The sequence below is a fragment of the Podarcis erhardii genome (assembly GCF_964252035.2).
Source record: "Podarcis erhardii genome assembly, chromosome: 9".
In the NCBI taxonomy this organism is placed as follows: domain Eukaryota; kingdom Metazoa; phylum Chordata; class Lepidosauria; order Squamata; family Lacertidae; genus Podarcis; species Podarcis erhardii.
The window spans coordinates 53,148,250-53,220,338 of NC_138512.1; positions in this window are offsets into that span (position 1 = coordinate 53,148,250).

The following is a 72,089-nucleotide window of genomic DNA, read 5'->3' on the forward strand; positions in this document are numbered from 1 at the left end:
GCACAATAAAGATATTTGGATTGGAAATTATAATGGGGGTGCAAATGGCTTGTGGCAGCATTTAACTGTACTTGTTCAAAGGAAATGAATGCAATGTTATTTAGAGTGAAGTGAGATCTGATAGCAGATGAATCCAGCAGCAATAACATATGATGTAGACATAGCTCTACATCATGAGATGGTGAGTAGGAGTTTTGACTTGTTATACAATGGGGAACATTTTAGGACAAAAGGGATGGGCTTTACTTGAAACAAGGTGGAGCCAGACTCAAGAGTTGCCTGCAGTTAAATTTTCCATGCACAAATACATGTTTCCACAGGTGGAGCTATTGTAATAGGTGAGTGATTGGAATAGCTTCCATTCAGTGATAGGGCTAGCATAGGATGCTTGTGATGCAATTTAAATTAAAGATTACGGCAGAGCATTTGTCTCTCTTTGGTTTGACTGGCTGCTGGTCATGATGTTTTGCAAAAGCAGGTGTAAAAGTCCTTCCTGAGGGGCACTACCTTAGCTTGCATGTTGGTGAATTATTATTTTTAAGCTGCCCCCTCATAAAACAAACTAAGCAATGATCCTATACAACTAGTTTTTTTTAATTTTCATTTGACATGTGTTTTATGTAGTCTGTTTGAAAATAGGCTGTGATATTATCTGTAATTCACCCTTTTAAACCAAATAGTTTGCAAGAGGCTGCTTGAATTAAATTGCTGAGCATGTTTGAATTGACCTGTCACTGAATGCAAGAGCATTATTTGAATAGAAGTGACGTATTATTGAGACCTACAATGCTATTAGTATCTGCCTTATTGAGACTATAAATCATTCTTTCTAATGAAGAAGTAACTCATGCTTAACTGATGCAATATTGACAATCATGTATTTGGATAGATCGTCACATTGCAATAAAGGTTCTTCTCCCATTACTTTCATGTGTGCTTAAGATGCAGCTAAAAATAGAAAGAATGGAAGGAAGGAAGAAAAAGTTGTTGTCAACCCCATCCCTCAACCACAGTTAATTTCCATTTATGGAAGGTATAGCTGATTTCCCACTTAGTGTTTTTTTGTAGGACTGACACGCTACAGTTTCCCAAAAGGTTTGATTAGACCTTTAATTAACTCAGCCTGGAGGTGTTGTGACCTCTAATTAAGTTTCATTTTGTTTCTTCTGGCAGTAAAATAATGAACTTATTCAAATTAGGTTCACAACTAAGCAACCCCAAAACTGATTAGTACCTAATAATGAAATATGTCAATACAAGCATAAAAGGCTTAGGAAAGGAGATAATTAACATTCTATTCCCATGTGAATTGCTTTTTGTGAGATACGATGCCAAATCCCTGAATTATTAGTATGCCTATATCTTCAACCACCATGAATCAAAGAATGTGATTTGTCATGACTGAATGACAGAGTCAGTGACATCATTGGTCACTAGAGACAGAGGGGTGACATCATACTGAAATTGCATTTACACTTCTACCAGTGTAATCCTATTCATTTCTTCTCAGAAGTAAGCCTCACTGAGTTCAATAAGACTTACTCTAGTCTTGGGTAAGTGTGAAAATACCTGCAGTATGCATGTTAAGCACTGTTACACCACTTTTAAACAGTCCCAATGAATCCTGGTAACAGTTAGGTGTACTGAGAGTTGTTTAGGAGACTACTATTCCCCTCCCAGATCTACAGTTCCCAGAGTTCTTCTGGAAGATGGGTTGCTTGTCAAACCACTCTGGGAACTGAGCACTGATGTCTCAGTGATCTCTGATAGAGAAATTCAGCTGCAACATTTTGGCAGCATTGACAGAGGTGCTGACAGCTGGTTTGTTCAGGAAACAAAAGGGAACAATTTGGTTTATGAGACATTGTTAATTGCCTGGCAGTGCAGAGAAACAAGCAAGCTGGACTTAAGCTACCATGAAGGTGTGCTTCAGGATGGCAAGTGATGGGAGTGCCCTCATGTTCTGAGCTTATTGTGGGAGATTTTGCAGTCAAACCTGACAATGCATGTCTATGCTAGATAATAAATGAAGGGGTTAATGACCACAGAGCTGTAAATTGCTGGGGAAGACTTGGCTGGTCATGTCCCCTCATCTTCGGGGAGGGAGTAAGTAAGGCTTCTTTTCTGTTTCTTTGTTTCTCTCTCTCTCTTCTCTTTGCACCATGTAACTGACCAGATGGACGAGGCTGGTCTTCTGTGTCCAGACTCCATGTTTGAAGATACCGTACTTTTTGTATTTTCTGCTGAATAAGTTTTACATGTGTTGTTTCTGCTGTAGCTTTGAACGATGCATATTCTGATTACTGTATTTAAAGCATTTAAACTTACTTAAGCTTGTGGCCTATTCACTGTGAGAGGGTTAGAGGCAACAGAGCACATTGTGAGCATTTAAAACACTGCATATATTTGTTTTAAATTCTACTGGGGACTCTTGGCTAGAGCGTGAGACAAGCCCCATGCTTTTTTAATGCAGTCAGTCAACTGTTTGTTTGTTGTTTGTTTGTTTGTTTTCTTTTGTAGTTTCCTGTACAAGTAGGGCTTCAGGATTAATCAGTATTCCCCAGTTATTTCCTAACACTTCTCTCATGTCATACAACCAACCAGATTCACCACCATTCAATACATTTTTGTGCAGTTTTGTGGCAGTTAGTGACTTTGGGTTAAAGTGCAAATATTGTTTCATTGTAAGTTAAATGATCGGCTTTCTGAAGAAATGTGTAAATATCTTCTTCAGCAACAAAAGAACACAAATTCATGCCCCTTTTTGTGAATAGTTATTGGAGAGGGAGGCCCATCCCCCCACCATTTTCTTTGCAGTTGGATATGTCTTAGCCAAGCTGTACAGGGTCATATTCCACTGATATTGATTCTTATAAAAATATTATTTCAGTGGGTATAATGTTTGTTGGTATTTAAACCAGGTTCATCACCATTCATCCCAAGTTAATTCATATTTTTACCCATTCCTTTATAAATGTTCCTTTGTACAGTGATACCTCGGGTTACATACGCTTCAGGTTACATACGCTTCAGGTTACATACGCTTCAGGTTACAGACTCCGCTAACCCAGAAATAGTACCTCAGGTTAAGAACTTTGCTTCAGGATGAGAACAGAAATCGTGCTTTGGCAGTGTGGCAGCAGCGGGAGGCCCCATTAGCTAAAGTGGTGCTTCAGGTTAAGAACAGTTTCAGGTTAAGAACGGACCTCCGGAATGAATTAGGTACATAACCAGAGGTACCACTGTACTGTCTAAATTCACAAATGTGGTATAGAGTTTACCTTCAATATAATTAGAATGTAATAGGTTTTCCCTTTGGGGGCTGTATTTCCTTACCATGCACAGTAAGGCTTCTCTTATTTGGAAATACTGATTTAACCATTCATCATTTCATCAATTTCCATATGCCTCATTCCAGGCCAAATTAAGTCCTAGGATCCCTTTGTCTAGTGGTGCATAGGCCACTGAGGAGCAAATGGGGACAGAGTTCTGCCCACATCATGATCCCCGCAGGAACCCATGGGAGAAAACTCTCCCATGGGTCACCACAACAGAGGAAGGGAAGGGGGTAAGAAGCTTTTGTAAGGTTTTCCCCTCTGGAGTTTGGGGCCATTTCACTCCACGAACTTCCTGCCCACCTACCCTCAGGTTAGCGCATTCACTGAGCTATTTGGGTTGCTGATTGACCAGGAAGGATTTTTTTCTCCCAACATGATTGGCACTTGGCTGAGTATTTTTCACCTTTGCCTCAGTGAAAATTATAGCTTTCTTTTGTTAAGCGGAAGATTGCTGTCTTTGGATGGGGTGAAAATGGCATTGTGCAGGATCAACTACTAAGGTGTCTGAGTAATCAAATCCAAAACTGACCATTCCAAAATAGAGATTTCTAATACTTTCTGATATTTGGAACCCCAGAACTCCCTTATCATCTATCTATCTATCTATCTATCTATCTATCATCTATCATCTACTGTATCTATCACATAGCTGTCGTGTCCCTTATTTGAAGGGACAGTCCCTTATTCCAGCGCCATGTCCCGCTGCTGTCCCTTATTGATAGATGTCCCTTAAATGATAGCCCTTAAATTTCAAAGGAAGCAGCTCCTCTCCCTCCCTCCCTGCCGGCCAGGGAGGAGGGAGGCTCCAACTGTGTTGCTTGGCTGTGTTGCTCACCCAATAAGAAGTCTAAGAACGACTGGGGGGGGTGGAGCTTGCATGCCTTGTGTGTGGCTAGTTAATGCAAGCTGAGGGGTTTTTTGAATGCTGAACGCCATTTTGTTGCACGTGCTGCTGCAAACTTTGCAGTGCAAAGCCAGGCCGGGGAGGCATCTTAAGTTGAGGTTGCATAGGCCTTGTGGTGCATGTGATTCAGATTCTATTCAGTTGAACCTGGTTACAAAGTTGGTTGGACAGTGTTCTCGAAGCTACCAGCATGAGTTTGACCAGACTGCAGGAGGACAGGAAGACTGAAGTGCCTGGAACAGGTGAGGCTGCAGGTCCCTTATTTTGGCTGCTGGTCCCTTATTTTCAAGGCTGCTAGTCCCTTATTTTCAAATCTGTAAGTTGACAGCTATGATCTATCATCTATCTATCATCTAATACAAAACAATTGCTGCAACCATCAGTGGCTTTTGTAGCCCAAATGAAACCCATAATGATTTTTGCCAGGCCTGCAGGATATTTATAGGAACCTGTAATCAGATATTCATAAACAAGAACATTTGCCTTGGTAAAACATTAATTTTAGCAATTGCAATGCATCCTCTCTGCAATGTTATTAAGCTACTCCAAAATCTTAATTGAGTTGCAAGTGTATCTGACTCTTATGAGATAGCTGCAGCAGTTCAGGTGTGCTTGAGTTTACTATTGCTCTAGTCAAACATTTCTGTTTCCTTTTTTGGATTTGAACCCAAGGCTTATTCGATGATGATGATGCACTGTTTCAGTATTAGGAGAATTGCATTTGAATGCCACCACAGTTAAACATCAGTGCAGCAAATTATTTTTCAGGAGCAGAACACAGCCATGTTAGCATTTTGGCAGAAGGGGTGAGTTATAGCCTTGACACATCATTCCTCCAGGCTTATTCTGCATGCTTATGACCTGTGGCATGCAGCTAGATGGTTTCCTGATGTTCTTAGGCAGGAAAAGATGAGTTGCAGTGCTTTGGTGGCAACACATTGCATTTTAGAATGTAGCTAAGCTGTGCCGCAAAAGGTCAAATGCTAATTTCTCACTAGCAGATAGGAATTAGTGTCATAGACTTGTCATGGGCTTGTCATGGCGGAGAAGCTGGCAGTAGGACCATTATGAGAGGCGTGTCAAGCAATACAATTGAAATGTAACATTTAAAAGCGCTGGCGTCCTTTGTTTTCTTTTTAAAGCTAGTCAATAAAGCACCTCAACCAAATAATTCCTGCTACCTCTACTCAATGCCTGATGGATGGGTACTTGTTATTTGGAAAGATGTTCCCATGGTAATAATGCTTTCATCTCTTTTTCTATTAATAGGGTTTTGTGTATGAGAGGCTGTGGTTGTTCAACCACCACCTTAGAACAACAGTCCGTTTAGCTGAGTGCTGTCTACCCCGGCTGTTTTGCTCTTTGGTTTCAGACAGGGCTCTCTCCCAGACATACCTCAAGATGCTAGGGATTGGACTTGGATTGTTCTGCATGCAGAGCTAATGGCCTACCACTGAGCCATACAATAGCTGTGCATTCTATCTGAGAAGTGCCATAAGCAAAACAATTTTAAAGCAAAATGGTTTATGTGTGGGGAAGGAAACCATGCAAAGTGTAACTAAAACTAGAAGCCTGAGAGCAGAGTCAAGCAGTTCCTGGTATGGCAAGCCAGGAAGGCCAATGCACTACATTATCCATAAACTTTTTCCTTTGATTATTGAGAGGAGGTGGGGAAGAAGGTGTGTGTAACCTTTGGCAGAATTCTGTTCTCTTATCTTACTTGCTAATATTCATTAAAATTCAAGGTGTTAGTGATGATTTGCAAATGACTTGAGTCCTAAATACCTGTGCTTCTCCCTATATTTCTCTGTCCAGATGTTAATATGAGCTGAGGAAGCACTTCTAAGCATCCCCTTTCCAGGAGTCCTCCATTGTGGAGTAATATGGAAGAAAGCCTTCTCTATGTTTGTGCCCTGTTTGTGGTGTGGTCACGCCTAGATGTGTGGTTTGATATCAGTCCTTTTTTCATTCTAGTGCCAGTTTAAATGGATTTATGGATTATCAGTTGTTCTGTTTAAGACTATAGCCATTCTGCAGTCTTAAGGTTCTGAGCTCCTTTATTAATTTTGTTTGCTCTCTTGGCATTAATTGAATTGCCATTTAAATTGTGCCACACCCTGAGACTGAAGTCTTAGGAATAGTTTGTATATATAAATAAATATGAAAGGAGAGGCAGCACAATAGACTTTGGCGCTGGAGGAAGAACCCCAAATTGTGCAGCCAGCCAACATTAAAAATGGCTGGTAAGAGCATGGGGGTCTTGGTTTGTTTTTGTTATTTTCATTATGTATTTTGTGTTTTTTTTAATTGTATTTTTATGTTGTGAACCGCCCTGAGATCTACAGATGAAGGGCAGTATACAAATTTGATAAACAAATAAAAGAAAAAAATATTTTGTGTAGGAAAGTAGCAGAGAATCAAAAGAGGTATGCAAGAGATACTTAATGTAGCTAAGTCCTCTTGACTATTATTTCCATCTGTTTCTACAGCATGTAGTTTATGGTGCTCTTCCAGCCTTTTCTTTTCAAACACACATAAACTGTTGCCTTCCAGATGTCACTGAAATACAATTTCCATCATCCCTGATGGCTGGTCTTATGGGCATTTGAGTCCAACATCATCTGGTGGGCCACCCATCCCTGCTGTAGGACATAGGAAGACGACTTACACTTGGTCATAACATTGGGTCCATGTAGTTTAGTATTATATTCAGTGACGGGTAGCAGCAGTTCTCCAGGGTTCCAGCTGGGGTAATTCCCAGCCCTACGTGGAGATGATGTGGATCAAACAGGGGACCTTTTGCATCAGATTAAATCTTGGAGTTGAAAAAATTTACTCACATAAATTATAGGCCTGATGTACTGTCTTCATGTCTAACAAGCTGGTTTCCAAACATGGCAACTGATTGGTTACCGTCTAATAAATTTAGAAAAGCAAAGCATCCCGTATGCCAGAATAAGAGCTTTAAACCTCAATGAGGTAATTAGGGCTAACGTGAGTATGATGAAACCTGACTGGCTTGTGATTTTTACACAGTTCCCTAATAAGTAAACAAGGGATCAGTTTGCTGAAGTTAATGGAGGTTATATATTAAGAATAAATGCAGTAAATGTGAAACAACAGGTGATGTTTTAATCAGAGCAAAGGGTGTGGGAAGCAGCAGCAGGCCAGATTGTGGGGGACCAGGAGATTTGATTTGAAAACTGAGACTAGCAACACTATGTGTCTTTTCTTAATGCACAAGCTTTTGTTCGCATCCATTCCAGTCTGGAAACATGTGGATATTCCATATAATTTTCAGCCAGAATACATAAAATGATGCTTTTAGGCAAATATATTCAGGCTACATAAAAAGGGAGCACAAAAGGTGCTCTCTTACTTGTCTCTCTGCTTTCCCCTTAACTGCTCTCCTGCCCATTGTCCAACAGAAAAATCACTATGGATATAGTACCGTACTGCTCTTTGCAGGAGAAAGACTTCTCTCACCTTTCCTCATTAGTGTGCTGTGTTAATCCCTGCTTTATTCTATGCACTGCAGAAAATAGCCTTAAAAAAAGATGCTCAAAATCCAGACTTCAACACCTCAGGTTCTTTACTTCTCCTATAATCCCCTTGACAAGAAGGATTTACCAGCATGACATAAAAAATCCATTTTGCATAATCATTTATATCAGAACATGCTGCCCTGCTTTTAGCACCTTGGAAGGGGGGGAAAGTATTTGTTTCAAGAAACATAAAAAAATAAATCAAATTGAGTCATCCTTTGAATATTAGTTGCTTCTAAAACCAAACACCAGTTATTTAGTCTTTCCATGTGATCCATTTCCCAAATGTTTGTGAATCAAGGATGGGGAACTTGTGGCAGTGCAGGTGTTGTTGACTCCAGCTCTCATCAGGGAGTTTTGGTCTAGCAACATCTGAGGGAATACAGTTTCTTCACCTCTGTTTTGAATGGCAGCACATATAAGGATCCTCAGTAGCAGCACAGGGTACAGTACAGATGAATGCAAGCTGCCTAGGGATTGTTGATCTTAACTCATATCAGGTCACACCAAAGGATTATTGCATCATCATTTCCAACAAAAGACATACCTCCTTGTAGTAGGATCTGTTAAGCACATGATAGCTGACTTGGTTACAACATAATGTTGTTAGCAGCAAGGTTGCAGGTTTGATCCCTGGATGGGACAGCTACATATTGGTTGCACTGGATAATCCTCAGGGTCCCTTCCAACTCTCTCTTTGTATGTATTTATCAGGGAGCAATCCCCATGGAATTCAGTGGGTTTTCCCCTGAGTATAGCACAACTTCTTTGGCATGAACCCAATGCTAGGAAATTGTAACAGGAGGAACCCATTCTGAACCAAAGAAATACATTTTTTTTTCTTCTGTTTAGCTAGGTGCTGCTTGTAAAATTGCAATGTTTAAGTCTCTACACTTTGCAAAGGAGAAGGATGGAGATAAAACCGGAACAACTTGCGACTGCTCTTTGGCCATGGTCCCATGGTCCCAACTGCCCCATCACTTCTAGGGAGCATCAGCGGCCACTGTGTACATGCACAGGACTCCTTCTCATGCTTAACAAATGTGAAACCAACAGGGACACGGCCAGTAGTATATTGGTGGCTGGGGGTGTGCCTGATGGATACAAGACCCCTTTCTTTAACATGTGAGTAGGGTTTGTTTTGACCCCTTTAAAGCAATTCATAAATCTGGATTGAAGTGGGAAAAATCTATCAACCGATTTATCTTTTCTCATCTTTTCCATATTCCGAAGGAGAGGATCTTGAGTATATTCAAAAGGACACAATTTGATGCAATGGGTGGAATTCTAACTCCGTCAAGGGACTTCCGGGTTGGCGCGACTGGCTAATGGCGGATTCCCTCCGAGCTCCGGAGGGAATCGGCTCAGCAGGGGATTGGGTCTTGCCGTGCCGGCGACACGGGGACCCTTAAAAACCACGGGTACGGATCCCGTGGACATGGTGACTCGGCGGGCACCATAAGCGCCCTCCCGACTCGTGAAGGAGCCTTTTTAAAGGCTACGGATCGGGTGCCAGGGAGTGGCGTGGTGCTGTGAGTCCTTCGCTCCCCCTGCCGAGCGAAGCCGCAAGCCATTCTTCGGTCAGCGCTGACTTCTTCCTATTAAATTCGGACTTAAAAGCAAGAACAACAACCCGTGAGTAATTTGAAAATTGGATTACAATATATTTGGTTTTGGATTCGGCACGAGCGGGGGAGCTGAAAAAAAAAGGAAGTCCGTCTCCCCCCTATTGTAAACAGCTCAAAGCAAGGACCTGTCAACTAAGGTTGCGGGAAGAGTTGCTGGGATTGGATAAAGATACAAATTCCACGGATTTAAAAAGGATTTAAAAGGACTAAACTAATGTGCTGGAGGATTAGAGTCTACTTTATTTGAATTAAATACCATTCTTCTCAAGCCCGGGAGTAACCCGAGCCAAGAGCCTGCTGAGGATATATAGAAACCTTTGACAGCTGTCAAATTAGCTGTCAAAGTTGGAAGAATTGAAAGTTGAAACTTTAACCGGTTATATCGCTACAAAATATTGAAAACAAAGAAAGATTGTTACAACTAAATCTGACTTTTGGGTCGGAGGGGAAAAGAACATTAAGTAACCAGAATCCCTCTAGAGGGGATCCTTGGACATTACAAGAATGGAACTAAAACAGGGAATACAGGAAATACGTGCTGACTTGAAAAAGCTGATCTCTCTCGTGGGAAAGTTGTTAGAGATGAATGAGAAAGGCCTTGTTTTGTCTACGAGCCCCGCAAACCTGAAGTTATCTGAAGATATACCAATTGAATTGGAAAAAGACTCGTTGCTCAAAACACAGGCAGCTGGACAGGAAAAAGAACCAAAGATTGAGGAGGAGAAGATATCTGCCAAGCAGGAGGAGCTGAAAGAAGGGACGGCTGAGATGCTACAGAAGAGAAAAGAGAACTGGAGATTTGCTAAGAAGAATCTTAAATTGACCAAGGTGAAAGTCGGACTAGTGGGGACATATAGATCTTGGAAACAGTGTTGGAGTACCACGTGTAAACAAGTAGGATTTATTGGAACAATCATGGTCAGCACCGAGAAAAAGTATCTTCGACCCTGGGTGTTAAGCAAGAGAGACTTCCGAAGAAACCGGCTGAAAGGGACTGAAAGAGACTTGCGTGCTTTGGACGTAAGATCACCAGGCTAAAAAGATGGACTAAATGGATTTTGGATAGGGATGGAAACCGGGGAGGGAAGGGTGGGACCTAACAGTCCGAAGGGGGTCTGTTCTTTTTTTTTTTTTTTTTTTTTTTTGCTTTAGGAGTATAAAAATTATGGGTTTCTTTTTTGTTCTGTTTTATTATTATTATTATTATAAAAATGGGGAATCGGTGGAGGGGAAATAGTGGCAACCTTAGGAAGGGTATATTACTTTGTTTTTTCTCTTTTTTTTTTCTTTCTTCTTTTCTATATATAGGGCTAAGGTATATATTTTAATAGATGGCTAAGGTACAACAATGAACCAAAGTTTAATTCTATTATAAAAAATTATCTTAATTAAACTAGGGCTAAGTGATTTTAAACAAACTATGTTTTAGGATATTAAGTGGAGAACTTGCTTGAATAAACAATTGAAGATGGAATACAATAAGGGGAGGCGTGGGGAAGTCTTGAAAAGAAGTTATAGAAAATGAGTTTAAAAGGTGGAAACTTTTTCTGTTGTTTTTTGTCTTTTTTTTCTGTCTTTTTCCCCCTCTTTTTTCTCTGGTCTTTTTACTTTTTTCTTACCTCTTTTTTTTTTTCTTTTTCTGTTCTGTTATTTGTAACCTTTTGAAAAATTTAATAAAGATTATTATATATATATAAAAAAAGGAATTCTAACTCCGTCAAGAAAAGGGCCTTTGATTATATTTACCTTATTTTTCCTGCTGTATTTCAATCTATGTAACATTACTGGCCATGCAATATTTCTACAGCTGTTGAAAGAAGGCTTCCACCTGTGCTAATTGGCAGCACAGCTGCAAATTTGACAAGCCGATTGGTTAGTTTCCCCCAAGGGTATTTTGACAAGTATTCTTAAAGGCTATTAGGGAGCTCATGCAAGACCAAAAAGAAATGCCTTTATAGCCTGCCTAATTCAGACAAAACCCACTTTCTACTCAGCTGGAAAACGGGGCGGTGAGCGGGGGGAGAAAGAAAATAGTTATTTTACGGAGGCAATGGAAGTATGTTGGGGCTACTTTACACAACTTTTTTTCCCCATTAGTCATCAAGAGCCAAGGGAAGCTTCTATTCCCATGCTCTGTTGTACAAAAGGATGCTCCTGGGCATGGTAAGGAGCTTCCAGATCTTGCAAGGTTAAATTTACTTGGGAAATGGATTTGCAATTACAGCTGAGACCAATCTCCCCTTAGTTTTGCCTTCTCAAGTTTTCTCAGAAATCTCTTGGTCCCAGGGTTTTTCTGAAAGATGTCTGAAAAAGACGTGGAAAACCCAAGTGAAGGACAGTGTGGGCTGATGGGAATTTCCCCATTATTAGCTATTTTTGCTTATGGAAATATAGCCTCTATGTAGAAAGAGGAAAATGTGCAAAATATGTAGGCCATTATAAACAGTTGTTGCTGTGGTTTGCAGTAAGTAAACATGTTGGGGGACATATCCTCTTCCCCTCTTAGTTACTACTTCTGCCATAACTTCCTTTTCACAAACCCAATCCTTTCATATCACTTCTTTCATCTAAACAGAATGTCTAATTATGATTGAGAAAGAACTGAAAGAAGGGGAGTCATAGCTCATAGAACTCAGTGCCAATAATGTTAAAAGGTTAAAGTTTAAAGGGTCAACAAGTGAATGATACATCAGCCTGAGATTCCAAAGAACTGCAAAGTAGACAAAACAGAAACATATGGGCAAATCATCTGACCTGCCAGAAAGCAGCATCTGATCCTTCTTTTAATAGGAAGTTTCTCTTTAAAAACTTTTTTTTTATACAGTGCCTCAGTGATGATGATGAATACAAGTGATGAAAAAATACATTCCAGATCTAAATATGTGCATGCATGCTAACCCTATGCAATCTTAGGGAGCACTCACTTGGCAAAATCCACCAGGGTGAGCAGTTTAGGATGCAGCAGATATCTGGCTCAGCTAGATGATTCCTGGCTCAGCAGCTCAGCCGAATATACACCAATGTAACCTGCTCATCTTGGCTCAGCCAGCTGAACAGAAGCTGGCTATAAGGCTTCTGTAAGTTCCCTCAAAGGGGAGTTGTAGAGGTGGGACCAGAGAAGGTGACTTAGGCTGGATGAGCTTGATCACATTGGCTGGCAACCTGGCATAGAACACCATTTTAAAGATTTATTGTCCCTCTGCAATGCCTTGGTCGAGCAACAGCAGCAGCAGTACTGCTACAGAACAGGGTTTGAATTTGTTGTAACTTTATGCCAGTGTGATTTATACCAGCTTCCTTTACACTTTTTCTTGTGTATAGGATTGCTCCTGAATACCGTAAATTATGAGAAGAGAAGACTCCCTGGAAAAGACCCTGATGTTGGGAAAGATTGAGAGCACAAGGAGAAGGGGACGACAGAGGACAAGATGGTTGGACAGTGTTCTCGAAGCTACCAGCATGAGTTTGACCAAACTGCAGGAGGCAGTGGAAGACAGGAGTGCCTGGCGTGCTCTGGTCCATGGGGTCACAAAGAGTCGGACACGACTAAACAACAACAACAACAACTGTAAATCTAACAGCTCAATGTTTTGTATGGCTACGCAAAAGTAGGTCCAAACTAAGGATGACATTCTATACACCACAGGTTGGCCCCCCAGATGTTGTTGGACTCCAACTCCCATCAGCTCCAGCAAAAATATACAATAGGAATGATGGGCGCTGGAGTCTAGTAACATCTGGAGGACCACAGGTTCCTCATTCTATTTCCTGAACTCAGTGGAGCTTACATCTTAGTAGGAATGTAAAGGATTACACAGTAAATAGGATGGCAGCCTTACTTTCATCAGCCACAGTGGTCTGATAGAATGTAAATGAAGACTAGTTTTGATTTAAGGTTGCAAACTGCATAGCAAGCATATTTTCAGGTAAATGTAAATAGAAGTTACTACCAAGACGTTGACAGCTGTGAAGTTTAAGAACTTGCATTTTCAGACAGACACTTAAAAGTAATTTCCCCATGGGAAGATTAAACAATGAATTAAAGCATTGTGATTCCAAAGCAGTTTGCTGAGCTAAAGAAGTTTCCTCAGAAGCAATTTACTGTTTACAAATATGCAAGAAAAGTAATGGAACAATAATTAACACCGAACTTTACAAAGACTTTACTTTTAGCTGATTGCTCAGTTCTTTTGAACAGTTTTATTACATCTGTGTAGCAAAATAAAAGATGGCAAGCTGTTCCCAGCATACAACTATATTCTGCTATACTGCTGGAAGACTCTAATTTAAAAAACAACATTTACCTCTAACCCCCCCCCCTCCCCGCCGCCAACCAACTAAATATATAGCCAGGACTTAAGTTACTATTAACTGTAGATTGGCACCACATTATTACAAGCATGAGAGTACTTAGCTTTAAGGTCGCAAGGTACAATAGTTGTATTTTCTCTGTGCAATTGAGTAGAAGTGAGGCTAATGGAAAACAATGAGATTATTCCCCAGTTCCTATATTTAGAACTAGCAGTGCCATACTTGGTGTTGTTTGGGAATTCTAAGAAGTGCAAGAAACCTGTCATTTAGAAATCAGTGGTTAAAAGTGTGGGAGTTCAGAACTTAACTGGTTAAGTGTTCTGAGCTGTGCGTCAGCTTTCTGACGTCAGCTGTAGAAGCTGGGAGGAGTCTGGGAGGAGACTGTACTGTTGTTGTTCTCTCTGTGTGTCTTGAGAGAGATGGACATGTTTTAACATGGCTGCAAGCAGTGATGGACAAATGTTTGAATAAAAGCTGTAAATAGACGAATCTGTCTGTGTATGCTTGCATGGAGCAAGGGAGAAAAAGACTGTTTTACACCGCTGTAAGCTACTCTGCTAAGCCGTGACCAAAGAGACAGCAGACTTTGGTGCGCAGCTGGAAGGAAGCGTGCCGGACGCTGCAAATGACTGATTGGGATCGTAAAGCTGTCTGAGTACACGGCTCCATCGATCAAGCTCAGAGATCGTTATCTCGCACAGGTTATGGGAAGGTCAGTAAACGCTCGTAAAACAGTCGGTGTGAGCTCCAGGAACGCTTTGAAGTCGGCACGGAAGCTAGCTGGAGGTTGGAAGCTGCATTCCTTGAGTCTAGCCTAATGCCGGGAAGCAGAGGGAGTTTTTGCCTGCTTCCAAGAGACAGTGAGAGCTTCTGATACAGAGAGCTGGCTGGAGCTGGAAGCTGAGACGCAGCTGCTGTCGTTTCTCCACGGAAGGGTGAGGCAGAGAAGCTGTACCTGATCGTAAGTAAGCTTGGGCCCCCTTGGGAGAACGGGAAGAAAATGGCAGAGAGCCAAGATATGCCGGTGGAAAAGCTCACTTTAAAAAGTTGGGCAACCTGGAGCAGAAGAGTCAGGGGTTGGTTCTTGGTCACTGGGCTTTGGGAAGGAAGCCAGTCAGAGCCAGCTGAAGCAGGCTGTGAATCTGCGGTGCCTGGAGATGGCAAGCAGAGAATGCAAAGAGAGCTGAATATGCTCAGAGCATGCGTTGATGCTTCACTGAGGCCTCATTTGGAAGGTGTACAGACACCAGGGGCTGCCTGGAAGGTGCTGCGAAGTTTGTGTGAAACTGCAGCAGGAGGCCAGGGCCCTGGAGAAGTAATGGAGAGCCCCAAGATGGCTGCGGCCCCAGTTCCCGGTACTTCAGTCTCAAGGAGCACTGTTGGGCAGATCGGGGGGGCGAAGAGTTCCAAAGGCAAGTTTAAGCAACTTTCCACTGTTGCTGAAGCGGAGAGCAACTTCAGCAGGGGCCAGGCTGGTGGGAGGTGCCGTTCCAGGAGAAGGAAGGCCAGGCCAGCTGGGAGGAGCCCCGGGCAGTGTTTTTCCACTGGAGTACAACGTCTGCATGGCAGCTGCCCCTACCGGAGCAGAGAGCCGATGCAGGATGTTTGCAAGGACACTTCCCATGGGAATCAAGCGGGTTTCCATGGCAACAGGCCTGGGAAGACAGGCAGGCGTGGAACTGAGCCAGGTCGTCGTGGTAAAGAACAGGAAGAGGCTTATCAAACAACTGCCTGCATGGCCTTGTTTGAGAACAGTTGTGTGGAAAATTCCAAGCTTAGCTTTGTCATCGACTCTACAGCTAACCGCAACATGGTTCCAGAGACCCCTGCAGTCAAGATGTGGAATTGCACGGCATTTCCAAAAGAACAGGGACAAAAGACTTATAAGTTTGCTAATGCCTATTTTTCTGTTTTGCAGGAACAGATGGGTTTTTGTATCGTCCCAGAGGCAGATCATTGTGTGTTATCTGTGCCTTATTTGTTGAAAAAAGGGTTTCAGGTTTGTTTTGAAAATGATGTCTGCACAATCTCCAGAGGAGGGAGGTTACTTGCCACGGTTAAGAAGGGGCAGAATGATCTTTTCATTCTTAAAACGTCTCTTGGGGGTGAGGGGAAGGTTGAGAGAGCACAGGCGCAGCGTGCTACAGTTCCCACTCATGTTCAATGTGCTTGTGCATGGCATCAGAGGACCAATCATAGTTCTCTAGAAGAACTGCAAGTACTTCCTGAGGTTACCAGAGGGTGTAAAATTAGAGATTGTGGACGTGCCATTAGTTGCGCCACATGCAAGCAGGCGAAGGTGAGGGGGTGCAGTTACCCAAAGGTGGAACGGGTAACCACTAAACCTTTTGAGCTGGTTCACGTAGATTTGGCCGGTCCTGTCAAGGAACCAAGTCTAGGAGGGGCCAGGTTTCTGCTAACTTTTTTGGATGATTTTTCGCAGAGCACCTGGACCCACGGCCTCAAATCCAGGGAGGATGCAGCACAGCTGATCAAGAGCTGGATTGAGGGGGTGGAACTAAGATTCTCCACCAGGGTTCAAGCAATCGTCAGTGACAGAAATGCTAGGTACACTGGTTCTGCTTTGCAGCAGTTCTTTCACAGAAGAGGGATACGTCACACAGTTACTTCACCCAGTAAGAGGGGGGTGGCAGAGCTGAGGAGTGAAGCTCTGGTTAAGGCTGGACAGGTGATGCTGAAAGACGCCAGGTTACCTCCAAAGTTTTGGCTGGAGGGAATCCGTTGTGTGTCGTTCACCTGGAATCGTGTCTACAACTCACTGGTAGGTGACACACCGTACTCGTTGTTAAATGGCCGCAAACCCCAGGTTCACTTTCTGCGCAAGTTTGGATCTCCTGCGGTTGTCCCTGTGCCTAAGGCTTTGCAAGGGCCAGATGGAGCCAAAGTCCAGAAAATGATCTTCTGTGGGTATGAGCCAGACGCTCGTGCATGGAGATTTGCTTATCCGTCAGGTGATCAGAGTAAGGTGCTGATCAGTAAACACGCTGAATTCTGTGAGCAGTATGAAAGGCCAAAGATTTCTGCACAGCGTGATGTTCTTTCAGAATGTCTCTCTGATCCAGAGGACAGTTCTGGTGAGGAGGAAGAAGAGGCTGAGTCTGCTGATGACGACCAGGTCACTGACCAGGGTCAGGAGCAGGGTGGGGCGTCTCCACAAGTTGTTAGGAAAGGACAGCCCAAGAGTGAGCCTAGTTCTCCTGTAAGTGTAATGGAGAGGATTCGAAGACGCTTTAAGTCAGAGGGAGAATCCCGTGATGCAGAGGACACACCTGCTGGTGATAGTGAGCCAGAGGAAACACCAGAGTTTGTGCCTAGGCGATCCAGTCGCACAACCAAGGGTATTCCACCTGAGAGGTACCAGGCCACAGGTACGTGGGTAAGTTTCGCACAGTGCGATTCTGAGAGTTGTGAGGTGATTCCACAGATGCCCAACAGGCGCGCCAAGGTAGGGCGCAAGGCATTTGGGAAGGGATTGATCTCACAGGGTGTGGCTGAAGATGTTACACAGGTCTTGTCAGAAAGCAACGCAAGGGGGTGTGTGGGAGTTCAGAACTTAACTGGTTAAGTGTTCTGAGCTGTGCGTCAGCTTTCTGACGTCAGCTGTAGAAGCTGGGAGGAGTCTGGGAGGAGACTGTACTGTTGTTGTTCTCTCTGTGTGTCTTGAGAGAGATGGACATGTTTTAACATGGCTGCAAGCAGTGATGGACAAATGTTTGAATAAAAGCTGTAAATAGACGAATCTGTCTGTGTATGCTTGCATGGAGCAAGGGAGAAAAAGACTGTTTTACACCGCTGTAAGCTACTCTGCTAAGCCGTGACCAAAGAGACAGCAGACTTTGGTGCGCAGCTGGAAGGAAGCGTGCCGGACGCTGCAAATGACTGATTGGGATCGTAAAGCTGTCTGAGTACACGGCTCCATCGATCAAGCTCAGAGATCGTTATCTCGCACAAAAAGTTTGGTCCTCCATTTTCTTTCAAAATTGCATCCAAAATTGCAGACAAAAACCTGTTCCTTGATCTTTGGAACCATTATCCAAAGTTTAGTTAAAATTGTTTTGAAAGGTTCAACCTGCCATCTTGAATCAAAATGGTGTCCAAAGGTATCCAAACACAGGCATATACTTGTTCCCTGATCTCAAGAACCATTACACAGAATTTTGTTATGATCTCTTAACAAAGAACTTTCCAAAATATATAGTAGATTGTGGTGTAAGCTTTCTCTAGGCAGTATTGTATGCAAACTGATGTGAGAATGTTAATCTACATCCAGGTTGTTTTTTTAGGATGAGTCTTTCCATGAAACCTAAAGACCTTTTTTACCATTTATATGTCAATAACTGCTCTCCATTGTTGATATCCAGGATTGGCTCTGTTATCTATCTATGGGTATAACCCTGCATACACTAATCTGAAAGAATCATAGAATCATAGAGTTGGAAGAGACCACAAGGGCCATCGAGTCTAACCCCCTGCCAAGAAAATCCCACTGAGCTCAATGGGGCCTACTTTTGAGTAGATGTGTGTAAGTTTGCAATGTAAATATACTTCATTTCCAAGATGGGAAAAGTGAGGTCATGTATCCTACTCAAAAGAAGACAAACTTCTATCTGAAGAGCTATCAGGTCCAAGTCCTGTTTAGAGATAAGAGGAGCCTTGAAGTTGCCTGTCAAAAGTTAGTTCATGGAGAGCAGGCTGAGCGGGCACACGGGTCAATTTTTCAAAGTCCTCCCCAATTTGATGATATGCCCAATGGTCTGTGTGGTGTTGGAGAACTACAGAGGGGTGGGGAAACTGTTGTTGAATATTAGATGAGAAATGTTCATCAATATTGGCGGGCCCACAGATACTCCACCTATGAAGTAGCATGTTCCAGTTTTATTTTATGCTTATGTTTTGTAAGTTCTTCCTTATCTAGTGCACTTAAAGTGATGTTTTTGGATACTAAACTCTAGGGCTTTACATGGCCTTGCTTTGGAGGAACATTATTTTCGCATGGCTTGTACTATCTTATCCAATGCTAATTTATTTATTCTGCATTCAGTTCCTTTATGAATAGCTTTCCATGAAACATCCCAAAGAAATTTAACCGGGGGGTGGGGGGCGGCGGCAATGCAGTTGGTTCCTAGACCAGTCTGACAGATATGTCACAATAACTGAAAATTGCATGATGTGAGATGACATCTCCTAAGGAGGCAAATCAGGCACATGCTTATTGTGGCAGGGTGGAGGAGATGAAGTGTGAAGAGAAGGAGGGAATTTAACTGAATATTAGTTTCTAATGTTCTGCCTTCCAGAAAGGGTATTTATCTGCAAAAGGGCTGCCCTGGGCTCTCATTGGAGGAAAGGCAGGGTATAAATTGAATGTGTGAGTGACTGAGTGAGTGAAAAAAATAAGGGATTCCTGTTGCTCACATGTGTTTAATATTTCTGAAGATACGGCATGTGTAATGTCCTCGGGTAACAGACGCTTCAGGTTACAGATGCTTCAGGTTACAGACTCCGCTAACCCAGAAATAGTACATTGGGTCAAGAACTTTGCTTCAGGATGGGAACAGAAATCGTGCTCCAGTGGCGTGGCAGCAGCAGCAGGAGTCCCCATTAGCAAAAGTGGTACCTCAGTTTAAGAACAGCTTCAGGTTAAGAACGAACCTCCAGAACGAATTAAGTTCTTAACCCGAGGTACCATTGTACTTAATATGTCCAATAGTTGCCTGAACCTAATTATAGTTATAAAATAGCAAAATCATGATATTGTGCAAAATTCAAACATTCTAGTATACTTAGTACTACTTGACCAGTGAAGTGGCCTCAAATTTTCATCTTTCCTGCTGCGTCCCTGCCTCCTATCAGCCCTGTATTACTCAGGGCAGCCCATCCTGACCCAAGCTGACCTGGGGCTGTCTCCACCTAACTCAGGGTGTTTGTCTTTGTTCTGCTTTTTAAAAAACAGCTTATTTTCTATAACTACTTAAGAGCCCTCCTGGATCTAACCAAAGGCCCATATAGTCCCACATCCTGTACTCACAGTGACCAAACAGTTGCCTGTGGGAAGCCTGCAAACAGAACCTGAGTGCAGTATCATTCTTCCCAGTTGTGTTCCACAACAACTGGTAGTCCAGGGCCTATATACAGATATAAATAGTCAAACTTATATTCAATCATATTTTTTGCTTTATTAATAACTGTCTGTGGGAATTGCTGCAAAAAAGCAGGATGTGCATTTTTATCACAAATAGCTAAATAATAACTCCCTTAAGAGTTTCATGGTGAACATACCTCAGCAAAGCAAATCCCATTTCCATATAAATGTCAGTGCCACATGTGCTTTCTAATGTGATAGATTCACATTTTTCTATTGACGTTAAGGATCTCAGCACTTGAAAATGGCATGACATAATCATGCCTCTGAAACCTTTACTACGTCAAAATGTAATTGAATAACTAGTTCCCTGTAATGTTCTGCTAATTACATGCACTTCTAATCACATGCTACTTAAAGTGCCAGTCAATTACTTGGCCCTCTTCTGTCTCCATAAGTGTATACAGTAAATCTATGAAAATTCACAAGCAATCTTGGAAATCATTCAGTAAAGAGATCCTTGCTGCCCATTCACACAATGATAGAAGGGCACACAAGTTCAGACGCAAGCTTCAGATGGAAGCTACCCTTTTAGTACATGCTGTCAGCTGTGTACTTGTTGCCAGATGCCCCCCTTCTTCCAACAGCTGTATCAAGAACACACACCCTAGTCCATTTTCCTGGCTTGCAGGTGGGGCATGACGTATAAGGGAACTGCATAACTCTGTGTGATGATAGCAATGGCAAAAGATGGAGAAAGACTATGATTATTATTTATTTGTAAAAATGGTATACTGCCCTTCACCTACAGATATCAAGGCAGGTTCACAGCATAAAATACAAGAGAAAAACACAAAAACACATCATAGAAACAAAAACACAGCATAAAATACAAGAGAAAAACACAAAAACACATCATAAAAACAAGAACAAAACAAACCAATAATCCTGCTATGCCTACCTCCTTCCACATAAGAGGATACAATGTCTAGAAGAGTATACAGTGGCTGCTATAGAACATCTATATGACTTCTGGAACATCTGAATGCATTAAATGGGCCATTGGTCTAACCCTGTAATGACATTCTAACAATGTGCTTTTAATACTCCTTCACCCCAACAATATTATTTTAAAAGTTGTAATTATTACACACTTTGCAGCAGCATAAAAGGATTATGATTTCCAGAGTGTGTAATTTTTAATTCTTTTCTATGAAATGCCATCTGGATATTTAGCTACATATAGCAGCAGCGTCTACATAGAAAGTATTTTCGGGATGCACATTAACAGTCATTGAACATATGCCAACAATGAGAAAGTTATGCACCATATGGAACACTATCTGATGCTAAAGAAATTTAAGTTGCAAAGCTACTTGAATGTTTATTGAAAGGATTTTCTTTTTAAGCTCTACACCATGTTCATACTTCTTCTGAGATTATATCAATTATAAAAAAATGTGCACCTTGGCCCATTTTTAACACTCATTGCTATTTGTAAATCAGAATACGATCTTGCAATGATTTGCACATCAGGAAGTATGAATTCGCTCCGAGTAAACAGAGAAGTGTGCCCTCACACATTCATTGTGGCGAATAAACTCTGAAGAAAGGGTCTAGAGTTGCCAGCTGGCCTGTTCTTTAAAACAATCTTTAACACAAATTTGTTCTGTATAAATTAGCCTCGGTCCTGTATACCTGAAGGAGCGTCTCCACCCCCATCATTCAGCCCGGACACTGAGATCCAGCGCCGAGGGCCTTCTGGCGGTTCCCTCATTGCGAGAAGTGAGGCTACAGGGAACCAGACAGAGGGCCTTCTCGGTAGTGGCGCCCGCCCTGTGGAACGCCCTCCCATCAGATGTCAAAGAGATAAAGAATTACCTGATGTTCAGAAGACATCTTAAGGCAGCCCTGTTCAGGGAAGTTTTTAATATGTAATGCTGTACTGTCTTTAACACTGATTGGGAGCCGCCCAGAGTGGCTGGGGAAACTCAGCCAGATGGGCGGGGTATAAATAATAAATTATTATTATTATTATTATTATTATTATTATTATTATTATTATTATTAGTGAAAGCTTCGTAACACTTTAAAATATTATCAGCTGCTAATTATGTAGACCAAACTACTGTTAAGGGGAGAATTCAGAAAGGTTGGTTCAAAAGAGCATAACCTTACTTCAGAAGCGGGAATGCCACAAAGCATGAAGGTTGGAAGAGTGCCAATTAAGTGTTAGCAAAATTCTGTTTGTCTATGAAAGCTGTGCAATGAGGGGTTCAGGAAGGAATGTTCTACAGCTGTTCAACCACTGAGAATGTCTTGGTCTACACTCTCACATATTTTATCTTGCCGGGAGATAGCATAAAAAACTGGGCTCATATGGGAGAAAGTGTTCCATAATATATGATTGGTATGGGCCACAAGGCTTTATGGGTGATCATCATCACTTTGAATAGCACCCACAAGTGGACCAGAAGCCACTGCAGATAATCTGGAATAGGGAAAAGAATTCCCAAAACATACTCTAGAAGGTCACATTGTGCTCCATTTTTTCTGTAATAGAGAAGGATGTGCACTTAGGAAGGCATTTCCATAGATTCTATTTTTTTAAAAAAATAATATTTATTGAAAATTTCCAAATATAACAAAAAAAATAAAAATAAAAAAAATAAAACATCCACTTTAAACCTTATTTTCATTAGCATCTTTCCAGGACTTCCCCACCCCACCCCCTTTTGTATTCCAGTTCCTTCAAATAGATTCAGCAAGTTCTTACCCCAAATTTTGGACCTATTATCATTGACCCAATGTTAAAGATATTTTCCCATCCCCTAAAATTGACCCCTGTTCCCTTCCACGAGTTCCCCTCTTTAGTATGCAGAACAGAATAGGATAATAAGAATAAAAAATAAAGTATAGTTTTACACCCTTTGGATTCCAAATTTCCCTCCCCCCTTTCCCGGTTGCGTTCCCCAATGTCCATCAATGTCTGCTGTCATCCTGGAGATCCCACATCTAGGCCGAAATCCTTCACAAATCCACTTTGCCGTCTTTTTAATAGTCTTTTGCCGTCTTTTTGGTCGTCTTTAGTTTCGAACATCCAATCTTGGAAGGACTCTATCTCAAGAAGGTCCATTTTTTCCATCCAGATCTCTATATTTAAGAGTAAAAACTCCAATTTTATTTCTTTAGACCTTTCAAATCTGGATGTCCCAAATGTTCCCACTTCCAGCTTTGTCCAATTCTTGTTGTTCTTGTTGTTCTTGTTCTTCTCTCTCCTCACTTTCCTCTGGTTTCTTTTCCTGCTTCACTGCAAAAATGTTCTAATTCCAAAAGCTTCTAATTCCTCTACAGAGGCTTTGTTATTCAGGAACAAAACCTTACGTCAAGTCCCTTCCATTCTTCAATAGATAAATCTATTGTCTCCTTTAGTGTAGAGACCTCTGTAGACAAAATAGTGTTCCATTTCTGCAGTTTTCCCAGGAGATAAAAAGTCCTATTCAAATTCCATGCCATCAATACTTGTAGTGTTCCACAGCCCCTCTAGAGGGATTATAGTAACTCAGTTTCCTTCCAGATCACACCCAACAGTCAAAGTAACTTGTTGTCCCTTGTTTTCAACAATTTATATCAAATTGTAACAAATGTAACCGGCAAAGCCATCGTAACAAAGTTCTCTTTCTATTCTTCAACTTTGACAGCTCCTTTGACAGCTGTCAAAGCTTCTATTTCTCCTCACCAGGCGCTCTCGCGGATCGCTCCCGGTTCCCGGGGGGGGGGTTGCATTTTAGCTCATAAGTTCCACTTTTCTCCTCCAGCACAGTCTTATAATTTTCCATCGTGAAATTAATAACTTTATCAATATAAGGTGGCTCTCGATCTTAGTTGTCAAATCCTTTGCTTTAAATCCTCTACAACAGGGGGGAGACGGACTTCCTTTTTGCACCTCCCCCGCTCGCTCCGAATTTAAATTCCCCCCCCCTTTTAAGTCCGATTTCCAATTACTCACGGGTTGTCCTTTTTAGTCCAGATTTTCAATGGAAGAAGTCAGCGCTCTCCGTCAAATGGCATGCGGCTTTGCTCGGCAGGGGAAGCGGAGGACTCATAGCACCACACCACCCCCCGTCCCCCGCTCCGGAGCCTTTAAAAAGGCTCCTTCATGGGTCGGGGGGGCGCAAACGGTGCCCGCCGAGTCACCATGTCCATGGGTTTCAGCGCCCATGGTTTTTGAGGGTCCCCGCATCGCCGGCGCGGTAGGACCCAGCCCCTGCCGAGCAGGCTCCCTCTGGAGCTCGGAGGGAGTCCGCCATTCGGCGATGGTGCCAACCAGGAAGTCCGGCAGTTCCATAGATTCTAAGCACCTATAACCTACTAAGAAGAAACTATACCAAAATGTTAGAAGTGTTAAACAAGTCAAGGTAAAATTGGGACTTTGGGTGGGAACAGTGCTTCAGTAAAAGGTAAAAAAGAAGAGCTTCAACAAAGAAACTCATCTGGAACTATTTAATTCCCATATGAATTAAGCAGCAATCATCTTCCTTGATGAATGATCATTTTGCATATCTATTAAATCTTACTTGGAAAAACAGCTTTTATCACAACTTTTCTATTAAAGTAGTGCAATCAAGATGAACACCACAATATTTTGTTTGCTTATATCAAATGGTGTGCATTTTGTAAACCTTTCACCGAAAATTCAGGGCAAACGAAAAAGGTGTTGTTGTTTTAAAAAATTAGGCCTTTGGTAATTTGTTTTACAAATGTTGCCGTTTCTCTGCTGTAGAAAAAAGGGGAAGTCAGCCTTAATTTTGTTAATTTGCTATCCCCTTAGTTCCAATCTTACTGCAATTTGGCTGATTAGTAATCTAGGCTAATGTGCATTTCACGTGGATGAGGGAGAGATGAGAGAATATTAAGTCTCAATAACATAACATTTTGTACTAAATATCTAATGGAAGATTAAAAACCCAAAGGTGTCACTGACAGTGGCTAAATTTCTATTGGTAGCTGTGAGAAACAGAGAGCAACTTAACATCTGAAACTGAAAGAACTAACTTTACAGTATTGTAGTTTTATATTGTTGTTTTTACGCTGCACTTTACAATCTGTTTTGCTCTGAGATTCCTATGTACTGTATGCTTTTTTATTTATGGTTAGTAATAAATCGATTGGTTGCCTGAACAAAATAACATCACAAATTATTCATTTGGATCTTGAATTATGTAAGGTCCCATCAGTGTCTGGTTCACTGATTTGAGACATCTTCATGAGTGTTAAAGGTAAAGGTAAAGGGACCCCTGACCATTAGGTCCAATTGTGGCTGACTCTGGGGGTGCAGCGCTCATCTCGCTTTATTGGCCGAGGGAGCTGGCGTACAGCTTCCGGGTCTTGTGGCCAGCATGACTAAGCCACTTCTGGCGAACCAGAGCAGCGCACAGAAACGTTTACATTCCCGCCGGAGCGGTACCTATTTATCTACTTGCACTGGCGTGCTTTTGAACTGCTAGGTGGGCAGGAGCTGGGACCGAACAACGGGAGCTCACCCCGTTGTGGGGATTCGAACCGCCGACCTTCTGATCAGCAAGCCCTAGGCTCTGTGGTTTAACCCACAGTGCCACCCGCGTCCCGTGTCATGAGTGTTACTGGACATCAATTTTGAAAAGGACACCTCATTGGCTCCTATTTCATTTCTCCCCGCCCCCCTTATTTTTTTATTGAAGCTTTTTCATAGTACAATATAAAAGAAAAACAAACTAATCTAAACTAATCTTCATTCTTATAGTACACAAGCACATTATTTATTAATTGTAAGCCACTTTGACGTCTCAGGTAGTTTTTGGTCTATGAATGGACATATCTGTGTTGGGGTGTTGGGTGTGTGCACTGCAGAAGCTCAGTCAAGTGATTAAGCTCACCACGGAAAACAGCCATTTAGCGGCATTGCCTTTACTAGGCCAACAACAATATGCACCACTATACACACACACACTATTTACAGATGTTAGAAGTAGTCTTCTTGCTCTGAGCCCAGAGAGGGTTCTTTGCTTCAAAGTCCTTGCTGTGTTAAAGTTCACAGCCAAGTCCTTAGTTCAGTTGTGGGCAGAGTTCTGCAACTGATAAGAGTTCTCTGAGTTCTGAAGTCTGGCAATTTTCCAACTGCTTCTTCAGACAATCTCTTCAATTAGTCTTCACTCGAATCTGCAGTTCTACCAGATATCCTGCAATCTGCTACCACAACCCACACAGCATGCTATAACCTGTTGGTTTCTGCTCTCTTCACTGTGCAGCGAAGCGCTTGTCACAAGACAATGTTTACATTCCACAGTCAATTGCTGTTGGAGGTTTTCCCACGGGAAAGGGAGACTGGATGTGACGTACACTGGTTTCCTGTTTTTCACTGTCCTTTGCAGTTCAGTGTTTTTTTTTTTCTCTCTCCGTGCTTTAGAGGAGAGAGGATGCTTTTCTCTGCTCCGGCAGAGGCAAGATGTTTTCTGTAACATACCAGCTTTGAAGTGTAAATAAAGCAATTTAGAGTATGTAGCACGTACTCCTCATCATTCCGCTGTGCACGGGACTGCTGCTTATCAATAACATTTGGTTCCGGGCCCAGAAAAACGCAGTCATCTTAAGAATGGGCTCCAGAAGTCGAATCGGAGTGCCGGCAAAGGATCGGAATGCAGGGGGACAGATCGGAACGGAATCTGCTCTGCGCGTCAAGATGATTGATGAGGTATGTGCTACTGCTCCGGGCAGCCTGCCAGCTTCTAATTAATGGCTTTATGGCTGGACTTTGAACTTTTAAAGCCGTTTGCCGGGCAAAGTTACTATGCGGGGAAATCGAAAGTAACTTTTAAAAGTGCTCTTGGAATGAGGTTTGAAGCAGCTGCAGTTAAGCAGAGTGGCACAGGCTCACAGGCAGAGGCTGTTTTGAACTTGCCTTTGGACTGAAGCAGCACAGACGCAGCTTGTATAAAGCAGCATGATTTAAAGCAGCAGACATGACGCAGAAGGCTAATGCCAGAGTCATGATGGCCCTTCAGGATGCTTGTGGGATTCCTAAGCTCAATAAGAATAACTATGCGGACTGGGTTCTCTATGCAGAGGCTATTCTGCGGAAAGAGGGTCTGTTTGAAGTTATTACAGACACCCCCCCAGCTCCAGTTACAGATGCATGGGAAGCTAAACATTCCAAAGCAAGGGGAACTCTTACATTGATAGTATCCCCAGAAGAGCTCTGTCTATTGCGTGATAAGACCTCAGCCAGACAAATTTGGGACGCTTTGAGAGAGGCTCACTTGAGGACAGAAGCTGGATCCACTATGTTTTACTTTAACAAGCTGCATAATATGGCTCTTGCTGAAGGTGGAGATGTGCGTAAACATCTGATGGAGATGCAGAATCTGAGACATGAGCTGCAACAGAGAGGACTCAACTTTCCAGAGGCTGTGTATTCCTTCATGATACTACAATCTTTGGGTTCAGGTTGGGAGTCTGTTGCGACTCAGATTGCTGTACAGCCTACTGCTCAGCTGACAGTGGACTATGTTACTGCCGTGATTCTGAATGAAGCAGATCGCCGGGGTGCTAGCTGCATGGGCAAATGGGAGACTTCACAGACGTCATCCCATAGTGCAGTGGAACCACCAGATGGCACCAAAGCTTTGAAGGCAGTGAAATGCTACTCGTGTGGACGTCTAGGCCATATGAAGAGGGAATGCAAATATCCCAGGGCCAAGACAGAGCAGCGCAGTGGAAGCTCATCGCGTGGAAGAGGCCAGAGCAAAGGCAAAGGTCCAGTGTCCAGGACAACGCAGCACAAGGCAATGGTCTCACGCTTCACTCCAAAAGATGCAGAGGTCCAGAAGACGTCTAGATCTTTCTTCGTTGTTGATTCAGCGGCAACGCATCACATGTGCAACGATAAGCGACTGTTCGTGTCTTTTACACCGCAGGAAGGTGCGATTCACCAGGCGGATGACCACACAATCCCCAGTAAAGGCTACGGAACTGTTGTTCTTCACAGTTTGGACTTATCGATACAGAATGTGCTTTATGTGCCGGATGCCAAACATAATCTGCTCAGCGTTGGACAGCTGAATGAGCGGAATATTGACGTTTCCTTTAAGAACAAAAGGTGCATCATCACAAAGAAAAATGATTATGTATTGTATGCTGAATATGTTGATCGTTTATATGTTTTGTATTATGATGATGTTGTGCAGGATGACACTTGTTGCATTGCAGGTACTAGCAAAAGTTTGCATGCAGAATGTATTCACGATTTTCATAGAAAATTTGGTCATTTGCATTTTGAGGCAGTATCTAAGATGCCTGCCTTGGTTGAAGGTATGACTATTAAACCCTGCAGGTACCACATGAAGTGCAAGGCATGCGCAGCAAACAAGGTGAAAATGGCTGCGAAAGGTAAGGTGTCTAGTAGGCAAGCTACAGAACCATACCAAATTGTTCATGCTGATTTGGTTGGACCACTAGCGCCCTCTTTGGGAGGAAACAGGTACTTCATGGTTCTCATTGATGCATTTTCCAGGTATATTTATGTGTACAATCTCAAGCAGAAATCAGAGGCTTTTCCTAGGTTCAAGGAATTCTGTGCTTGGTTGGAAAATGTGCATGGTAAGAAGGTAAAGACTCTTTTCAGTGATCGCGGGGGAGAATTCACTTCTCAGCAGTTTGAAGCTTTTCTGACTGAGAAAGGAATTCAACACGATTTGTCTAGTCCTCGCTCGCCATGGCAGAATGGACTTGCGGAACGAGCAAATCAGACATTGCTTCAAGGGTTAAAAACCTTGCTGCATGATGCTAATCTTCCAGAGAGTTATTGGGCCGAAGCTCTCTCATGTTTCACTTACAGTTATAATCGCAGGTTATCTTCAGCGATTGGTTGTACCCCGTATGAGAAGATGTTTGGCAAGAAGCCATACATCAAACACATGAAAATTTTTGGTTCTGACATGTGGGTTCACTCACCACAAAACTCCAAGTTAGACAAGCGTGGATTGCATGGTATCTTTCTAGGTTATCAGAAAGGGTCTTACAGAATAATGATGACTGACTCAAAGGCAATTAAGCTCACAAGAAGTGTTGAGTACAATGCCAAGTGGGGGGAGAATGTGGGAATTTTCCAATGTTATCCTGATGACAGTGATGAGACTGAGGATAGTCAAAAGCAACCACAACAACCCACACCCACTGATGAAGGTTCTGATTCTGAGTCTGAAACTGAATCGGGTGATTCAGAGGATTTCAAGAGTGCGAAAGCCTCTATGCGACCCTCTGAAAGCTCTGATCAAGAATTGGAGGAACCATTGTTCACAATAGGTCACTTTTCTCCCAAGAAGGAAGAGGAGAGTGTTGAAGACCTAAGGCTAATTCGCAGGTCACAAAGAGCTACAAAAGGCAGACCTCCAAAGAGATTTGCTGATGAATTTGCTAAGATAGCAGTAACAGCTGTTAAAAGCTCCAAGAAGGTATTTGAACCTTCAAGTTTCCAAGAAATCCAGGATTTGGATTCAAAGGAAGCTGAGCCATGGTTAAATGCAATGAAGGCTGAGCTTGATTCCTTGGAAAGGAACAAAACATGGGACCTAGTTCCAGTAGTTCCAGGAATGAAATTGCTTGGAAGCAAATGGGTCTTCAAAGTGAAGACTGATCAAAATGGCAAGATAGTCAGACACAAAGCCAGATTGGTAGCCAGAGGTTTTGCACAGGTACCAGGTGAAGACTATCACGAGACCTACTCACCCACCGTGAGGTATGAGAGCATTAGGCTTATGCTCAAGCTAGCTGCAGAGGAAAATCTACACATTAGTCACCATGATGTAAATACAGCTTTTCTGTACGGATCTCTAGATGAATCACTTTATATGCTTCCACCTGATGGCGTACAGGTAAAAACAGGGATTTGTTTGTGCTCTGAAGAAATCCCTTTATGGTCTCAAACAAAGTGCATGGTGTTGGCACACAAAACTCACTGAAGTATTGTTTTCTCTAGGTTTTAAGCAAGGGAAAGCTGATCCATGTGTATTTGTCAAAGAGGAGGGGCAAAAGAAACTGTATTGTTTGTTTTATGTTGATGATCTTTTATTCTTTTGGAAAGATGTCACGATGTACAATAACGCCCTAGCTCAACTGAAAGAGCACTTTGACATGAAAGATCTTGGTGAGGTAAACAACTACCTATCTCTAGAAATAGAGAGAGATCAAGATGGTAACATTCTAGTACACCAGTCACGGAAAATTGCTGATGTGTTAAGCAAACTGAACCTGATGGATGCTAACCCTGTGGACACACCGATGACAACAGGTTATCAGGTAGATGACACTGAAGAAGCATTTTCTGACACTACACTGTACAGAAGTGTGCTAGGCAAGCTAAACTTCATTGCCAGATGTTCAAGACCAGACATTGCTGTTAGCTGTAATTTGCTAAGCAGACAAGTCAACAATCCTACTGTTAAGGATTGGAAAGCTCTGAAACGCATAGCGCGGTATTTGAAAGGCACTATGCATTACAGACTGAGATTTAACAATCAGAAGTCTGGTGGTCTTGAGATATTTGCAGATGCAAGTTTTGGAAGTGACACTACAGACAGGAAAAGTACGTCTGGAGTTTGCTATATGTACAATCAGGGTCTATTTGATTGGTCATGCAAGAAGCAAACAACAGTTAGCTTAAGTACTTGTGAAGCTGAACTGAATGCACTGTCTTATTCACTTAAAGATTGTGAATGGTTGTTACAATTGTGCAAAGACATGAAAATTCCTGTCAAATGTCCAATCCAGGTTTACCAGGACAACAAAGCATGTTTGGCTTTGCTGAATTCTGAAGGTTGTAAGCAAAGCACGAAGCACTTGCAATTGAAGTTGCAACATGCTAGGGAACGTATTCAGAAGGGACTCGTAACGGTGTCCTATATGCCAGGTAATGAAATTCCTGCTGATGTATTGTCCAAGATTGTATCAAGGGATCAACACTGTACCTATGTGCAGAAGTTGGGTTTGTACTGATATTGTACGAACACGCTGCCCAGTGGTGTTCACAGAAAGGGGGAGGATGTTGGTTTCTGCTCTCTTCACTGTGCAGCGAAGCGCTTGTCACAAGACAATGTTTACATTCCACAGTCAATTGCTGTTGGAGGTTTTCCCACGGGAAAGGGAGACTGGATGTGACGTACACTGGTTTCCTGTTTTTCACTGTCCTTTGCAGTTCAGTGTGTTTTTTTCTCTCTCTCCGTGCTTTAGAGGAGAGAGGATGCTTTTCTCTGCTCCGGCAGAGGCAAGATGTTTTCTGTAACATACCAGCTTTGAAGTGTAAATAAAGCAATATAGAGTATGTGGCACGTACTCCTCATCCTTCCGCTGTGCACGGGACTGCTGCTTATCAACAACATAACCTGAGCCCTTTTATACAAAAAGTTGCTTGCCAAATATACAGATAAGAAAGTCACAAGAAGCCTGCAGGGGTGTTGTCGTCTCTGTTGGCTCATAGAGAATGAACCTATGAACTGCATTCCTTCAAACTACTACTACTACTACTACTACTACTAATTTATTATTTATATGCTGCCCATCTGGTTGAGTTTCCCCAGCCACTCTGGGCTGCTCCCAATCAAGTATTAAAAACAATACAGCATTAAATATTAAAAAACTTCCCTAAAGAGGGCTGCCTTCAGATGTCTTTAAAAATAGGATAGTTGCTTATTTCCTTGACATCTGATGGGAGGGTGTTCCACAGGGCGGGCGCCACTACCGAGAAGGCCCTCTCCCTGCTTCCCTGTAACTTCACTTCTTGCAGTGAGGGAACTGCCAGAAGGCCCTCAGCGCTGGATCTCAGTGTCTGGGCTGAACGATGAGGGTGGAGATGCTCCTTCAGGTATACAGGACTGAGGCCATTTAGGGCTTTAAAGGTCAGCAACTTCCGTGCTTGGAAACGTACTGGGAGTCAATGCAGATCTCTCAGGACCTGTGTTATATGGTCCCGGCGGCCACTCCCAGTCACCACCACCTCCACCACCACTATTTTTATTATTATAATATTTTATTTTGCAGCTAAATTGTAAATTTGTGTCTCCATATGAATATACACAACATATAATATCCAGTTTTAGAAGGTCAGGATATCTTTCAAATTTCAACGAGCATTTCCATAGCATACTTGACACTAAGGAAAGAAATCAAAACTCACATGCTGATCATAAATCTCTGGACATATTTACTGGGCTGCTTTTTCAGGATCTCCATATGTCAAATAGGTTTTCCCTTTCAATTATCCATTACAACTAGTTCAATGTGACATTTTAACCTATTTCTCTAGTACACCATATGCTTTTTCTTGGCTCATCTTGTTTTGTTTGCATGGAAGACACCCAAGTGTGGATAGCTACATTCAAATTCTTAAGACTAATTTTGAAACTCATTAAACTGAAAGGTCAAATTGTCTTTCAGATGAATTTGGGAAGCTAAAGTAAAATCTGAAATGGTGAGATATTGTAATGCGGTATTAACATGTAGGACTAATGGCTGTGTCCCTCAAAAGCAGGGTTGAAATATTATTTTGGAGAAGAAAATGTGCTCTTTTTTAAAGGGTTGTTGTTGTTTTCTAGTAAAGATGAAATCACTTCTCAGATGAATTTTCTGAAGGGAAAAAAATGAGAAAAAAACTTGGAAAAAAATTCCTGAGGTAATTTGAAGATTTGGAGAGGGGGAGGAAATAGCTTACTTATCAATGGGATTTTGCGCAAGAACGCTTTCCATTAAACAGTGCCAACTCCAGGTTTGATGGTGATATGGTGGGAGGATGGGCAAGATACATTTAACAGGTCCCCTTCCTTCTGCCTGTATTCCCTCAGTTGCTCTTGCTGTCTCCCTTCCATTCTCTGCCTCTGGGTCCCATCCCTCCTGTTGCCCAGAGATAAGGCAGCTAAGTGAGCAAGCAGCATAGCTGTTGATCTTTCTGCTCACTCCCATTGCTTGCCGATACTCTCCCTCTGGGTCAGAGCAGATGAGCAGTTGGCAATGACAAGAGGAACAATAAGAGGATCAGCAGTGAACACAAAAACATAAGAAAACCCTGCTGAAACAGGCCAGTGGACCATCTAGTCTAGTGTTTTTTTCTCACAATGGCCAACCAAAGCATGCAAATAGGACCTGAATGCCGGAACATTCTTCCCTTTCAACAGTGGACCCTATGTTGAGGTGTGAGGTTTGGCTGATGTTAGTGGTGTTAATGTCTTGCCCTAGCCCTACTGGTGGATTGGCTATTGGTTTTCATCCCTGAAAGAGAAAATAAGAAAACTGATAATAATTTGTAGGCTATCTATGCATTCATGGAATGCATGCTCATTTCATAGATAGATAGGCATAGATGTTGGATTTAGAACTATGCAGCAAGGATGCCATTCAGAAGGGAATAGTTGGGCATGGATAGCAGTTGTCCTCTCTTTTTTTTAAAGAAAAAACCAATGGGTTAAAATTAATATTAAAAAACCCAAGTAGAAACTCTGTACTTACGTTGACAGTGTAATATGGGTCAATAAGAAAAGTTAAGAGAGCGTCTGTTTTCAGAGCAATCCACAATCAGTCTCTCTATAATAACTGTATTGATGTAAACCCTGAGGGAAATGTTGACATAATGTAAACTACTTTCCACTTTGTTTAACAGGCAGAAAATCATTATGTATGCTGTGTGCTCCTACCCATGAAAGAGCAGCACCTTGAATAAAGCAGCAGTCTGGGAACACCGTATTTTCTCGGGATAAATGACACCTTACTATTTTTCTATTGTGATTGTCCCTTTTATGAATGCCAAGCTGCAATTTATAAATCTAGTCCTGCCTAATACAAAACGTACCTGGCACACAGCTACCTCATTGAGGCAAAAGAACCAAAACAACCACTACTTTTCATTCATAACTTTCCATTGATATACACACATATTCATGACTTTCCATTGTTCAGTGTTAGAAACAATTGTCTGAGTATCTTAGGTTGCAGTGGGAAGGAGATAAATATTTTCTACATCCTGCCTGCAATCCTGTGCACAGTTAAGAAGCTTAACAATGCAGACCTATGTGTCTCTACTTAGAGGTAAATTCCACTGAGTTCAATTCAGTTAACTATGATAAAGGATTGAAGCTTGAAATCCTATCCACACTTATCTGGGAGCATGCCTCATAGAAAATAATGGGGCTTACTTCTGAGTAGGTATGTCTAGAATTGCAGTGTTGATCACCCTGACTCAGAAATGTCTTACATGAGTGGGAAAGCACTTTTGTGTCCCATTCCATGCCACTCCAGAGGCTCCACTGGATTAGCTGTAAATTACACTGTAATTTGGAATAGAGGTGTATTGCAACAGCATAATTTAACCTGGCATAAATTATGCTGGCTTCTTATAGTTTGGATTGCTCTGGCAACTATGCTAAAATTCCTTACAGCCAATTCTATTTAATATATTTTTCCACTGAGTGTTATTATAATTACTATTTATTAATATCAGTAAATGAATTTATATAAATCTACATCTTTAAGGAGGCATAAATAAGGAAACCTTTAAATGCATTTACCAATGATAATAACAAATCAATATTCAAGACTATCAGTCCAACTATATGCAAGACAACACAGGAGATCAAAATAACATAGAACATTAGCACTGGGAAAACAAAAAGGTCTTCATTTGGTGCTGAAATGGTATCAAAGTGAATGCCAGGTGGGACTCAGTTGTGAGAAAGTTCTACCAATAGAACGTCACTACAAGAAGGCTCTCTTCCCAATTGCAACCCATTCTACTTCAGAAGGAGCTTGTGTGTGTGTGTGTGTGTGTGTGTGTGTGTGTGTAGGGATGAGCTAAAAGGGCTCTTTTCTTTCACAACACTATGTGGGGAAACCATGTGGTTTGCTATTTTGCCTATTGGGTGAATGGGGGCAGGAGGAATTAATTACTACCAAAACTATTTTTGGGTGTCTGCACCAGTGGTGGACCTACAAGTTTGAACTGTGTTGGGGGCTCCATCACAATCAGCAATGAGTGCTGGCTAACTGTTGTTACCTTTTTCCATGGTGTCCTTCCACAACAGATCACCACACCATTACAGCATCTGTGCTACCGACTCTCAAGCATTGGGATTAATCAAATATATACAACAAATAATTAATCAATTTCAATTGTCTGGCTCCAATTGGGTCTGCTGGACTTTTTTTAAAAAAAGCAGTATGGACTGAAGTCGCTTCTGAGGCCCCTCCAGGATTGGGGGCCCTTAAGCTTCATGAGTTTCATAGTAGATCTACTCCTTGTCTGTGCACGCCTTTTAATACTCCATTTTAACCACCACCAGGTCACAGGGGAGAGAGTGAAGGAGTAGTTGTTTGTCCCCTGAGAAATCTCCCATTTTGATGTTGTTCTATGCTTGGAACTGTATCAGTTCATGACGAAGCCAGTTTGACCCATCCCTTGCACATGTCATATGTGCAGAAGAAACAGAAATATCAGAAGGAGAGTTAAAATGAAATGTCATCACACTATTCTCCTAACATTTAGGAGGCCTAATTTTAATGCCAACAGCATGGGAAACATTTTATTTTAAGGGGCATGAGAATGTCATTGGAGTATAAATTCTGTTTTCTGTTTTTAAAAGTGTGTGTGTGTGTGTGCATACACAAAAAACATTCTCCTAAAGAAATTGAATTATAGAAGGAAATGTGCTGTCTCGTTCTTATTTTGCACAAGGAGCCTACCTCATTACCCTTCTCCAGAAGATGGAGTGCATTTGCTCCCTTTAACACTTGTAACAGGATTATGCTTGAAGTGATACAATAGCATGTAACACCACAAAGCTAGGTGCTATAAAAACATAATGACCTCTCGCCTAATCTCCAAACCTTCATTCAAGTACTCCTGCAACAGCAGTAATTTGATATTCTGCTGTGTTTTTAAAATGCAATCCAATGAATTTTTATTGGAGACACTCTGACTAAATAGCTATGCAGTGTTCATTTGAAAAAGATGTTTAACTGCAGAGTGCAAATGAATTTGCACACAGGAACATCAGTCCAGAAAGAAACAACCTCTTGACTCTTCTTTATCACTGTAAACACATTTTCAGTACTGAAGTCTATTTCCCAGTTTATACATGAAATCGTCAAGGTCACAAAAATATTTTTGCAAACTGATTCTAAATTGCATTTGAATTGTACCTTAAGCTTTGCAGGCCAATATATGACTGTGATCCCCACATTAAAGGGCCAGGATATTTGGTTACAAAGCTGCCAAACAAATTTCATTTATGAGTTTAGAAAATGCAACCTGCATTCTCAAAGATTTCCAAATTCATGTGCCTTCAAATTGCTAAACATGCAGGACCGCTTAAAGTACAAACCACCTTTCTTCCTTTTGACTTTCTTTGTTACTTCCTCTACAATGTCACGCTTCCCTGTGAATCCAGAGATAACAACAATCATTGGTTTGGGTCCTCTACATTATCAGAAAGCTTGCTCCATCTTCCACATGGTATAGGAAATAAATAGTTTACTGATGAGCTTTTGAATTCCTCAGTAGCAGCTAGAGCTGTTGTGTAGGTGGAGCATCCTTCCTCTGTCAGAATTCAAATTCAGCCATTTCTTCCATTCACCAAAAGGAATGGGGAAAGGTGTGGGGTGTGGGGAGCTCCTCCCATTGAAGCACATGTCTGTGGGAGCATCACATTGGCTCTGCCAAACGGATGAGCTCCCCATATTTCACCCCTCCCTTTCTCCTTTCAGTAATGGCAGCAGTGCCTCTGTGTTTTGAAGCTGGCAGAGCAAGGGTGCCCCACCAGCCACAACTGGGATTAAATTATCTCTGAGCACCTTAATGTATGGCTCAATGCCAAGGAGAATGATTACGATAAGCTGTAGCAATACCGATCCTCATGCAGTTTTACTAACAGATGCAAGGAAGCCTTTGTCTCTTTCCCTATGCGATGAGCTGCGTTGCCATTCTGTCCTACTGTGTGCCAATTTAAAAGCCTAGATGAAGCAGTTCTTTGTGATTTTTGTGCTCATTGTTTCCTGGCAACTGTTGTCATGTTTCTTTCCTCCCTACTGCTGGCAAAGGAAACAGAACAAGAAGTTCTAATTATACCTAAGATTGAGACCCCAATCTCTATATGTCTCGATTAGGAAATGTGCAAAATCTGCCCTCTCATTTCTGCCAAGTTTTCTGCTTTGCTTCTTGAATATACTCCGAATGTGCTCTTGACGATTCATTGAAAGGCCTCATAATGTCTTGGATATCCTTGCTTTTCCGGATCACTTCTGTGCAGATGGGCTTCTCCTCCCCCACCCCACCCCAAAAAACGAAGTCATGCAAACTGATGCACATTACAGGGGCAAATTGGCATCTGTACATCAATGAAATGTGCTAACTGTGGATGTGATCATGCAGCAAACTGAGAACGGCATTGAAAATGTGTGCTGACAAACACATGGTCATACCTTTCCATGTGTTTTCTCAAAGGCATTCAGTCTGTTTTTCATCCTCCCCACAAAACTTGTCCAAGAGTTTGTGGATCCAAACAATATATATTTGAATCAAATGTAAGGAAGCTTTGGGATAAATGGCCACACATGGACAACAATATGTACAAAGATTTGAAAACTATTGGATGACTACAGTAACTCTCTTGTGTCAATACAGAATTATTGATAAACAACTTTAAATATTCTTTACTCTTTTTAAAAATCATTTTTATTGATTTTCCAATAAAAACATCCAATTAATATGTTGTTGTTTAGTCGTTTAGCCGTGTCCGACTCTTCATGACCCCATGGACCAGAGTGCGCCAGGCACTCCTGTCTTCCACTGCCTCCCACAGTTTGGTCAAACTCATGTTTGTAGCTTCGAGAACACTGTCCAACCATCTCGTCCTCTGTCATCCCCTTCTCCTTGTGCCCTCCATCTTTCCCAACATCACGGTCTTTTCCAGGTGTCTTCTCTTCTCATGAGGTGACCAAAGGATTGGAGCCTCAGCTTCAGGATCTGTCCTTCCAGTGAGCACTCAGGGCTGGTTTCCTTCAGAATGGATACGTTTGGAGGACTTCCGGGTTAGCGCGAACGGCTAATGGCGGATTCCCTCCGAGCTCCGGAGGGAATCGGCTCTACTGAGGACGGGTCTTGCCGTGCCGGCGACACGGGGACCCTCAGAAACCGCAGGCGCGGAAGCCTGCGGACTTGGTGACTCGGTGGGCACCTTAAGCGCCCTCCCCGACCCACGAAGAGCCTTTTTAAAGGCTGCGGAGAGGGTACGGAGAGTGGCGTGGTGCTGAGAGTAAACCGCTACTTCAGTGGAGTGAAGCCGCAAGCCATGGCCGGAGAGCGCTGACTTTCTTCCCAAAATTTGGACTGGATAACAAAGGACCCGTGAGTAGTGGAATTTGGACTTTAAAAATTTTATCCTGTGAATTCGGCACGATCGGGGGATGTGTTAAAGGGAAGTCCGCACCCCCTCTACTTATAGACGATTCAAAGCAAGGAACGGAGAATTAAGGCGGAATGAATACTGTTTTGATGATTTAAAAGTTTTTCACAAATTTGATAGAAGAAGATTTTGTGCTGGAGAGAAAGGGAATTTTGGAACTTTGTGTGTAATCCCCCCCAAAAACCCGGGAGTGTCCTATTTGGGTGCCGGAGGAAGAAGTGAAAGGAGTTTGACAGCTGTCAAAGAAGCTGTCAAACGGGCGGACAAAGTAAAGAATTTTGTTATTTAACAACTCTTGGAATTAAAGCTGATACATTTGGACTGAGGCGATTGGAAACAAAGTATTGATAATAACAAAGTAACAGATTATTGGAAAAGGACTACTAAATAACTGAAAGCCCCCTAGGGGGAATTAGTGACATTACAATGGCTGCAGAGGGAAAATTACTGGCGGAGATAGAAAAAATGTTCTTTCTCGTGGGAATCCTGCAGGAGCAGAGTATGGCTCTGAGTAAAGTTTTTATGACCTTGAATTCTGAAACAAACAACTCTGCTGAATGCACAAAGGAGACGCATGATAAAAACTCTGCAGCTGAGCAGGAAGAGATGCCTTTGGAATTGACAGAGAAGAAAGAAGGAGTTCAGACACTACAAGTGGAAAATATCAACCAGGAGTCTGCATTGTTAGAGTATGAGCAAGAAGACCTTTGGATTACAAACCTGTGAAAGATGAGAAAGAAGAAGAGAGAAGTCCCTGGAGTACTTGGAATATTAAAACTAAAAAGAATAAAGCAACATGATTGGGACTTTCCTCTCGAGTATGGAAAACCAGATGGTCTTTCGCAGCAAACACTCTTTAACATTCTGGATGAAAGAAAATATGATGTGACTCTGACTGAACTCCTTCGGGGTCTTAGGACCAACAAAGAAGATTACCAACATAGTTGGCAGAGAGGGACTGACAGAGAATCAGACGCCTCGGACGTGAGGAATCCGGGCTAAGAACTATTTTCTGTTTGTTTTTTGGACATTTGTCCGGAAAGGGACAGAAACCGGGGCAGGGGGGGGGAGAGAATAGAACTATAAAATGTTATGTTTTGTTTTACTTGGTCAATGTGACCTATAATTAATATAATAAAGGGAAAATTTGTGGAGGGGAATTAGATCGACCTTAAAAAAAAAAAGAAATTAATGATTATAAGAGAATTGGATAAGTTGAATATAGATAAACAAAAAGAATTTAATTTTTAAAAACAATATGAATATCTTTAAGAGGTTAGGTAAGAATTTGCTGAATTAATTTTGGAACTGGGATGTAAGAGGAGGGGGTGGGGGGAAGTCAATGAAAGTGGGTAAAGAAAATTAGGGTATGTAATTGTATTTGTGTGTTTGTGTGTTCTTGTCTTTGTGTGTGTGTTTGTTGTTATAAAATGTAAAAACCCAATAAAAATTATTAAAAAAAAAAAAAAACAGAATGGATACGTTTGATCTTCTTGCAGTCCATGGGACTCTCAAGAGTCTCCTCCAGCACCATAATTCAAAAGCATCAAAGATTATGATTATCCAATCATAATCAATTAAAATAAAAAAACTAAAATAAAAAAGACCAAATTATAATCCAAATTATAATTATTGATTTTTCGGAGCTCCCTACAGTCTGGACCTCTGAAGCATATCTCCATATCTCAGTCCTGCCTCTCCTCGTTGTTTCCATATTTCCCACACCTCAATTTTAATGCTTTAAAATTCTCCATCCCTGGTTCCACGATTCTTATTCATGTCAAACATCATATATCCTTTCATCCATCAAATACAGCTTTATTTGTATATATATATATATCCAACTGCCTTTTTACCAGCGCAGCTTCCTCTGACTCCATTCCAATCCGGGATGTTGTCCAAGTCTGTTATCTGAAGTTTAAACTTCAGATAAATATTTCTTTACTCTTTAGTGAACAATTCTGATTAAGAAAGGGCATGATAAAAAGGGCAAAGCAGGAGCAGGGAATCTGTGGCCCGTCATATGTTTTGGACTACAACATTTATCATCCCTGACCATTAGTCACTCTAATGGGACTGATGGGAACTGGAGTCCCACAATATCTGGATGACAACTGGTTCATCACCCCTGAAGCAAAGTATCAACCTAAGCTGCACATAGAATGCATTGAGACATCAGGTTCTCCCTGTCCCTAGGTCCATGCGTTGAAGCATCTGAAGGCAAGGAAGTCTATTGCAGCAATGGCTTCCCCTACTCATTCATTGAATCATGTTTAAACAGTTGAAAATGGCTATTCAGGCCAGAAACATGTATACAAGTACATTTTATGCATTGGTATTATGGTATTATTGGAGAAGATCAGTCTACATCCCAATCCCAAAGAAGGGCAGTGCCAAAGAATGCTCCAACTACCGCACAATTGCACTCATTTCATACGCTAGCAAGGTTATACTTAAAATTCTACAAGGAAGGCTCAAGCAGTATATGGACCGAGAACTCCCAGAAGTGCAAGCTGGATTCGAAGGGGCAGAGGAACCAGAGACCAAATTGCAAACATGCGCTGGATTATGGAGAAAGCTAGAGAGTTCCAGAAAGACATCTACCTTTGCTTCATTGACTATGCAAAAGCCTTTGACTGTGTCGACCACAGCAAACTATGGCAATTTCTTAAAGAAATGGGATTGCCTGATAACCTCATCTGTCTCCTGAGAAATCTCTATGTGGGACAAGAAGCTACAATTAGAACTAGATATGGAACAACTGATTGGTTCAAAATTGGAAAAGGAGTACGGCAAGGCAGTATATTGTCTCCCTGCTTATTTAACTTATATGCAGAATTCATCATGCGAAAGGCTGGGCTAGATGAATCCCAAGCCAGAATTAAGATTGCCGGAAGAAATATCAACAACCTCAGATATGCAGATGACACAACCTTGATGGCAGAAAGTGAGGAGGAATTAAAGAACCTTTTAATGAGGGTGAAAGAGGAGAGCGCAAAATATGGTCTGAAGCTCAACATAAAAAAAACGAAGATCATGGCCACTGGGCCCATCACCTCCTGGCAAACAGAAGGGGAAGAAATGGAGGCAGTGAGAGATTTTACTTTCTTGGGCTCCATGATCACTGCAGATGGTGACAGCAGTCACAAAATTAAAAGACGCCTGCTCCTTGGGAGAAAGGCGATGGCAAACCTAGACAGCATCTTAAAAAGCAGAGACATCACCTTGCCAACAAAGGTCCGTATAGTTAAAGCCATGGTTTTCCCAATAGTGATGTATGGAAGTGAGAGCTGGACCATAAAGAAGGCTGATCACCGAAGAATTGATGCTTTTGAATTATGGTGCTGGAGGAGACTCTTGAGAGTCCCATGGACTGCAAGAAGATCAAACACATCCATTCTTAAGGAAATCAGCCCTGAGTGCTCATTGGAAGGACAAATTGTGAAGCTGAGGCTCCAATACTTTGGCCACCTCATGAGAAGAGAAGACTCCTTGGAAAAGACCCTGATGTTGGGAAAGATGGAGGGTACAAGGAGAAGGGGACGACAGAGGACGAGATGGTTGGACAGTGTTCTTGAAGTTACAAACATGAGTCTGACCAAACTGCGGGAGACAGTGGAAGGCAGAAGTGCCTGGCGTGCTCTGGTCCATGGGGTCACGAAGAGTCGGACACGACTAAACGACTAAACAACAACAACAACAACAACAACAACAACAACAACATTATGGAACCTGTCCATAATAATCTTTTAAATCAGTTTTATAAGAAACATTTTTGCCAGGAAGAGAAAATCTAGGTGTGCTATATACAGAACTTCAAACTCTGTACAGTCCTGTAACATTCAATAACTCACTGGCTGAATGTTCTCATTTGGAGATATAAAAATAGTATGTTGCACCAACACAGGAATCCTCTTTGTTTTAATTGAATTCTGCTATGTCTAGCTATTCTTATAATCTTAGTTCATCCATCCAGATAAAATGGTATCCATTTCCTTTCTTAAATGTCAAATATGTAATATATATATTGAAATAGAAAAGATTCCTTAGGGTATGTGCTAATGTACTCCCTTCAATTACATTTTATGATTATGACCTTTATTGCAACAATAATTTAATGTTTTAATTAAATCTGCAACCATTTTCATTTCTACAAGATGTCCTTCATTCCTCTGTACTACAATTTAATGAAGTGATTTTCAATAACAATCAGCAATATCGACATATAAATGTTAATGCTCCTTTTCTGTGGCCTAAGCTCCTCTTTTATGCTTCAGAACAAATTTGAGCTTATTCCACAGCATGGCAAAAAATCAACCCTTTATAGGGAGGGGAGCCCATGAATAAGTTAGATATAAAAAATGTGGAGTCTTGAAAAAATAATCACCAAGAAAATAAACTAGTAAAATGTGATACATATTCCTACATAGGCCACATTCCAAAAGTCTGTCTAGTTTGAGGGAAAGTCCTCTGATAATTAAATTACTGGATTTGTGCTGCGATCATTTTTTGAAGTTCAGATGAAGATTTCAGTGTTAATTAGTACAAATAGAATACTTTAAGCATGTTTAAAAATTCATGCACTGGAAAAAAACCGGTTGACATTTAGAATGGTTAGTAAACATTTTAGCAAACCTTTGACAATATTATGATATTTCTTTCTGAGAATTCCATGAAAGCAGCAGTTCTGTCATCTTTTGAGAATGCATAAAACAGAAAAGCTTATCAAACCAATACTTTGGGAGCCTTACAACTAACTGGCATGAGCCAAGACAGAACAGTTGCAATGCAGAGAAGCATGTGGGTAGGACTAGATACCCCAACCGCTCAAGAAATGGTCAAGAAGGACTTCCAGGGTTGACATTACAGGCTGCATAAGTCCCTCCAAAGTGATACAGATATCAGGCACCACACATAGGATTCTGGAATAAAGAAGTAATGGCCGCTCCCCATCGCTGAGAAATCAAAACTTCGCTTACAAATAGATAAATAATAAATAAAATTGGGTTATAAGGCAGAGTTTTGTTTCTCTGTAGAACCTGAGGAGGACTTATTCAGCTTGCAATCTCTGTCTTGGAACTGAGGCTACAAGATGACCTCATTGCCACAACATCCAACCTAACTTAGTCCTCATCCCTCCAACCCCTTTCTTTCTGTCACATCTTGCTTGATTTAAGAGTTGTGGAGATCACAAAAGCATGCCACATTTTTTGTGACATTTTAGTTGGTTCCTATACATGCTTTGGTCTAATATAGATTCTTAGAGTATCCTCCACTCTTTCTAATGTATGTCAAGACATTCAAGATTATGAAAGGGCAACCCACAGGTCTCTGCAGTATTCCAGAGTCTCTTGGTGCTCTAGTCATTACACATGGCCTTCTCAGAATTAAACTGTATCACCTCAAACACCATACAAGGTATGACTTTGGATTGGTTTAAGTAACCAGACATCTTAAGGACATCTGGAGTAATGCAGAAATCTCTGAAACACCCTCAGAATTAGAATCAGTGTTTCCCATCCACATCCATCCATGGTGGACAATGTTCATCTAGCCCCTGAAAGGTACACACACTAGTGTGAACTGTTAAAAAACTGTAGAAGAAGTGAGGCATCTGCTCAAGGCCTGTATTTTAAAACGAGCTTAAAGATTTGCAAATGTTTCATGCCAGGCAGAAAACCAGCTGGCTAAGGACTTTGGCAGTCCTTGTTGAGGCAAATGTAAGATATATGGCTACTTGTCTGCCATTTATGGATAGAAGGAAATATAGCTCTTTGTCTCCCATAAAAGGTAATAGGAAATGGGTGTATCTTTTATGATTGGTTCTAGCAAACAGTCAATAGGAATTTCAACTAGGCTGATTGAACAGAGGCAGCCAAAGGAGGAGCAAGGGGGCTGGGTTGAGGAAATATAAGTGCTGGCCATCAGGGCTGGAGGGCAGGCAGAGCTTTGGTAACCATATACCACTGTGCCTATCATTTATTTGTCTGACAAATAAATTATTATTTTAATTTCTCTATTGCTGTGTTGAATATTTCATGCCAGCTAAGTGTTAACCACAAGCAGGGTGCTACAGAAGTATCTAGTTGTACTTATGCATGTGATCTGTGGTTATACCTGCAAGCCTTTGCTTAATTGCTGAGAGCTGTGGCTAAAAGGGAGGAAAGTATGGGTAGATTTTAACACACATACCACACAATATATCTAAGATTATGGGAGCAGTCAGAGAATTGTTAGAACAAATAGGTCAGATAGAAGAAGCTCCAAGTCTGGCACCCAGTAGGGGGCACCATGCAATCACATTAGGATTGGGGTTTTGTGTGTTTTTTGCATTTTATCAATGTGAAGACATTAGTGTAGAATCAAGAAAATACAAAAATAAATAGAGGAACTGAAAGCTGTACAAACTATACAACATATAGATTGTTTTTGTTTTAAAAATAGAACAATGTATTGCTTCCACTTTAGAAAAAAAGGGCAAGTAATTTGGAACACAGAATCTAGGGAGAGATGTAGATGAGGACAATTCTGAAAGCACCTCATCCACATGATGTATTTGATTAGGTGCAGAGAATATTAAAGGAACTGCAGTAACAGTGGAAGGAATGCACAGCACCGGGAAAACATACAAGAAATATTTCCATTGGGTTGCACAAGACCATCTCCACAGGGAAAACTTTCTGGTTGCTAGACTGGATGATTTGGGGAAATGAAGCAAAAGCAACAACTTCCCAATAATGGATTTTCCAGGTAACATTCAAGCCATGAACCAAACATAACATCCAACAAGAAGTTTTTAAGCCAAGGTCAAATATTCCTTTGGGATGTCAAATATCACCAGACTTTGCATTTAGGGCTTACTTTCATTATACTGTTGAAGGTTTCCCAAAGGAGCACATTATTTCTCCTCCGGTGTAGTTTTTACTACATTGTGTCTTGAATATCGGTGCTTCGTTCGCTGCTAACAGGGAGGCCGTGTGTGAAGAAGGTATAAATTCTGAATGTTAACATTGTAAGGTAAATGGTATAAATCAAGGTAAAACTCATGCACCAAAGGTGGAACATGGCAAGCAAACAAGGCATTATTTGGAAAGGGGTTAGTTTCAAAGTTATCTGATTTATTTATTTATGTGTAGTTATTGCATTTATGGGACGCGGGTGGCGCTGTGCGTTAAACCCCAGGGCCTAGGACTTGCTGATCAGAAGGTCGGCGGTCCGAATCCCTGCAATGGGGTGAGCTCCTGTTGCTCGGTCTCTGCTCCTGCCAACCTAGCAGTTCGAAAGCACGTCAAAGTGCAAGTAGATAAATAGGTACTGCTCCAGCGGGAAGGTAAACGGCGTTTCCGTGCGCTGCTCTGGTTCGCCAGAAGTGGCTTAGTCGTGCTGGCCACATGACCCAGAAGCTGTACGCCGGCTCCCTTGGCCAATAAATTGAGTTGAGCGCCGCAACCCCAGAGTCATCCGCGACTGGACCTTATGGTCAGGGGTCCCTTTACCCTTTACCTATTGCATTTATATTCCACTTTTTCTCCAAGGAGCTCAAGGTGGTGTGCAAGCTTCGCTTCTTCCACATTTGATCCCCACAATAACTCTGTGGGGCATGTTAGGCTGAGAGGCAGTGACTGGCCCATGGCTATCCAAGGAGTTTCACGACTGAGTGGGAATTTGAACCCTGGTCTCCCAGGTCCTAGTCTGACACTGTTAACTGCTACACCACATTTATTCTTATGAAAACTGGAACTTTGAGAGCAGCACGGTAACTCTCAGGTGCCTTTCTTGGCAAATCCATTGGAGGTGCCTGCAACTGAGCCCCATAATACCACAATCTCATAGTTGTCACCACAGCTTTTGCCTGTGGGTGAGATGCTGTCTCAGATCGATCTCTCCCTCTAAAAGTGAACTCAAGTGATGACTTCCCCCACTAGGTGAGGAGCCAAAATTTGGGTCGTGGAAAAAGAAGAGGGAAGTACCAGCACATTCAAGGGAGCCTAAAGTTTTGCAGCAGTACAGAAAACTGAAGTCATGCCACATATTTAATATGGTGATAAAATATTAACAATGGATAGTGGATCCAGTGGGGAAATGTGCTTTAACTTGTGTTGCATAGGAGCAGGAGGAAAGACTTTGGGCTAAGAAGGAACATCCACATCAAAATGGCTTGTTTGGCCTCTGAAAGGGCTCTGAGCTGCAAGTTGTAATAACAGACAGGCTGCTGAAGTCTAGGCAACAACAGAAATATCAGATGGACCCTTTTAGGTGAGGGGTCATGTACTTGATATCTTACTCTAGATAGCATTAACTGCATATATTTCTAGCAAAACATTTTCCACAGACAGCTCATCCTGCTTAGGAGGTTATTGTGCTTTTAAAGAAAAGCACCAGGCTTGAGATATACTTAAAGGTATTGAGGAATGTATTGATTCTAGGTTGGGATTTTCTTGTCTTTTCTGCCTCTTCCCATTTTCTGAGATTAAAGTGTGGTGATCAGCACAGTTGAACATGACATATGGTTTTCTTGGACCGGCTTGAAAACTAGATATCCTGACATTTTGCTATAAACTAATTTGTTTCAAATAATTGCCATTTTTCAAAATGTAAATGATGGCTTTTTTTCTATTCTCTCTCACACACACAGCTTTCATTTGTGATTTCAAACACATACTTCTGGGGAAATTATATGTATTTTCAAGAAATACTCATAAATACCAATGAAACATACAAAAATTGTATGATTTGAAGATATTAAGAAAGCAGTGGCCAATTATTTGTTCTCTTAAATAACTCTGTAAGCAGAGTTTTTTTTTTCCCTTTGAAGCAAAGAAAGAGCAGCTATATTGATTTCAGTGGGCTTTACATAGAGATATAATCTGCATAGATGCTAAGGAGCACAGGATTCATTCCTGTTTGTTTTTTTCTTCTCTGGCAATCACTCATAGCCGAGTAAGATTGTCTTCCATAAACACGGTTTTAACAATGAGTCTTTGACTGTGGAGGCCAGTTCTGGATCCACACGTCCTTCCACAGTGGGGACATTGGTTTCCGGGTGGGAGCCGATCATGGTGTGGATTTGCCAAGCATGCCTTCCTCATAGCACGTTTCTCCCTTGCGTCCTGAGTCTGAGTGTCTTCAAAGCCCATGGCGCCTTTGGTAAAGGCTGTTCTCCAACTGGAGTACTAGGGTTAAGGCTGAAATCCTTTGCACATGTACCCATGTAGTTTTAGGTCAGATGTGAGGAGCTTGTGCCTAGCCCCAAGCTGTTGCTGGACTCCAACCCCCATTAACCCATGCAAACATGGCCAATGGCCAGGGGTGATCGGAGCTGGAGTTCAGCAACAACTGGAGTGTCAAAGGTTTCCCATGCCTGTCTTAGTTGTTGGGCTTGATGGTCTTATGCTACTCCCCCTTTAGATAACACTTTAAAATGCCATGCTGCATTTGAGGGACATTCTGCTCATTCTGCTGAGCTTCTGCCCTGATGGCAGCTCCAGGTCATGTACCTGAGAATATGTCCAAGTGAACTTGGTGTGACTTACATCTGAGTGCAAATGCTTAGAATCATGCTGCATATCTATTATCTCCATCACATTTCCGTCAATATGATGGTTTGGGGAAAACTGTCTAATAATTCATTTTTGAACTGGGTAGCGGAGTCCAGACTGCATATTTTATTCTTTCTCTTGCTGTCCCTTACTATAAATAATACAGAATAACAGCTTAGGGCTACCATTAATGTTAAACATTGGATGGCATGCATTTAACTAACCAAGTCTGAATTTCATCATTATTCTTCTTTGCAACACTCAAATGACCTAGAAGTTCAATTTTCACAGTAGGAGACTTAAAGCATTTTTGAAGCCCAAACCCTTTACTTAGCTTTGTCATTTGATACTTTACAGGCATGCTTAAGTCCTTATATTTTTGTAAACATTTTCAAGATAGTGGTTTGGAATATTGTGTTTTGATTGTTTCAAAACTTCAGATTCTAGGGCTTCAAAGTTATACTGCTGGATTCTGAAGAGGCTGCACACTGTTTCCCTTCACTCCATGCATTGTTCATTCATGATATGGCAGTGTTCACTGGGGCATTTGCCAGCATGGGCAGCTGGAATCTGAGAATATCAGCTGCTTGCCTTTGGCATCTTCTTATGTATTTCTGCAGTGAACACGGTCCACTGCAAAGCTGTGGGCATTCACCATTTGGCTCTGGATGAGCAAGATGATAAGGCTGGAACAAGCATGGTTTCATTGCTTGCTGCCTTCTTCACGGGATATAATAAGATATAATAATGCAGATGAACAGATGGCCTAATTTCACAACTACAGAAAAGACTAATCCTTAATCAAGCCTATCAGTAACTATCACATAGGAAGGAGGTGTCGGGAATTTTGTAGGTGTTGCTACCCTTCCATGGCCCATCTTGGAGCAGACTCCTGTCTTCTGTGCAGACCATTTAATTGGATTTCAATTCCCCCCCAGCAGTTTACCAGTAGGGTGTTCATATAATGATCAAATGGGCTCATCCCAATTGTTCATTATATGGCCATCCATCCCATTTCAATGGTTTATGCTGCACCTTTCCTTCCCCCATTAAGTTCATCAACTGTATCATTAGGCCCTTGCATCTTTTTGCTTTGATTCATTTTCCATCTAGCAACAGCTGTATGCCAGACATGCAGGTAGCAGGTATTCATGGAATGTAATTTTTTAAAAAACTAGTAAGTTTGATAAATATTGTGTTAAACGTCTGCTGCTGAGGTTTGTGGCCCAAATCACTGTTTCTTGTTTTTTGTGCACAACGTAGTTGGCCGGCAGCTGGCTCGTCTTATGTGACACTGTCCGACTCATTCAGGCAGAAGGAATGCAGGATAAAAGTTGCCTTTAAGCCAGCGCTCTCACTGGCAAACAAACTAAGGTTCTCCCATGGTAGCTGTGCTGCATTGCCATTAAGAAGCAATGTGGGACAGTTGACAGCAGCAGGGAGGGGGGCTCATCAAATAGACTGGGAAAGGAGGGCAATGACTTCAGATTCAAGAATAAAATACTGTATCCTCTTGCAGGCTGGGTTGGGCAGCAGAGAGAAGCACCCAGATGCAGAATAGGATGGAGGCCATCAAGAACCAAAAAAAGCCCTGATCTAATGTCTCCATCCATGTGGAAGCAACCAAAGCAGCCCCTAAACCTCAGTAGGACAGGAAGGAGACATGTATTTTCTTACCATTCCTCTCAGAGACTTTGTCTTGGTGTACTTTTCCGGGGATAGATTGATAGAGCCCACCTTGCCCCTCTGCCCCATACTTTTGGTTTCTTCAGTTGCAAGGCACAACTATTCAGGACTGCTGAAAATAGAATTGCTGACTACATGCAGAGAGACTCTAAAGCTCTGTGGTGCAAAGGGTGTCTTTCTGTGGAGTGGTCCCAAAGCCCCTAGTCACATGCCCTGTTAGATTTCCTGCCTTTGCATCTCAGCACTAGGGTATTCTGGATATCTGATTTTATGGCTCTTCACCCTAGTTATTCTATATAAAGGTAAAGGTAAAGTACCCCTGACCATTAGGTCCAGTCACAGACAACTCTGAGGTTGCTGCACTCATCTCGCTTTACTGGCCAAGGGAGCTGGTGTACAGCTTCCAGGACATGTGGCCAGCATGACTAAGCTGCTCCTGATGAACCAGAGCAGCGCACGGAAACACCGTTTACCTTCCCGCTGGAGTGGTACCTATTTATCTACTTGCACTTTGATGTGCTTTCAAACTGCTATGAGGGCAGAAGCTGGGACCGAACATCGGGAGCTCACTCCGTTGTGGGGATTTGAACCGCCGACCTTCTGATCGGCAAGCCCTAGGGCCTAGGCTCTGTGGGTTAGACCACAGTGCCACCCATTATTCTATATGCTTGCCCCTTAATGTCATCTCATTGCAATGTGCAAAATAGCAATGAACACCAGAGTAACATTTGTTACTTTAGATCAAAATTAAATCAAAATTTGCAGATGACACCAAACTGGGAGGGGTGGCTAACACCCCAGAGGACAGGATCACACTTCAAAACGACCTTGACAGATTAGAAAACTGGGCCAAAACAAACAAGATGAATTTTAATAGGGAGAAATGTAAAGTATTGCACTTGGGCAAAAAAAATGAGAAGCACAAATACAAGATGGGTGACACCTGGCTTGAGAGCAGTACATGTGAAAAGGATCTAGGAGTCTTGGTTGACCACAAACTTGACATGAGCCAACAGTGTGACGCGGCAGCTAAAAAAGCCAATGCAATTCTGGGCTGCATCAATAGGAGTATTGCATCTAGATCAAGGGAAGTAATAGTGCCACTGTATTCTGCTCTGGTCAGACCTCACCTGGAGTACTGTGTCCAGTTCTGGGCACCACAGTTCAAGAAGGACACTGACAAACTGGAACGTGTCCAGAGGAGGGCAACCAAAATGGTCAAAGGCCTGGAAACGATGCCTTATGAAGAACGGCTAAGGGAGCTGGGCATGTTTAGCCTGGAGAAGAGGAGGTTAAGGGGTGATATGATAGCCATGTTCAAATATATAAAAGGATGTCACATAGAGGAGGGAGAAAGGTTGTTTTCTGCTGCTCCAGAGAAGCGGACACGGAGCAATGGTTCCAAACTACAAGAAAAAAGATTCCACCTAAACATTAGGAAGAACTTCCTGACAGTAAGAGCTGTTCGACAGTGGAATTTGCTGCCAAGGAGTGTGGTGGAGTCTCCTTCTTTGGAGGTCTTTAAGCAGAGGCTTGACAACCATATGTCAGGAGTGCTCTGATGGTGTTTCCTGCTTGGCAGGGGGTTGGACTCGATGGCCCTTGTGGTCTCTTCCAACTCTATGATTCTATGATTCTATGAGCCTTTAATGAATTATGCAGTTTGTTATATTGTTTCCAGGTGACCTGCTTCATGAGCATTCATCCTGATGCGTTGACACAAAGTTTGTGGGGAGGTTATACCATAGGGCTGCCATACATCTGGAGAATCCCACACATAGCTGGTATTTTGATCCCTAAAATGGTGTCCAGGTGGAATTTGTTATGTCCGTTCTAAATGTCTGGGGAAAGCCCAGATATATGGCGACCCATGTTGTAAGTGGGGTTTTTTGCCGATCTCCTTAAAAGTAGCCAATATTTTTTTTTCCTCTGGAGGTTTTGCAAAAAGAGCTCAACAACTTTGGTCCCCCTCCTCCCAAAAAAGGTCAACAAGTGTTTAGTCCAGATTTTCAATTTCTGAAATATGGCAACCCTATTATACAACATCACATCAAGAAATGGCTTCCCTAATACTTTGCTTCTGCAAAAAAAGGTCTTATTTTGGGGGGGCAGCTGTTGTGTCAGATCCAATTTGATAGTACAGACTGAATTTTGATGGAATAGAATTTTAATCCCATCTGCAAAATTTGCGAGAATTTGGGAGAGCCTGTCTACAGTTCCTGCCCCACCCCCACCCACTCTTTTAACAGCTGAGCCAGCAAGAGTGGGCTTCTTGAGTAACATCTCTGGACCTAAATGAGCAGCTAATGAGATTATGTCTAACATCCATGTTTGTATGCTTTTCCTTAGGACTCTAGCAGCCCACATTCGATGCTTCTCTACTCAGAAGGAAATCTCACCTGGAAATGCATCAAATGAAATTAAAGGTAAGAAAATTTATGTACGATATTTCATTGGGGCTCAACTGTGATAATTCACTTTCCATAACTGTTATTAAGGATCCTCCATTCAGATGTAGGGATTATTGTATTAGTTTTTCTGCCAGCACTTTTGTCTGAATAAAATGCAGACTAACAAAATGCAGACTACACATTGTCACAGTCCTGTGTAGTCAGTTGTTTTTTGTTTTATTTTGGAGAGGGGGAAAACAAAGACTATTTCACAACAAAGATCAGATGACATTTGTTATTACAGGTATTTTTTTTAATGGATGTAGCCTAACCAATGTAAATCTCCTTTCATTCTAATGAATCCCAGTTGTACCTCAATGCTTTGCCAAAGATCCTAGGATCAATCTTTGGCATTTCCAGGAAAGGCTGAGAGAGAATCCTGTCTGAAACTCAGGAAAGGGGCTTCCAGTCAGTGTAGGCAATATTTATGTCTTTATTTAGGCCAACACATAACATAACGTTCTCTGGGCAACTTAAAATAAATACAACATAAAACATGCAATCAAAAATCAATTGCCAGGAGCAAGCTTAACTCTGTGTGGATTTAGTCAAGGACAGAACCAGGTGAACCGTTTTGGCAGGAGAATTCCAAAGACAGGATGCCACAACAGAGAAACCCCTGTGCTGTCCTCAATATTATGTGATTGCTCATTCACATATACAGGTCACAACTTGATGCTATAGTCAATGAACAAGGAACCTGCATGTGTGAACTATCCATTAAACAACTGAATTAAATTTGGCATGGTTGAAGCAATCTATCATTTGTTAACTATCCCATTCTTAGAGAGTTGTCAAAATAACTATCATTAATCTTTGGCTTACTTTGTATCCATTAGCTCTTTGCACATGATTCATTCTGAAGCCATCAGCCATCACAATATGAACTACTACCTCTCTAATGTGGTGTTAGATGCCTCAGGCATTCTGGTTCAGCTGTTTTTCCCATTTCCAGTCCCCATTTACCAAATCAGTAAAAGTTCTTTCCTCTGTCAACTCAGTTTAACTGGAAATTATTAATACGCTTTTATCACCCTAATAGAGCTGGTAATAATCAGGTCTCAAAATTCTGCTGTGTGCCTCTGCTAGACTACTTGATCTTGTTATCACTGTGTGCCAGTTGGGCTGCATGATGTTCTGCCTTTTTGCACTGCTATATACATGAGTTTATTTTTCTCTCATTGCACAAACGTTATCTCTCAAATGGTTTACTTCTCTATAAAATAGAATATGCTACGTCTGGGGATAGAATGAGCGCTGGAAATTCTGGTTGGGTTGCTCAGCTCTAATCCAAAGAAGATAGAGTCAGGGACAACTGTCCACCCCCTCCCATTTTTACATAATAATGTTCAGAGGGGCAGGGGGAGGATGATATTGCAATATATGGCCTCTAAAATATCACAGTAAATAGGCTTTCAGATAACTATGTGCTTTTTCAGTATGCCAAAATTTCTGTTACATAACAATAAATATCTGGCACTGAGATGCCATCTGCTTCGACTTTTTCTGAAGCTGTCCGACTTGAAAGATGCAGGAAAGTCATATCCTGTTAACTATTTCTATTCCAAGGGACACAATTCTGCAAGTAGAATCCAACTAAGTCATCCTGAGGGAAGACACCTTAAGATGAATGGGCTTGATTTCAATGTTTCCTCTGAATATGACTTAGCTGGATATTACCCTGCAATTTTTGCACCGCTGAAAATTGCAGCAGCAGATGCCATGTTAAAAGCAGCTCTGAAAATACAGAATCTAGCTTTTGCAGAAAGGTTGGGCCTAATTCATACAAAATGGATACCCAATATGGACACTGTATGAAACTGCAACCATCTCGGGATCCTAAGTTGCAAACTTATTTCCATGTCATTTTTCATCATGTAAATTTAAGCTTTCTGCTTGCAACTGCAAACTCCAGAAGGGATAATGACTGATGGCCATCACTGGGAAACACTATCTGGCCATTCTCTGTTGGTGAAATGGAGAGCTTCTGTCCACACTGATATACAAGTGGATTAGCTGCATGTGGAAACCATTGAAGTGATTTTCTTGTGGGCTCTGGCCATTTTATGTTAAGCAGGCCTTGTGTGTAATCATAAAATTGGCAAGAACTTTCATTAAGTGATGGGACCAGAAAGGGCAAAACATATTTTTTGTGGGGTCAGGGAGAGGTCTGTCCCATATGTTAAATTTCAGAAAAGAGAAATGTCAACACTCAAATCCTAAATAATTTTTTGTTTAAGTGCTGTCAATTTTGACTTAACTTTCAAGTAAACATTCATAGGATGTGCTGACTGTTGATAATGAATAGCACACGGAGTATATGAAAAGTGCCTTTCCTTTAAGTAACCACTGAGCTTCTGCATTAGGTGGGGAAAGCTACCTGTTGCGGGAAGGAATTTCCTCTAATGCCACCTATGTCTAAAGTTCCTCAAAGGCTGAAGAGTGTGGATTGCAGGACATAAAGAAGATAAGATGGGGAATGAATTTGGTCTGTAGTCCTTAGCCTTATCTTCCCAGTGTCTCACAGTGGCATTACATCTGGAAATCTCCCTATTTCTTCACATGCTTTTGTTCCTCTTTGTATGGTCGGTCTTGTTTAAGCACATGCTCTTATTCCAACCCAGATCAATGGAGGTGACTGCTGAATCTGCTCACTTTGGGAATATCAGATTATTGCAGAAGTAACCAATTATTATTTTTTTGAGCTATGAGGCTTCGTATGCAGGGAGATAAATATATGTCACCATTTTTTAGAACTGCTGTAAAAACCTTTGCTTCATGTGTAGGCTGCAAATAATGTGTTGGCTGGTGATAATGCAGTGTGCTCATCCCAAAGATCTTAGTTCAGTGCTAGTGTAAGGAGCCTACAGTAGTCAGGAAAATAGTTTAGGACTCTTTGCCCTGGTGCTTGCTTATTATGGGATGGCAACATATGGATCAACGCAGAATAAATGTTTTCAGCCTATACCCCCTATTCCCGCTACCCACCCCTCACCTCTCCTACGCAAGGCAATATTAAATAAGCTGTCAGAGAAAATGTGAGGGTATTAGAAGTTAGTGAACAGGAAAAGAAGTTATTTTTGGTTTGTGCACGCACATTCTTAGCTGTGTGCCACTTTAATTATTACCCTCATCAGATTGACAGGCGATGGCAAGAAAATAAAGCCTCTTATCAGAAGTGAAATTGCTTATGGCAGAATGTAAAAGCTGTAGGGGAGGAGTAAAAGGCCTCATCCTGTACACAAGATCTTCCAGCCTCATCCTGCTTCATCTCAATAACACACACTGTTAGGAAGCTTGCATGCAGAAGGTACAACTTTCAATCTCTGCTAGTCAGTGTGGAGCTACAGAAGTGGAAATTTCTGACCTTTGCATGTTCATCTATGGCAGGTATGGGGTACCCTTTGGACTCCGTAGTCAGAGCCTTACCATGATCGATCAGCCTGATAGGCCAAATTTGATGCAACGAACCAAGCAGAATTTAACACCCACCAATCAGCTAATGGGTGGACACTGGGAATCATAATCCTTCATTTTGCAGAGCTGAGCTTTGTCAGCAACAATCATTCCAACAAAAATACAACAGATGTGGTTGGTTGATTGATTGATTGATTTTACTTAGATGCCACTTTTCCATAAGGAGCTGTGCCTTAAGCAGCTGACAGAAACCATTAAAATATAGATTCAGGTATCTGAAGAAGTGTGCATGCACATGAAAGCTGATACCCGGAACAAACTTAGTTGGTCTCTAAGGTGCTACTGGATTTTTATTTTTTTAAAAAAAAAAAATTCATTAATATATAGAACATTGGAAATACAAATATACCAACTACAGAACGTGTCATTAAATTAAACTAACTGTTACAAAAAAATTGCCACTGTAATGGACAGTGAGACAAATAAGGTAGCATTTGGCAGAAACCAAACTTGAGTGGAATGGGAATTCAAGTTGGTGAGCTCATAGATATTATATTGAGGATCTGAAATCTCCCCCACCCCAATTGTCAGCTACTGCAAAGCACTGCTCCTTTGCCTGCAAGGTGTGGCTTCTAATGGTGTGGATAAAGGATAATATATCACCTGTCAATATTGTGAGAACAGGTAATTGGCAGGTAGATAGCCCCACCCACCTGTCCAACTTGGCCTGCAGGGGATGGGAAATGTAAATATTGCATTCATCTTCCAGATCCACTTCCCCACTTCTAAATCCCCAAGACCACTCTTCCTCTCGCCATGCTCCTAGACCTCCACTTGCTCTATCCTTCCAGGATATATTTATGAACATTTAATCTCCAGATTATAAAGTTTGAAGAAATCAGTTAAAATGCTAAGTAAGGCCTCCACAGTCAATGTGAATGTTCATAACCAGCTATTTATAATTAATTGCTGCTGAAGTCTAATGTGTTACACCTATTTGGAATTCCTCTCGGTGGAGCTCAAAATTGCTTGGGTTGTAGCTACATTTCCAACTGCTTTTCACGTGTCAATAAGTGTTCTTTGATTAATCAATATTCATTTAACCAACTATAATCACTGTTGCCATGCAAATTAAATACTAATTGGATGCAATGCAATTTGAAGTGTTATCAGGTATTGATTAAATTAACAACGTCACTTTGGAGTTGCAACTCTCCTTTTGATTGAAATTACATCAACCAGATTTGGCCCAAAATACAGAGCAGATTTTGGAGGAAGCTTTCCTCTGTTGGTGTCTCAGGAGTTATAATACATATATGGCCAGGTTTCTATACACTGTACAAACTATAACCTGGGACTATTGGCCACATATTGTGGGTGACATTCAACTAACTTTTTGCACTAGCACAAAGCTTAGCTTCAGTGCAAAGGGATTTCTCCTGCCTCTCCTAACCCTGTGCATGCATTTTACTGTCCCCAGATCTACTCTAGAAGGTTGGGGGAATCCCCAGAACAGATTTAGTGGTGGAGGGGAGGGAGAGAATGTCCCATTACACAAGGACAAATTATTTGCACTGATGGAACGTTCATCTTAGCACAGCGCTATGTCTGTATACCTGTACATCATTGTTGTTGCCAACCGTCTGTCTTGAGAGACAATGGAAGAGTGTGCCATTGGGGGTACAGTGAAACCATTGGAAAGTTACAGTGCCTGTTGTGTCTGTAGAGACCAATAAAGGAAAGACATGTTCATCGCATGCTACACATCTTAAACAGTCTTCGCCAACCTGCTGCCTTTCAGATATTTTGGGCTACAACTCCCACAATGCCCATCCAGCATGTGATCCTGAAGAATTGGAGAAAACCAGGTTGGCAAAGGCTGATCTAAAAGACAGCTAATGCTATGTCTTAGGTTTTCTGAAGCTGTACACAAATGCCCTGCTATTTTACCCATGGCTCCAGACTTTATATTGTGAACATTAAATCAGTTTACTAGAAATAAACACATTAATTGCTAAATTTACTTACAAATATTTTTGAACCAACTGATAGTTTGTTCCTCTGTGAAATGGGTATAGAAAGTGACTGCATTTAAATGGGTCAACAAGATATTCCAGTGTATATTTTCTGAACAATATTTGCAGTATTGCAACCAATATATAACATTATCCGGGGACAATAATGCACAAGTATCTAGAGTCATAGGACTAAATTGGATTAGCTATCTTCAGCTTTCCATTTTCATTTCTATAAAAAGGAAGGGGAAGGTATAATTATATTGTTCTACTTAGTTTATGTGCCTGATACAACTCCAGATGAATCAGCTGTTGACTTCAACTTTAACTCCAGGGAGATTGGACAGCAGCCTAATATATTATGCAGTGAACTCTTGTCACCAGTAAATAACCTATTATTTTTTTTCCAATAAAACCCAGCAGGTAACCATTGTCTATATTTTATTGTTTTGCCACATTAATATCCTCTGGGTTTACCAGATCTCATACTGATGGAGCCAGCATGATGAGATGAAAAGTGACTTTGCTGTACATTTATATGGAATCTGGTGGCTAACTTTGCTCTAAATTGGGCATGTAATGAATGTATCACTGCAAAAGCAAGGAAATAAAACCCATTATAGAGTAGAAATGAATCATTGAAATGGCAAATAATTTTCTAAGCTGCAGTATTTTCTGTGCTATTGCTTTGCTTTAAGCTTTGCTGAAAAGCAATCACTTTATTCTTTCTCTTGGCTTTTATTACTGGTGACTCCTATGCTAATTTCCCCCTCTGTATTTGCTTTGCATTTGAAAAGCCTTTTGAAATGGAAGGTTAAATTGAATTGGTGATACTGCCCTCTTGCCTCCAGCTTCCACCCCTTCTTCTCCCTGGGTTATGTGAAGATTTTGAAAGGAACAGCTTGAACAAGTCAACAGTTGTCAAACTAAAATTCTCTTTCGTGTAGCAAGAAACCAAATGAGCCAGTGTCCAAAACAGTGAAAGCATTTAAAATAAAATAAAATACCCTTTCCCTGAATTGTGAATAAAAGCTATTGCTCTTATAGGAAAGAATCTGAAGCTCTGTAGTTAATGAGTTGTGCCCAATCTTTTTATAGGCCAAGGGTGTGCCCTGTTTCCCTATAGGATCACATCCAGACAGATATCCATACAAAGTAAACTCATAGCAGAGAAGCCTGTCTAGGTATCGTGACTCATCACAGGATGCCTTTGAAAATAGTATCCGTGGAAATGATCTATAATGAACTGAAAAAGGTTTTCAAATACACTTTCCTAAAGAAACCAGAGGCCTTTCTCCTGGGCATGGTCGGCCAATTGGTGCCAAAGAAGGATAGAACCTTTTTTATGTATGCTACTGCAGCAGCAAGAATACTCATCGCAAAACACTGGAAGACACAAGATCTACCCACCCTGGAAGAATGGCAGATGCAAGTAATAGACTATATGGAACTGGCAGAAATGACCGGCAGAATCCGAGATCAAGGAGAAGAGTTGGTGGAAGAAGATTGGAAGAAGTTTAAAGTTTATCTACAAAAACATTGTAAAATTTATGAGTGCTAAGGGCATTGTAAATGAAATGATGGGGTTCTAGTGATTAAGATAAGTAAGAGTATAAAGGGAAGGATAAAGGATGAAAACGAACATGAATGAGCTTGCTAGAAAAATTTTAAAGTGGAATACAAGAAGGGAAGGCGGGAGGAAGTAAGGAAAATAAGGTTTTGAAAGCTATTAAAATGAAAAAGAGTTTTCTTTTTACTCTTTTATTACTATGTTGAATTTTTTTTATGTTTCTTTTTTTTCTCTTTATGATCCTTTGTTTGTGTTTGTATTTCTGATGTTTGTTGTTTGTTGTTTCTGAGTTTTTTCTGTGGATTGTTAATCTTTTGTAAAACTTAATAAATATCTTTTTTTTAAAAAAGAAAGAAAGAAAATAGTATCCTTGGGGTCAGCTCTCTCCTTGCTATCTGGTGCAGTGCCATAGCATAGTGAAATTGACAACCTCAACTGGTAGCAGCCAATGGAATGTAATCATAACATCAAAATGCTTTATTATGTAGTGAGTATACCTGGACAGCATACCATGTAGGACAAGACATGAAGGTGCTATTTTCAGAAGCATTTTCACTGTGGCTGCAAAAGGATACCATGCTAAACCAGCGATGGTCAATTTGGTGCTCCTGTTATCCCTGACTATTGGTGATGCTGATAGTGAGCTCTTTCCCTGTATGCTATACTGTCTATCTCTGTTTACCCCTGTGCTAAATCATAGCTTAGCATGAGTCTAGGTGACTCTTAGGTTCCAGTAATTCCTTTTAATGGTTGAGTTCTGGATGCATATTGGGGTCTTTAGTGAAAAGCAGTTTTTACATTTTGTAACCAAATAAATAAAATAAAATTACAAATTGTATATTAATTGCTAAAAGTTTTTTAAAAACTAAGAAGGAATTTACTAACTCTATATTTGTCTTTGGTCATCATGCACTATATTCCACTTTGATATTCCTACGTCATTTGAAAGCTCAAATATAATGCAGAAAATGACAGTTAGGAAAATCGAATAGGTTGGAATATGATGCTGCCTTGCTAGGAAGCTAGTATAGCTTGTGAGCATTCCCTGTCAAGTGCACATTCAGTGCCAAATTGGGTTTCTTCATGCAACACATTACTTTAAACATCACCCTATTTCTGCAAGATATGAACTGGGAAGGGGGAACCACAGCAATCTCATATAGTTGCCTTTCCTCAACTTTTTGTTTTATAACATAGCCTTTTACATATCTGCCCACCAGCTACTCCCTGTCTGTCACACAAGCCTAATGACCCATCCATTCCCTAATGTATTATGTAGTTTACGGACATATAAACTAAGTGCAGACAGAACTAAATGGATTAGGGATTTAAATTCACAAACTAGGTTAAGTTGTATTAGGAAAAGTTACTGGTTTTTTTGCCAAGAAGTTCTTCACCAGGTGTTTGTATTTCCTTCCCTCTTCTCCCTCCCATCCCTCACTTTCTATTAAGGTAAAAATAAGAAACAATTTGATTCATTTTTATATAGATAAAGTTTCAATCAAATTTAGCTTTGATCATAGGATACAACCTCCAGGATCAGACCAAAGGCCTATCTAATCTGGCATCCTGCATCCGACAGAGCAAACCAGGTGCCAAAGGGAAGTCAACTCGCAGGACCTGAATGGCTGGTTGTACTAACCAGAGCCCATTTGAAAGACTTACAGCGGGAGAGTGGTGTACATTTAGCACTGTAGTCACTGCTGGCCAAATTGCTTTCAACCAAAGCTCCCCCAACCCAACATGCTGCACAAATTGCCGCTCTTTAAGGCAAGGCCTTAATTCGTTGCCACATTTACAAATCCCCTCTACCCATCTCATTTGTGTGACATAGCACACACCTCAGGATTAGATGTAACTGAAAAAAGCAGGGGTTTTTTGCTCCACAGTGACCCATTGTTATTTTCCATACATGCACTCACTGACCATATCCATACAGTTTCCCCCCCCCCCCAAATATATATATATATATATATTAATTTTCCTTTTGCAGCAGAAGTGGCTATAGCTCACAGAGGAGCCAGAATGGCAGCCTTTAGTCTTAGGCCCACCTTCTTAGGTTTGATGAAAATGGTAATGAATACACATCATTTGTGTCCTCTTTATCTTTTAATGTTTTACCACTATCAAAACTTTATTCTATTTCAGGACAAAGGACAACAATAATCGATATTTATACACAGCATTTGAAATGGCAACAGTTTGTGGAGGGAATCCCAGCCAGATGGGCAGGGTATAAATAATAAAATTGTTGTTGTTGTTGTTGTTGTTGTTGTTGTCGTCATCAAAGAAGGCAGGTGTGACTGTGTGGGTGTCTAAGGCCATTTTTCTGTTTCCAGATTGAGTAAAGACATGAAGGTCAGTCTTTATAATTAACAGACTTGAAGTAATTAGTAGTCTGACAGTGCTAGTGTCCTTACCCCTAGCCCAAGCAACTGAGCGTTCAATCCATAGCAAGTTTACTGACTTGAAACCAGAAATATGCAGAAAGAGAAAGAAGAAATATATTCACACAAGTCATTTATAGATATTGAACAACCATGTGCCCAAGACAGAACTCCGCAGCTCCCCTCTTGTCACATTTTTACCAGGATGATGAAGAAATGCTAGTAAGCATATTTAGGGTTTGGTCAGTTAACCAGCTACAAATCTGCACCTAACAGTTATCTCAACCATTTCACATTTTATCAGCTTCTTCACAAGAATATCACGGGGGACTTTAGCAAATGCCTTATTGAAATCAAGATACATTACACCCCATTAGTCTGACTCATAGTTGCCCACACTGGCTGGCTGGAAGACAGGTAAAGCCACATGGAAACTGTGGCTCACAACAGGTAGTGGAGATATTTATGGTGTAACATCCGCAGAATGGGAAGTTTACTGTGCGGTTGCCTCGGCAGTCTTTTCCTGCCCCCAAATTGCAATTCCCAACTTGCTATTCCCAACTTGCTATGCATGTGCCCAGAAGTAAGGTGGTGATGAGGCCAGCGACTATGATCCTGCTCCCCGCTCTACACAGTCAGTGTTTGGGTAGTAATGAGGGCAGAGGGCATTTGCATCTGGGGTCTGTTGGCAGCCTTCCCATCACAATCAAAAACTTGGCTGCTCCTCTGCCTTTGGAGGGCCATTATTCTTGATGCTTGTTACTCCGTAGCTGTTGGGCATTCTTCTGAAGGCTTCCATCTCAGGCGGAAGTTTCTCCTAAGGCTCTGAGCAGCTCTTTCTCTGCCAGCAGTCCCATCCAACCTCTTGGGGCTTTCCCTCAGCTGGATTCCCTCACGGATTCTTTCATTTCCATGGCAACGAGAATCAGCCAGCAGCCTGCTTTTCTCTCTCTGGGTTATCTTTTGGTCAGCCTCTTTGCCACAGGGTTCACTACACATGCTTAACAAATGCAGCCCATTGTCTTCTAAATATATATTTTGACAGGATCAGTAGTATGATAGCATCTACCATGTAACAAGGAAGGCTTTAAATCTCCTGCTGTGACTGGGGACCACTTAGGCTGCTCTATCTGCACCTCAGAGACAGGACAGCCAAATGGCATTCCAAAATTCCTCTTTAGCTGATTAACAATAAAATAAATCTTGTGCTGGGTAGAGCTTCAACCAATTTAAACACACACACACACACACATTACCATTTCTATTTCCAAACAGGCCTTTTTACATTTTGTCTTTCAAAATATATATTTCAGAAATGTGTGACATCTGCTCTGGAAACTGTCACTCAATCTCTCTCTCTCACACACACACACACATTCACTCTCACTTGTACACACACCTGTCAATTCTTAATGAATAATTTGTGGTGCCTGAAGTTCCTTCTGCCTCTCAATCCTTGGTGATAATGAGCTTGTTAAAAAAAAAATCCCCCCAAAAAAGAAAGAAGGTCTTTGTTTGTTTTGTTTTTGGGTTTTTTTGTTGAAGCGAATTGTGAAGGGTATTTTTAATTTACTCCTGAAAATGGAAGTTCACAGGAATTTTTCTCTCTGCTCCACATTTCAAATTGCATGTTAGTCAAGTTATTAGTCAGCCTGGCTTCAGACCCACTAAGAATGTGGTAGAGAGTCACAGTTGATTCACTACAAGATAGATATGGGCCATCCCTACCATCAGGCAGAATGAGGTGGCTACTTCAGGTAACAGATGCTGAGGAGAGGGCAGGCCATAGCAGCAAGGTGTTGAATGATGGAGCTCTGTGTGACATTCAAATTCCTTTGTCCTCCCTAAGTGAGCCTGCTACCCTCCTATGATTCAACTACAAGCACTGTCAGTTATTCGATGTGGAATGTGGAGAGCTCCATGTTATCATTTCCCTCAGGTGGCAAAAAGTTTTGGACCACCCAGGGATGGATGGATGACGAGATTAGGGGCTGACCTACAACTGCCTCAGGAAGCAAATTTCTGAAGAGCAGATAGTGGACAAGCCAGAGGAAGAGATTCCCCAATAACACAAACAAAATGATCAGGTCAAGGACCAAAACAATAACACGAATAATAGTTTAATGATAAGACACACGTGTGCAGAGTTGTGAGTCAGCAGAGCTCTAGCGTAGTTACACTCTGAGTAGGTACAATTTCTCTTTTAGGATGCAACCCTGCAATGCTAACTTCTATTACAAGGAAATAAATCTCACTGGACAGTGACGTCTTAGGCCCAGGTACCCAACATGGCGCCCTCTAGATGTATAATGGACTACTACAAGTCTGATCATTCCTGACTATTGTCCATGTCTTCTCTTTGGCAATCACTCGTAGCCGAGTAAGATTGTCTTCCATAAACACGTTTTTAACAATGAGTCCATACTGGTCCATGCATAAGATACTCTCACATGGCATACCTTGATATGTCAAATGATTCAAAAGGCATCCAAAGATGTTCATTAGTTGTATGCCCCTCACAAATGGAATGCAAGTTCAGTCAGAGTCATGACCTCTTTGTTACTAAGGGATGGGTCGCAGGCTGGGACTGTGCCAATATCCACAGATAATGTAGTTAATGGTTAGTAGAAAAACAAAAATGAAACACAAAGGGAATGGAGAGGATCACCACACTTCACCTTTGTCTGTATTCTGATATTTAATTTGGACAAAAGTGTAACACAACTAATTGTCCATGCAATACTAAACTTGGGCAATTATCACTTTATGCTAGCCATGTTCTGACCTCCTCTAATTATTCTGGCACAGTGTTAGTGAGTCAACCTTGTCTGCCCCTTGCTTCTCTTATCTATAACTCCACGGACAACAATTTGTTTACTTCTCCTTAAACATCTACTAATCACTGTAGAACATCTGTAGCCTTAGGAAAGAAATATAAATATATCTTGGCCCAAACTGGTCTGTAATTAGGGATATGCCAATATGTCAATACTCCTCATTAGCAACTTGTAAAACTAATTGTGGCATTTGCTAATTTGTCTAATTAGCTAAAACAGCTATAACCAGCCACTGCAAATATTACAGGATTGTGTTAATAAATTAGATATAGGTATGATAAAGAAGCATTCTATGGATGATTGTTTTCAAATCAAACTGGACAACATTAAACTTTAAAAACACAACACTGCTATTTATTTAGTTTTTTGTTTAGTCTTTTGAATATGAAATCAAATTAAATTGTGTGTGTTTGTGTGTGTATTTGCACTTAAGCAGATTTTCACAATGCATTTATTACTGGAGTTTGTTAGCATAAAAAGTTGAATGTAATTAAGGTCAGTCAAAAGGTTCCAGACAAACCAATTCATATAGCACCCTGTTTATTTTCCCCATTTATCTGTTATTTCTTTTTTACTTCTGATTCTTTACTTTTAAATCAGAGTACACAGCCCCCCCTTCACATTATAGCACTTTATGACTAGGTGACTTAACATTTAGACATGAAAGCCTTCATTAGTTTTAACCCTTCACATAGTCAAAGGGTACTTTTCTCTCCATTATTAGCCTCTCCATTGACCCTGTTGCTCATTCCCACCAAGTCCAATCTTACTTTTTCCACTCAAAATGATTCTTCTTGGATAGGTCAAACAGAAAGCCGGTGTTACCTTGACATAGCTAATGAAAGCCAGCAGAGAACAAACAGGAGTTCTCAAATCTATATCTAGAGAAAGACACTGAGTAAAAGTGGCCACACTGGTCTTTCTTCCAGTTACAGAAATGTGCATGCTATGGCAAAGTGTGCACAAAAATGCAAATATTACTGAAAATAACATACAAAAATGCATTAGGTTGTATTCAGCTAAACAATTATGCAAAATGATTTCTGCTTATGCTACAGGACTTCCCCCCTCCTCCCCCAACATGTGCCCTTCATCACTCTCAAATCTGCTCCAGAGGGTTGGGAAAACACTTTAAAAACAATCAGTTTCCAAAATCCCAATGCAAAAAGAAAGTCTTCGCCTACCAGCTGAAGGACAACAAGGAGGGAGCCAGTCTAACTTCTCCAGGGAGAGAATCCCAAAGTCTGGGAGCAGCCACCAAGAAGACCGTCTAATGTAGCTGCCATGTTGCAACTTCATTGGTGGAAAACCAGCCAGATTACAGCAAAAATATACTCATCAGTATGGCCTGTTGAATTCAGATAGCCCCATATAAATGGGTTCAGACTGTATAGGCCAAGCCTTTCCTTCACTTATCTTGCTTTCTGAGCAGGGGTGCAACAACTAGACTCTGGACTTAATGAATTTATATGATATGGGGGCTCTTTTGAAGAAGGTGAAGCAATACATATTGCCATATTTTGTGTGGCATCTACGTTTAGCAACTGCCTCCTACTACATATCAAATAAGACCTATTGACTGAGGGAGGATGAAAAATGCCTATAGTTTAACAGCTTATCTTTCACAGACAGCAACGTGCTGTTGATGCTGGTGTCTTTTATACCTCTTGCCTCTGGCATTCAGCAACTTCACCATAACATCATTCTTGACCTTTAATCCAAGTAACTGTAGTAATGTAATCCTAATAGCTATCAAAACAAAACAAAGTAGAGTCAAGAAAAGAGGCCTGTCAAGAAGAAATAATGCGTAAGATTTCTGGATATTTTTTTTTAAAAGTAGAATAATATTGTTTTGCTACCAATCTCAACACTGTATTTTTGCCTGCAGCAGCCTTTGTGAAACAGAAGTTTTAAATGAGAACATTATTAAAGCAAATTTGCATCTACATGCAAAGTGCACAATTTTCACCATGGGAAATCAGCCTGTGAATTTGAAGTTATGAGTTTTGTTCAACATGACGCTGCTATTTATTTTCCCACCATAGCTTTATTTAAATGTTTGAGGGGATAATTAAAGTTAATTAGCTCCATTATGACTTAGGTGATCCATATGGGGTGGGATGATCCACATGGCATAAAGAGGGCATACAGATAATGTCACAGTCAATATATGGATAATAATATGTGCACCAGTGCCATTGGAAGAAGGGCAATTGTATTTATGATCAAGCTACAAATTAGCTCAGTGAGAAGCTAAGAACACACTAGTAGAAATTGCCAGATTCAGTCAGTTCTGTGGGTTTCCTGTGTTACAGCGAAACTCGCATTAGATTTGATAACAGGGAGAATGTTGACATCTTGACATTTTGTATTCATGCTTATCAAAACTCCAGTTGGATAATCTGAAGGAACCCATACTGGGAACTCAGCTGAATAAATCCAGAACAATATTTACATAAACCTTGCAAAGCTACCCCACCAGATTTTGCATTTATATTATGCTACAGTGGATGTAGAGCAAACACCCAATTCCATAACAGGTGCATTGTGTGCCTTGGATTAATATTTTTTTCTATATCTGTGAGATTCTGCATCCTTACATAAATTTCTACAGAAGATGATGTTAAGTCTGTCATTTTTAATTGTACCTACTGACTCATTTGTAACATTTTCTAACACTAAAATATGAACAGCAATACTTTTGGGGGAACTCATGTGAACAACACAATACTGAAATATTGCTGCACGAAAGTGTGAAATTAGATTTATTTGTTTCCTTTAACATTTTCCTCTTAAGACTGATTGAGGGTTAAGGAATTTCAGTGACAGTTTACCCAGCAGAGAAATAACACATTCAGCTTATACATTTTTTCCCTTATTTCATACTGCATTAATATCAGAGAGCACGTGTTTTATTTATTTCTGCTCAGCTTGCAAAAGTGCATGGAGATTAGATTCTTTGATTTGTCGTCATCCAATTTCCATAAGGTCTCAGATGCATACTATCTAGTATTGTACATGTTACATTTAAAGTTCACTCAGCCTACCCACTAATAGCCTCCCATTTCAAAGCACATACTTCTAATCATGGCTCTAATTAGACTGTGGTTCATATAGTGCTATCCATCTGTGGATTATGAAAAGCTGAAAGTTTTGATGCAGGATGAAAGCATTAATACAATTTATTTTTGGCTGCTAGGACAGCTTCTGTGATGATGCCATGGAAGCTCACATTTTAATTGTAAACTAAGCTCTGAGACAATGCTTTGATGGTTTGCCTAGTTATTTATTTTTCCCACTCCCTGCTTCATATGATTTGAAAAGGCTTCATCTTAAACCAGAAAGTTTGCTTGTGGGTAAAACCTTTGTTGCAAAACTTTGATGGCTTTATTAAGTGGAGCAACAACAATATTGATGCAAAGGTTGCACACCACCCCCTATCTCTGCTGAGCAGTGCATGAAATTCTAGGGGGGATTCCAGGCACTCATCCAGAGTCATGTTTCTGTGGAAAATCAAGATGCCACAGAGGCTATAGTGTATTTAAGAAATATGGTTTATTATTTCTTCTTCTTCTTCTTCTTCTTCTTCTTCTTCTTCTTCTTCTGTCACTTGTAGCCAAGTAAGATTGTCTTATAAACACAGTTTTAACAATGAGTCCGTAAGTGACTGTGGAGGCCAATTCTGGATCCACAGATCCTTCCACAGTGGGGACATTGGTTTCCGGGCAGGAGTTGATCACGGTGTGGATTTGCCAAGCGGGCCTACCTCTTAGCACATTTCTCCCTTGCGTTCTGAGTTCGAGTGTCTTCAAAGCCCACGACACCTTTGGTAAAGGCTGTTCTCCAATTGGAGCGCTCGCAGGCCAGTATTTCCCAGTTGTCAGTGTTTATACTACATTTTTTAAAGATTTGCCTTGAGAAAGTCTTTAAACCTCTTTTGTTGACCACCAGCATTATGCTTTCCATTTTTAATTTCGGAATAGAGTAGTTGCTTTGGAAGATGATCATCAGGCATCTGCACAACATGACACATGGGTTTAGGTGGAGGTCCAGATCTTAAAGCATTTCTCAAGAGTGGCTTGTTCTTCATAGCAGCCCAGCATTGCAGACAGAGTCATCCTAAGCACCGTCCCTTTGTTTCTGCTTCCCAGCCAGCTCATATGGTTGTTGCCCTTCAGCCCCCTCATGGTGTTCTCCTCAACTCCTTGTCCTTATTCCCAGAATGCCTGCCAAATGCAGCCCTTCCCCTTCGGCCCCAGCCATTCTGAGACTGGTGCAAAAAGCACAATTCTCCTCTAGCATCACGGCCATAAACTTGCCGACATTCCCATTCTTTTTCAAACTACCAAGCCATCTACACACAGCCTTAGTTATGCTGATCACTTCTCTCCCTGGCTGGATCTAGACATGTCAAAGAAGTGATTCAGTTAAACGTGTTGTAAACTCACACAGGGAAATCCAGTAGGGAAAGATGGGACCATCTGTGTGCCATCGGGTGTCACAGTGTTATATTGCATACACAACACATATAAAATGTTTTTTCTTTACCAATCTAGCTAAGTCCCCTTGTTAGGTTGATTGCCCCCCTACCAAGTAGCTTCCCAGTCCCAGAAAACTATAATAATAATAATAATAATTTATTATTTGTACCCCGCCCATCTGGCTGGGTTTCCCCAGCCACTCTGGGCGGCTTCCATAAAAACCAGAAATACATTAAAATATCACAGATTAAAAACTTCCCTGAACAGGGCTGCCTTCAGATGTCTTCTGAATGTCAGGTAGTTATTTATCGCTTTGACATCTGATGGGAGGGCGTTCCACAAGGTGGGTGCCACTACCGAGAAGGCCCTCTGCCTGGTTCCCTGTAGCTTTGCTTCTCGTAATGAGGGAACCGCCAGAAGGCCCTCGGCGCTAGACCTCAGCGTCCGGGCAGAACGATGGGGGTGGAGACACTCCTTCAGGTATATTGGGCCGAGGCCGTTTAGGGCTTTAAAGGTCAACACCAGCACTTTGAATTGTGCTCGGAAACGTACTGGGAGCCAATGTAGGTCTTTCAAGACCGGTGTTATGTGGTCTCGGCGGCTGCCCCCAGTCACCAGTCTAGCTGCCGCATTCTGGATTAGTTGTAGTTTCCGAGTCTCACCTATATTTTAGCACTTTTGCTAAATCCAATATCTGGCTCCCAGCATTTATTAAATGTAAGAACTTTGGGGAATCTGTACCCCAAGAAACTTATAACAATATTAGAATGACTGTTTGACTAATGGTTCACTTACATGATCATGACTTCTGTTAGTGTAGAATTTTCACCAGTATACTTTATACTAGGTCAGATTTGTCCACTTAGCCCAGTATGGTCTACTCTGACTACCCACAGTTCTCCAGCATCTCAGGCATTTGGTAGTATTGCTATACATACTTAATTTCCCAGACATATCCAGAATACTGCAGCCGGAAGCAGTGTCTGGTTGAAAATCATCAAAATGCCCAGGAAAATCCAGATATATGGCAGCCCATGCCAGCAGTGTTGTTTATGCTCACTTTCCTTAAAAACTGTTCAAAAACACCAATGACTTTTCCAAAACAAGATAAACAACTTTTGTGTCTGGATTTTCACTTTTTGTAATATGGCCACCCTAGCATTTGGTCTTTCTACTCACTGATCTTTTTAAACTAGAAATGCCACAGATTGAACCTGAGACCTTCTGAATGCAAACGTTGTCTACAACAGAGCTAAGATCTTCTTGTAATTTCATCCTTGTTATTCAGCCTTATCCAGAGGTGCTCTTATCTGTGCTGAACAACATGGCATGATTATTACCTGCAAATTTCTGCTGTATTTTATTCACTGCCCTATCTTTGTTCCATATGTAACTATGTAAAAAGATGTGAGGAACCTTTGGCCATACAGAGCTTGCTGAACTACAACTCCAATCAGTCTTAGCAAGCATGGTTCTGTGAAGGGAACAGGGGGTCTCCCAACAACTCTCAGCACCCTTAACAAATTACAGTTCCCAGAATTCTGGGGTGGGGCATGACTGTTAAAGTGGTAGCCTATAGATTTATTTCCTTTCCTCATTCTTTCTGAGGCATTATTCTTAAGCACACTTACATGGCAGTTGGCCCCACTGAACTCAGTGGACTTTATGATTACATGTGCATAGGAGTACACTGTTCATGAATATTTTTATGTATCCTATTTAATTTTGTTTTGTTTTTTTAAACAAACAAACAAACTTGGAATCTTTCACTAATAAAATAACAAACTAATAAAAATTCTAGGAGCCAGAAGATGGGGTAAAAATTCCCACTCAGCTATGAAGCTTACTGAGTGATCTTGGGCTAGTTATACTCTTTTACCAGAACTTACCTCACAGGGTTGTTGTGGTGAGAGAACCATGTATGCCACCACGAGCTCCTTGGAAGCAAGGGGTAAGATCATTACAAAAATATAAAATAGCTAATAAAAACACCAATTGATGGAAAATAGATATTCTTTCTTGGCAGGGGGAAATACACTTTGTGAACTAGATGGCTAAATTATATGATTAGGTTCAATATTTCCCCAGATTTACAAAATAAGGAAACTAATGCCTACATATTTAAGCCAATGAATTTTTTAGTCCATTCTCTAGGAAGATTGAATGCACAAACCCTTGGTGAACTGGGACTCTCATTAAGCATTCCTTCAGGTCTACAATCTACAAAACTTCCATAAATGGAAACCAGGTCAGATATGAAGTCTTTGTACATTAAAGGGGGGGAGAGAAATCTTTGTTTCCTGACAGTGATCAATAGATTTCTAACTTTAGTCTTTTTGTATCAAGTGCCCTTACTAGAATAAATATCCAATTTCAGAGGTACTTTTTGCAGTGAATACAGTAAGAGTATATATTTCTGATTCATAAGTTTATTTATTTATTAACTGGACGTAATTGTAATCTGTCCTTCACCTGAAATGCATATACACTTCAAAAATAATTTTTAAAAAGAAACAATAGAATTAAAAGAAAATAAAACAGAATTCCAGATTCTGTTAGGATTGTCCTACTCGTGTGTAGGACCCCGGCAGAGACACATGCCCGACTGGCATGTTCTCTTCCTCCTGGTCAGTCATTCGGGAGCTTCAAAAGCTTTCTCCAGCCCGAACATCACAGCAACTGATGCCAAGAGGCATTAGCACGCTTAGGAACAGCAGAGTGTTAGCAGTTCGTGTAACAAACTCAGCAGCACAGCATTTTGACTAATCTATTATATTTACAAATAATACTCTCGGAGCATTCTGACTTAGCTCCTTCCTCTTTCTCATCAGACAGCAAAGATAAGGTTACCAGACTTCCCTGTTTCCCGGGGACAGTCTCCGTATTTACAAATCAGTCCCCTGACAAAATCCTATCATTCCTAATGGAGTTGAAAAGTGTCCCTGGATTCCTTGAAAAATATCTGGTAACCTTAAGCAAAGAGAAAGGACAAACCACTATAGTCCCACATCACGGAACACAGTAACACCAAAACATCCTGTCTCTGTCACTTCCCACTATGTGGAATGAAAACATACACCGTCATGTGATAACAACAATCCCATGACTGCAAGCACAGAACAAGAATCCTAACAGATTCCAGTTAGAAATTAAACCAGCAGCAGTTCACGTCACCTCTTCTGAAAAGCTTGGGAAAGAGGTGTGCCTTTGCCTTCCAACAAAATGATGACATTGCCATGGTGAGACACACCTCAGAGGGGAGGCCATTCCAAAATCATGAAGCCACTGCCAAGAAAGCCTACCCAGCGATCCAGAAGACAACAGGCAAATTGTTTCAGAATTGATGTTATACGAATGACCTGAAAAATCCACTAGCACTCTGGCCATGGCATTTTGCACAAGTTT